This window comes from Microplitis mediator, chromosome 11 (genome assembly GCF_029852145.1).
Source record: "Microplitis mediator isolate UGA2020A chromosome 11, iyMicMedi2.1, whole genome shotgun sequence".
NCBI classification, from domain to species: Eukaryota; Metazoa; Arthropoda; class Insecta; order Hymenoptera; family Braconidae; genus Microplitis; species Microplitis mediator.
This window is the reverse complement of record NC_079979.1, coordinates 16,156,110-16,228,198: the sequence shown is the minus strand read 5'-3', so window position 1 is coordinate 16,228,198 and position 72,089 is coordinate 16,156,110.

The following is a 72,089-nucleotide window of genomic DNA, read 5'->3' as shown; positions in this document are numbered from 1 at the left end:
AGAAAATATAGACCTAGCACTCGGTGTTGTAAAAAAAAATAAAAGTATCGACAGTCAAATTCTCTGGAAATCCCAGAGAAAACCCATAGAAAACCCATAGAAAATATAGACCTAGCACTCGGTGTTGTAAAAAAAAATAAAAGTATCGACAGTCAAATTCTCTGGAAATCCCAGAGAAAACCCATAGAAAACCCATAGAAAATATAGACCTAGCACTCGGTGTTGTCAAAAAAAATAAAAGTATCGACAGTCAAGTTCTCTGAAAATCCCAGAAAAAACCCATAGAAAACTCATAGAAAATATAGACCTAGCACTCGGTGTTGTAAAAAAAAATAAAAGTATCGACAGTCAAATTCTCTGGAAATCCCAGAGAAAACCCATAGAAAACTCATAGAAAATATAGACCTAGCACTCGGTGTTGTAAAAAAAAATAAAAGTATCGACAGTCAAATTCTCTGGAAATCCCAGAGAAAACCCATAGAAAACCCATAGAAAATATAGACCTAGCACTCGGTGTTGTCAAAAAAAATAAAAGTATCGACAGTCAAGTTCTCTGAAAATCCCAGAAAAAACCCATAGAAAACTCATAGAAAATATAGACCTAGCACTCGGTGTTGTAAAAAAAAATAAAAGTATCGACAGTCAAATTCTCTGGAAATCCCAGAGAAAACCCATAGAAAACCCATAGAAAATATAGACCTAGCACTCGGTGTTGTCAAAAAAAATTAAAGTATCGACAGTCAAGTTCTCTTGAAATCCCAGAGAAAACCCATAGAAAATCCATAGAAAATATAGACCTAGCAATCAGTGTTGTAAAAAAAATAGAAGTATCGACAGTAAAATTCTCTGGAAATCCCAGAGAAAACCCATAGAAAACCCATAGGAAATATAGACCCAGCACTCCATGTTGTAAAAAAATATAGAAGTATCGACAGTCAAATTCTCTGGAAATCCCAGAGAAAACCCATAGAAAACCCATAGAAAATATAGACCTAGCACTCGATGTTGTAAAAAAAAAATAAAAGTATCGACAGTCAAATTCTCTGGAAATCCCAGAGAAAACCCATAGAAAACCCATAGAAAATATAGACCCAGCACTCGATGTTGTAAAAAAAAATAAAAGTATCGACAGTCAAATTCTCTGGAAATTCCAGAGAAAACCCATAGAAAACCCATAGAAAATATAGACCTAGCACTCGGTGTTGTAAAAAAAAATAAAAGTATCGACAGTCAAATTCTCTGGAAATCCCAGAGAAAACCCATAGAAAACCCATAGAAAATATAGACCTAGCACTCGGTGTTGTCAAAAAAAATAAAAGTATCGACAGTCAAGTTCTCTGGAAATCCCAGAAAAAACCCATAGAAAACTCATAGAAAATATAGACCTAGCACTCGGTGTTGTAAAAAAAAATAAAAGTATCGACAGTCAAGTTCTCTGGAAATCCCAGAAAAAACCCATAGAAAACCCATAGAAAATATAGACCTAGCACTCGGTGTTGTCAAAAAAAATAAAAGTATCGACAGTCAAGTTCTCTGGAAATCCCAGAAAAAACCCATAGAAAACTCATAGAAAATATAGACCTGGCACTCGGTGTTGTAAAAAAAAATAAAAGTATCGACAGTCAAATTCTCTGGAAATCCCAGAGAAAACCCATAGAAAACCCATAGAAAATATAGACCTAGCACTCGGTGTTGTAAAAAAAAATAAAAGTATCGACAGTCAAATTCTCTGGAAATCCCAGAGAAAACCCATAGAAAACCCATAGAAAATATAGACCTAGCACTCGGTGTTGTCAAAAAAAATAAAAGTATCGACAGTCAAGTTCTCTTGAAATCCCAGAGAAAACCCATAGAAAATCCATAGAAAATATAGACCTAGCACTCGATGTTGTAAAAAAAAAATAAAAGTATCGACAGTCAAATTTTCTGGAAATCCTAGAAAAATCCCATAGGAATCCCATAGAAAATATAGACCTAGCACTCGGTGTTGTAAAAAAAAATAGAAGTATCGACAGTCAAATTCTCTGGAAATCCCAGAAAAAACCCATAGAAAATATAGACCCAGCCCTCGATGTTGTAAAAAAAAATAAAAGTATCGACAGTCAAATTCTCTGGAAATCCCAGAGAAATCCCATAGGAAACCCATAGAAAATATAGACCCAGCACTCGATGTTGTAAAAAAAAATAAAAATATCGACAGTCAAATTCTCTGGAAATCCCAGAGAAAACCCGTAGAAAACCCATAGAAAATATAGACCTAGCAATCGGTGTTGTAAAAAAAATAGAAGTATCGACAGTCAAATTCTCTGGAAATCACATAGAAAACCCATAGGAAACCCATAGAAAATATAGACCCAGCACTCGATGTTGTAAAAAAAAATAAAAATATCGACAGTCAAATTCTCTGGAAATCCCAGAGAAAACCCATAGAAAACCCATAGGAAATATAGACCTAGCACTCGATGTTGTAAAAAAAAAATAAAAGTATCGACAGTCAAATTCTCTGGAAATCCCAGAGAAAACCTATAGAAAACCCATAGAAAATATAGACCCAGCGCTCGATGTTGTAAAAAAAAATAAAAGTATCGACAGTCAAATTCTCTGGAAATCCCAGAGAAAACCCATAGAAAACCCATAGAAAATATAGACCTAGCACTCGGTGTTGTCAAAAAAAATAAAAGTATCGACAGTCAAGTTCTCTGGAAATCCCAGAAAAAACCCATAGAAAACCCATAAAAAATATAGACCCAGCACTCGATGTTGTAAAAAAAAATAGAAGTATTGACAGTCAAATTCTCTGGAAATTCCAGAGAAAACCCATAGAAAACCCATAGAAAATATAGACCTAGCACTCGGTGTTGTAAAAAAAAATAAAAGTATCGACAGTCAAATTCTCTGGAAATCCCAGAGAAAACTCATAGAAAACCCATAGAAAATATAGACCTAGCACTCGGTGTTGTCAAAAAAAATAAAAGTATCGACAGTCAAGTTCTCTGGAAATCCCAGAAAAAACCCATAGAAAACTCATAGAAAATATAGACCTAGCACTCGGTGTTGTAAAAAAAAATAAAAGTATCGACAGTCAAATTCTCTGGAAATCCCAGAGAAAACCCATAGAAAACCCATAGAAAATATAGACCTAGCACTCGGTGTTGTCAAAAAAAATAAAAGTATCGACAGTCAAGTTCTCTGGAAATCCCAGAAAAAACCCATAGAAAACTCATAGAAAATATAGACCTAGCACTCGGTGTTGTAAAAAAAAATAAAAGTATCGACACTCAAATTCTCTGGAAATCCCAGAGAAAACCCATAGAAAACCCATAGAAAATATAGACCTAGCACTCGGTGTTGTCAAAAAAAATAGAAGTATTGACAGTCAAATTCTCTGGAAATTCCAGAGAAAACCCATAGAAAACCCATAGAAAATATAGACCTAGCACTCGGTGTTGTAAAAAAAAATAAAAGTATCGACACTCAAATTCTCTGGAAATCCCAGAGAAAACCCATAGAAAACCCATAGGAAATATAGACCTAGCACTCGGTGTTGTCAAAAAAAATAAAAGTATCGACAGTCAAATTCTCTGGAAATCCCAGAGAAAACCCATAGAAAACCCATAGGAAATATAGACCTAGCACTCGGTGTTGTCAAAAAAAATAAAAGTATCGACAGTCAAGTTCTCTGGAAATCCCAGAGAAAACCCATAGAAAACCCATAGAAAATATAGACCTAGCACTCGGTGTTGTCAAAAAAAATAAAAGTATCGACAGTCAAGTTCTCTGGAAATCCCAGAAAAAACCCATAGAAAACTCATAGAAAATATAGACCTAGCACTCGGTGTTGTAAAAAAAAATAAAAATATCGACAGTCAAATTCTCTGGAAATCCCAGAGAAAACCCATAGAAAACCCATAGAAAATTTAGACCTAGCACTCGGTGTTGTCAAAAAAAATAAAAGTATCGACAGTCAAGTTCTCTGGAAATCCCAGAAAAAACCCATAGAAAACTCATAGAAAATATAGACCTAGCACTCGATGTTGTAAAAAAAAAATAAAAGTATCGACAGTCAAATTTTCTGGAAATCCCAGAAAAATCCCATAGGAATCCCATAGAAAATATAGACCTAGCACTCGGTGTTGTAAAAAAAAATAGAAGTATCGACAGTCAAATTCTCTGGAAATCCCAGAAAAAACCCATAGAAAATATAGACCCAGCCCTCGATGTTGTAAAAAAAAATAAAAGTATCGACAGTCAAATTCTCTGGAAATCCCAGAGAAATCCCATAGGAAACCCATAGAAAATATAGACCCAGCACTCGATGTTGTAAAAAAAAATAAAAATATCGACAGTCAAATTCTCTGGAAATCCCAGAGAAAACCCGTAGAAAACCCATAGAAAATATAGACCTAGCAATCGGTGTTGTAAAAAAAATAGAAGTATCGACAGTCAAATTCTCTGGAAATCACATAGAAAACCCATAGGAAACCCATAGAAAATATAGACCCAGCACTCGATGTTGTAAAAAAAAATAAAAATATCGACAGTCAAATTCTCTGGAAATCCCAGAGAAAACCCATAGAAAACCCATAGAAAATATAGACCTACCAATCAGTGTTGTAAAAAAAATAGAAGTATCGACAGTAAAATTCTCTGGAAATCCCAGAGAAAACCCATAGAAAACTCATAGAAAATATAGACCTAGCACTCGGTGTTGTAAAAAAAAAATAAAAGTATCGACAGTCAAATTCTCTGGAACTCCCAGAGAAAACCCATATAAAACCCATAGAAAATATAGACCCAGCACTCGATGTTGTAAAAAAAAATAAAAGTATCGACAGTCAAATTCTCTGGAAATTCCAGAGAAAACCCATAGAAAACCCATAGAAAATATAGACCTAGCACTCGGTGTTGTAAAAAAAAATAAAAGTATCGACAGTCAAATTCTCTGGAAATCCCAGAAAAAACCCATAGAAAACTTATAGAAAATATAGACCTAGCACTCGGTGTTGTAAAAAAAAAATAAAAGTATCGACAGTCAAATTCTCTGGAAATCCCAGAGAAAACCCATAGAAAACCCATAGAAAATATAGACCTAGCACTCGGTGTTGTAAAAAAAAATAAAAGTATCGACAGTCAAATTCTCTGGAAATCCCAGAGAAAACCCATAGAAAACCCATAGAAAATATAGACCTAGCACTCGGTGTTGTCAAAAAAAATAAAAGTATCGACAGTCAAGTTCTCTGAAAATCCCAGAAAAAACCCATAGAAAACTCATAGAAAATATAGACCTAGCACTCGGTGTTGTAAAAAAAAATAAAAGTATCGACAGTCAAATTCTCTGGAAATCCCAGAGAAAACCCATAGAAAACCCATAGAAAATATAGACCCAGCACTCGATGTTGTAAAAAAAAATAAAAGTATCGACAGTCAAGTTCTCTGGAAATCCCAGAGAAAACCCATAGAAAACCCATAGAAAATATAGACCTAGCACTCGGTGTTGTCAAAAAAAATAAAAGTATCGACAGTCAACTTCTCTGGAAATCCCAGAAAAAACCCATAGAAAACTCATAGAAAATATAGACCTAGCACTCGGTGTTGTAAAAAAAAATAAAAGTATCGACAGTCAAATTCGCTGGAAATCCCAGAGAAAACCCATAGAAAACCCATAGAAAATATAGACCTAGCACTCGGTGTTGTCAAAAAAAATTAAAGTATCGACAGTCAAGTTCTCTTGAAATCCCAGAGAAAACCCATAGAAAATCCATAGAAAATATAGACCTAGCAATCAGTATTGTAAAAAAAATAGAAGTATCGACAGTAAAATTCTCTGGAAATCCCAGAGAAAACCCATAGAAAACCCATAGGAAATATAGACCCAGCACTCCATGTTGTAAAAAAATATAGAAGTATCGACAGTCAAATTCTCTGGAAATCCCAGAGAAAACCCATAGAAAACCCATAGAAAATATAGACCTAGCACTCGATGTTGTAAAAAAAAAATAAAAGTATCGACAGTCAAATTCTCTGGAAATCCCAGAGAAAACCCATAGAAAACCCATAGAAAATATAGACCCAGCACTCGATGTTGTAAAAAAAAATAAAAGTATCGACAGTCAAATTCTCTGGAAATTCCAGAGAAAACCCATAGAAAACCCATAGAAAATATAGACCTAGCACTCGGTGTTGTAAAAAAAAATAAAAGTATCGACAGTCAAATTCTCTGGAAATCCCAGAAAAAACCCATAGAAAACTCATAGAAAATATAGACCTAGCACTCGGTGTTGTAAAAAAAAAATAAAAGTATCGACAGTCAAATTCTCTGGAAATCCCAGAGAAAACCCATAGAAAACCCATAGAAAATATAGACCTAGCACTTGATGTTGTAAAAAAAAATAAAAGTATCGACAGTCAAATTCTCTGGAAATCCCAGAGAAAACCCATAGAAAACCCATAGAAAATATAGACCTAGCACTCGGTGTTGTCAAAAAAAATAAAAGTATCGACAGTCAAATTCTCTTGAAATCCCAGAGAAAACCCATAGAAAATCCATAGAACATATAGACCTAGCACTCGGTGTTGTAAAAAAAAATAAAAGTATCGACAGTCAAATTCTCTGGAAATCCCAGAGAAAACCCATAGAAAATATAGACCTAGCACTCGGTGTTGTAAAAAAAAATAAAAGTATCGACAGTCAAGTTCTCTGGAAATCCCAGAGAAAACCCATAGAAAACCCATAGAAAATATAGACCTAGCACTCGGTGTTGTCAAAAAAAATAAAAGTATCGACAGTCAAGTTCTCTTGAAATCCCAGAAAAAACCCATAGAAAACTCATAGAAAATATAGACCTAGCACTCGATGTTGTAAAAAAAAATAAAAATATCGACAGTCAAATTCTCTGGAAATCCCAGAGAAAACCCGTAGAAAACCCATAGAAAATATAGACCTAGCAATCGGTGTTGTAAAAAAAATAGAAGTATCGACAGTCAAATTCTCTGGAAATCACATAGAAAACCCATAGAAAACCCATAGAAAATATAGACCTAGCACTCGGTGTTGTCAAAAAAAATAAAAGTATCGACAGTCAAGTTCTCTTGAAATTCCAGAGAAAACCCATATAAAACCCATAGAAAATATAGACCCAGCACTCGATGTTGTAAAAAAAAATAGAAGTATCGACAGTCAAATTCTCTGGAAATCCCAGAAAAAACCCATAGAAAATATAGACCCAGCCCTCGATGTTGTAAAAAAAAATAAAAGTATCGACAGTCAAATTCTCTGGAAATCCCAGAGAAATCCCATAGGAAACCCATAGAAAATATAGACCCAGCACTCGATGTTGTAAAAAAAAATAAAAATATCGACAGTCAAATTCTCTGGAAATCCCAGAGAAAACCCGTAGAAAACCCATAGAAAATATAGACCTAGCAATCGGTGTTGTAAAAAAAATAGAAGTATCGACAGTCAAATTCTCTGGAAATCACATAGAAAACCCATAGAAAACCCATAGAAAATATAGACCTAGCACTCGGTGTTGTAAAAAAAAATAGAAGTATTGACAGTCAAATTCTCTGGAAATTCCAGAGAAAACCCATATAAAACCCATAGAAAATATAGACCCAGCACTCGATGTTGTAAAAAAAAATAGAAGTATTGACAGTCAAATTCTCTGGAAATTCCAGAGAAAACCCATAGAAAACCCATAGAAAATATAGACCTAGCACTCGGTGTTGTAAAAAAAAATAAAAGTATCGACACTCAAATTCTCTGGAAATCCCAGAGAAAACCCATAGAAAACCCATAGAAAATATAGACCTAGCACTCGGTGTTGTCAAAAAAAATAAAAGTATCGACAGTCAAATTCTCTGGAAATCCCAGAGAAAACCCATAGAAAACCCATAGAAAATATAGACCCAGCACTCGATGTTGTAAAAAAAAATAAAAGTATCGACAGTCAAGTTCTCTGGAAATCCCAGAGAAAACCCATAGAAAACCCATAGAAAATATAGACCTAGCACTCGGTGTTGTCAAAAAAAATAAAAGTATCGACAGTCAAGTTCTCTGGAAATCCCAGAGAAAACCCATAGAAAACCCATAGAAAATATAGACCTAGCACTCGGTGTTGTCAAAAAAAATAAAAGTATCGACAGTCAAGTTCTCTGGAAATCCCAGAAAAAACCCATAGAAAACTCATAGAAAATATAGACCTAGCACTCGGTGTTGTAAAAAAAAATAAAAATATCGACAGTCAAATTCTCTGGAAATCCCAGAGAAAACCCATAGAAAACCCATAGAAAATTTAGACCTAGCACTCGGTGTTGTCAAAAAAAATAAAAGTATCGACAGTCAAGTTCTCTGGAAATCCCAAAGAAAACCCATAGAAAACCCCTAGAAAATATAGACCTAGCACTCGGTGTTGTCAAAAAAAATAAAAGTATCGACAGTCAAGTTCTCTGGAAATCCCAGAAAAAACCCATAGAAAACTCATAGAAAATATAGACCTAGCACTCGGTGTTGTAAAAAAAAATAGAAGTATTGACAGTCAAATTCTCTGGAAATTCCAGAGAAAACCCAGATAAAACCCATAGAAAATATAGACCCAGCACTCGATGTTGTAAAAAAAAATAGAAGTATTGACAGTCAAATTCTCTGGAAATTCCAGAGAAAACCCATAGAAAACCCATAGAAAATATAGACCTAGCACTCGGTGTTGTCAAAAAAAATAAAAGTATCGACAGTCAAGTTCTCTGGAAATCCCAGAAAAAACCCATAGAAAACTCATAGAAAATATAGACCTAGCACTCGATGTTGTAAAAAAAAAATAAAAGTATCGACAGTCAAATTTTCTGGAAATCCCAGAAAAATCCCATAGGAATCCCATAGAAAATATAGACCTAGCACTCGGTGTTGTAAAAAAAAATAGAAGTATCGACAGTCAAATTCTCTGGAAATCCCAGAAAAAACCCATAGAAAATATAGACCCAGCCCTCGATGTTGTAAAAAAAAATAAAAGTATCGACAGTCAAATTCTCTGGAAATCCCAGAGAAATCCCATAGGAAACCCATAGAAAATATAGACCCAGCACTCGATGTTGTAAAAAAAAATAAAAATATCGACAGTCAAATTCTCTGGAAATCCCAGAGAAAACCCGTAGAAAACCCATAGAAAATATAGACCTAGCAATCGGTGTTGTAAAAAAAATAGAAGTATCGACAGTCAAATTCTCTGGAAATCACAGAGAAAACCCATAGAAAACCCATAGAAAATATAGACCTACCAATCAGTGTTGTAAAAAAAATAGAAGTATCGACAGTAAAATTCTCTGGAAATCCCAGAGAAAACCCATAGAAAACCCATAGGAAATATAGACCTAGCACTCGATGTTGTAAAAAAAAAATAAAAGTATCGACAGTCAAATTCTCTGGAAATTCCAGAGAAAACCCATAGAAAACCCATAGAAAATATAGACCCAGCGCTCGATGTTGTAAAAAAAAATAAAAGTATCGACAGTCAAATTCTCTGGAAATCCCAGAGAAAACCCATAGAAAACCCATAGAAAATATAGACCTAGCACTCGGTGTTGTCAAAAAAAATAAAAGTATCGACAGTCAAGTTCTCTGGAAATCCCAGAAAAAACCCATAGAAAACCCATAAAAAATATAGACCCAGCACTCGATGTTGTAAAAAAAAATAGAAGTATTGACAGTCAAATTCTCTGGAAATTCCAGAGAAAACCCATAGAAAACCCATAGAAAATATAGACCTAGCACTCGGTGTTGTAAAAAAAAATAAAAGTATCGACAGTCAAATTCTCTGGAAATCCCAGAGAAAACCCATAGAAAACCCATAGAAAATATAGACCTAGCACTCGGTGTTGTCAAAAAAAATAAAAGTATCGACAGTCAAGTTCTCTGGAAATCCCAGAGAAAACCCATAGAAAACCCATAGAAAATATAGACCTAGCACTCGGTGTTGTCAAAAAAAATAAAAGTATCGACAGTCAAGTTCTCTGGAAATCCCAGAAAAAACCCATAGAAAACTCATAGAAAATATAGACCTAGCACTCGGTGTTGTAAAAAAAAATAAAAATATCGACAGTCAAATTCTCTGGAAATCCCAGAGAAAACCCATAGAAAACCCATAGAAAATATAGACCTAGCACTCGGTGTTGTCAAAAAAAATAAAAGTATCGACAGTCAAGTTCTCTGGAAATCCCAGAAAAAACCCATAGAAAACTCATAGAAAATATAGACCTAGCACTCGGTGTTGTAAAAAAAAATAAAAATATCGACAGTCAAATTCTCTGGAAATCCCAGAGAAAACCCATAGAAAACTCATAGAAAATATAGACCTAGCACTCGGTGTTGAAAAAAAAATAAAAATATCGACAGTCAAATTCTCTGGAAATCCCAGAGAAAACCCATAGAAAACCCATAGAAAATTTAGACCTAGCACTCGATGTTGTAAAAAAAAATAGAAGTATTGACAGTCAAATTCTCTGGAAATTCCAGAGAAAACCCATATAAAACCCATAGAAAATATAGACCCAGCACTCGATGTTGTAAAAAAAAATAGAAGTATCGACAGTCAAATTCTCTGGAAATCCCAGAAAAAACCCATAGAAAATATAGACCCAGCCCTCGATGTTGTAAAAAAAAATAAAAGTATCGACAGTCAAATTCTCTGGAAATCCCAGAGAAATCCCATAGGAAACCCATAGAAAATATAGACCCAGCACTCGATGTTGTAAAAAAAAATAAAAATATCGACAGTCAAATTCTCTGGAAATCCCAGAGAAAACCCGTAGAAAACCCATAGAAAATATAGACCTAGCAATCGGTGTTGTAAAAAAAATAGAAGTATCGACAGTCAAATTCTCTGGAAATCACATAGAAAACCCATAGAAAACCCATAGAAAATATAGACCTAGCACTCGGTGTTGTAAAAAAAAATAGAAGTATTGACAGTCAAATTCTCTGGAAATTCCAGAGAAAACCCATATAAAACCCATAGAAAATATAGACCCAGCACTCGATGTTGTAAAAAAAAATAGAAGTATTGACAGTCAAATTCTCTGGAAATTCCAGAGAAAACCCATAGAAAACCCATAGAAAATATAGACCTAGCACTCGGTGTTGTAAAAAAAAATAAAAGTATCGACACTCAAATTCTCTGGAAATCCCAGAGAAAACCCATAGAAAACCCATAGAAAATATAGACCTAGCACTCGGTGTTGTCAAAAAAAATAAAAGTATCGACAGTCAAATTCTCTGGAAATCCCAGAGAAAACCCATAGAAAACCCATAGAAAATATAGACCCAGCACTCGATGTTGTAAAAAAAAATAAAAGTATCGACAGTCAAGTTCTCTGGAAATCCCAGAGAAAACCCATAGAAAACCCATAGAAAATATAGACCTAGCACTCGGTGTTGTCAAAAAAAATAAAAGTATCGACAGTCAAGTTCTCTGGAAATCCCAGAGAAAACCCATAGAAAACCCATAGAAAATATAGACCTAGCACTCGGTGTTGTCAAAAAAAATAAAAGTATCGACAGTCAAGTTCTCTGGAAATCCCAGAAAAAACCCATAGAAAACTCATAGAAAATATAGACCTAGCACTCGGTGTTGTAAAAAAAAATAAAAATATCGACAGTCAAATTCTCTGGAAATCCCAGAGAAAACCCATAGAAAACCCATAGAAAATTTAGACCTAGCACTCGGTGTTGTCAAAAAAAATAAAAGTATCGACAGTCAAGTTCTCTGGAAATCCCAAAGAAAACCCATAGAAAACCCCTAGAAAATATAGACCTAGCACTCGGTGTTGTCAAAAAAAATAAAAGTATCGACAGTCAAGTTCTCTGGAAATCCCAGAAAAAACCCATAGAAAACTCATAGAAAATATAGACCTAGCACTCGGTGTTGTAAAAAAAAATAGAAGTATTGACAGTCAAATTCTCTGGAAATTCCAGAGAAAACCCATATAAAACCCATAGAAAATATAGACCCAGCACTCGATGTTGTAAAAAAAAATAGAAGTATTGACAGTCAAATTCTCTGGAAATTCCAGAGAAAACCCATAGAAAACCCATAGAAAATATAGACCTAGCACTCGGTGTTGTCAAAAAAAATAAAAGTATCGACAGTCAAGTTCTCTGGAAATCCCAGAAAAAACCCATAGAAAACTCATAGAAAATATAGACCTAGCACTCGATGTTGTAAAAAAAAAATAAAAGTATCGACAGTCAAATTTTCTGGAAATCCCAGAAAAATCCCATAGGAATCCCATAGAAAATATAGACCTAGCACTCGGTGTTGTAAAAAAAAATAGAAGTATCGACAGTCAAATTCTCTGGAAATCCCAGAAAAAACCCATAGAAAATATAGACCCAGCCCTCGATGTTGTAAAAAAAAATAAAAGTATCGACAGTCAAATTCTCTGGAAATCCCAGAGAAATCCCATAGGAAACCCATAGAAAATATAGACCCAGCACTCGATGTTGTAAAAAAAAATAAAAATATCGACAGTCAAATTCTCTGGAAATCCCAGAGAAAACCCGTAGAAAACCCATAGAAAATATAGACCTAGCAATCGGTGTTGTAAAAAAAATAGAAGTATCGACAGTCAAATTCTCTGGAAATCACAGAGAAAACCCATAGAAAACCCATAGAAAATATAGACCTACCAATCAGTGTTGTAAAAAAAATAGAAGTATCGACAGTAAAATTCTCTGGAAATCCCAGAGAAAACCCATAGAAAACCCATAGGAAATATAGACCTAGCACTCGATGTTGTAAAAAAAAAATAAAAGTATCGACAGTCAAATTCTCTGGAAATTCCAGAGAAAACCCATAGAAAACCCATAGAAAATATAGACCCAGCGCTCGATGTTGTAAAAAAAAATAAAAGTATCGACAGTCAAATTCTCTGGAAATCCCAGAGAAAACCCATAGAAAACCCATAGAAAATATAGACCTAGCACTCGGTGTTGTCAAAAAAAATAAAAGTATCGACAGTCAAGTTCTCTGGAAATCCCAGAAAAAACCCATAGAAAACCCATAAAAAATATAGACCCAGCACTCGATGTTGTAAAAAAAAATAGAAGTATTGACAGTCAAATTCTCTGGAAATTCCAGAGAAAACCCATAGAAAACCCATAGAAAATATAGACCTAGCACTCGGTGTTGTAAAAAAAAATAAAAGTATCGACAGTCAAATTCTCTGGAAATCCCAGAGAAAACCCATAGAAAACCCATAGAAAATATAGACCTAGCACTCGGTGTTGTCAAAAAAAATAAAAGTATCGACAGTCAAGTTCTCTGGAAATCCCAGAGAAAACCCATAGAAAACCCATAGAAAATATAGACCTAGCACTCGGTGTTGTCAAAAAAAATAAAAGTATCGACAGTCAAGTTCTCTGGAAATCCCAGAAAAAACCCATAGAAAACTCATAGAAAATATAGACCTAGCACTCGGTGTTGTAAAAAAAAATAAAAATATCGACAGTCAAATTCTCTGGAAATCCCAGAGAAAACCCATAGAAAACCCATAGAAAATATAGACCTAGCACTCGGTGTTGTCAAAAAAAATAAAAGTATCGACAGTCAAGTTCTCTGGAAATCCCAGAAAAAACCCATAGAAAACTCATAGAAAATATAGACCTAGCACTCGGTGTTGTAAAAAAAAATAAAAATATCGACAGTCAAATTCTCTGGAAATCCCAGAGAAAACCCATAGAAAACTCATAGAAAATATAGACCTAGCACTCGGTGTTGAAAAAAAAATAAAAATATCGACAGTCAAATTCTCTGGAAATCCCAGAGAAAACCCATAGAAAACCCATAGAAAATTTAGACCTAGCGCTCGATGTTGTAAAAAAAAATAGAAGTATTGACAGTCAAATTCTCTGGAAATTCCAGAGAAAACCCATAGAAAACCCATAGAAAATATAGACCCAGCACTCGATGTTGTAAAAAAAAATAAAAGTATCGACAGTCAAGTTCTCTGGAAATCCCAGAGAAAACCCATAGAAAACCCATAGAAAATATAGACCTAGCACTCGATGTTGTAAAAAAAAAATAAAAGTATCGACAGTCAAATTTTCTGGAAATCCCAGAAAAATCCCATAGGAATCCCATAGAAAATATAGACCTAGCACTCGGTGTTGTAAAAAAAAATAGAAGTATCGACAGTCAAATTCTCTGGAAATCCCAGAAAAAACCCATAGAAAATATAGACCCAGCCCTCGATGTTGTAAAAAAAAATAAAAGTATCGACAGTCAAATTCTCTGGAAATCCCAGAGAAATCCCATAGGAAACCCATAGAAAATATAGACCCAGCACTCGATGTTGTAAAAAAAAATAAAAATATCGACAGTCAAATTCTCTGGAAATCCCAGAGAAAACCCGTAGAAAACCCATAGAAAATATAGACCTAGCAATCGGTGTTGTAAAAAAAATAGAAGTATCGACAGTCAAATTCTCTGGAAATCACAGAGAAAACCCATAGAAAACCCATAGAAAATATAGACCTACCAATCAGTGTTGTAAAAAAAATAGAAGTATCGACAGTAAAATTCTCTGGAAATCCCAGAGAAAACCCATAGAAAACCCATAGGAAATATAGACCTAGCACTCGATGTTGTAAAAAAAAAATAAAAGTATCGACAGTCAAATTCTCTGGAAATCCCAGAGAAAACCCATAGAAAACCCATAGAAAATATAGACCCAGCGCTCGATGTTGTAAAAAAAAATAAAAGTATCGACAGTCAAATTCTCTGGAAATCCCAGAGAAAACCCATAGAAAACCCATAGAAAATATAGACCTAGCACTCGGTGTTGTCAAAAAAAATAAAAGTATCGACAGTCAAGTTCTCTGGAAATCCCAGAAAAAACCCATAGAAAACCCATAAAAAATATAGACCCAGCACTCGATGTTGTAAAAAAAAATAGAAGTATTGACAGTCAAATTCTCTGGAAATTCCAGAGAAAACCCATAGAAAACCCATAGAAAATATAGACCTAGCACTCGGTGTTGTAAAAAAAAATAAAAGTATCGACAGTCAAATTCTCTGGAAATCCCAGAGAAAACCCATAGAAAACCCATAGAAAATATAGACCTAGCACTCGGTGTTGTCAAAAAAAATAAAAGTATCGACAGTCAAGTTCTCTGGAAATCCCAGAGAAAACCCATAGAAAACCCATAGAAAATATAGACCTAGCACTCGGTGTTGTCAAAAAAAATAAAAGTATCGACAGTCAAGTTCTCTGGAAATCCCAGAAAAAACCCATAGAAAACTCATAGAAAATATAGACCTAGCACTCGGTGTTGTAAAAAAAAATAAAAATATCGACAGTCAAATTCTCTGGAAATCCCAGAGAAAACCCATAGAAAACCCATAGAAAATATAGACCTAGCACTCGGTGTTGTCAAAAAAAATAAAAGTATCGACAGTCAAGTTCTCTGGAAATCCCAGAAAAAACCCATAGAAAACTCATAGAAAATATAGACCTAGCACTCGGTGTTGTAAAAAAAAATAAAAATATCGACAGTCAAATTCTCTGGAAATCCCAGAGAAAACCCATAGAAAACCCATAGAAAATATAGACCCAGCACTCGATGTTGTAAAAAAAAATAAAAGTATCGACAGTCAAATTCTCTGGAAATTCCAGAGAAAACCCATAGAAAACCCATAGAAAATATAGACCTAGCACTCGGTGTTGTAAAAAAAAATAAAAGTATCGACACTCAAATTCTCTGGAAATCCCAGAGAAAACCCATAGAAAACCCATAGAAAATATAGACCTAGCACTCGGTGTTGTCAAAAAAAATAAAAGTATCGACAGTCAAATTCTCTGGAAATCCCAGAGAAAACCCATAGAAAACCCATAGAAAATATAGACCCAGCACTCGATGTTGTAAAAAAAAATAAAAGTATCGACAGTCAAGTTCTCTGGAAATCCCAGAGAAAACCCATAGAAAACCCATAGAAAATATCGACCTAGCACTCGGTGTTGTCAAAAAAAATAAAAGTATCGACAGTCAAGTTCTCTGGAAATCCCAGAGAAAACCCATAGAAAACCCATAGAAAATATAGACCTAGCACTCGGTGTTGTCAAAAAAAATAAAAGTATCGACAGTCAAGTTCTCTGGAAATCCCAGAAAAAACCCATAGAAAACTCATAGAAAATATAGACCTAGCACTCGGTGTTGTAAAAAAAAATAAAAATATCGACAGTCAAATTCTCTGGAAATCCCAGAGAAAACCCATAGAAAACCCATAGAAAATTTAGACCTAGCACTCGGTGTTGTCAAAAAAAATAAAAGTATCGACAGTCAAGTTCTCTGGAAATCCCAGAGAAAACCCATAGAAAACCCCTAGAAAATATAGACCTAGCACTCGGTGTTGTCAAAAAAAATAAAAGTATCGACAGTCAAATTCTCTGGAAATCCCAGAGAAAACCCATAGAAAACCCATAGAAAATATAGACCCAGCACTCGATGTTGTAAAAAAAAATAAAAGTATCGACAGTCAAGTTCTCTGGAAATCCCAGAGAAAACCCATAGAAAACCCATAGAAAATATAGACCTAGCACTCGGTGTTGTAAAAAAAAATAAAAGTATCGACAGTCAAATTCTCTGGAAATCCCAGAGAAAACCCATAGAAAACCCATAGAAAATATAGACCCAGCACTCGATGTTGTAAAAAAAAATAAAAGTATCGACAGTCAAATTCTCTGGAAATTCCAGAGAAAACCCATAGAAAACCCATAGAAAATATAGACCTAGCACTCGGTGTTGTAAAAAAAAATAAAAGTATCGACACTCAAATTCTCTGGAAATCCCAGAGAAAACCCATAGAAAACCCATAGAAAATATAGACCTAGCACTCGGTGTTGTCAAAAAAAATAAAAGTATCGACAGTCAAATTCTCTGGAAATCCCAGAGAAAACCCATAGAAAACCCATAGAAAATATAGACCCAGCACTCGATGTTGTAAAAAAAAATAAAAGTATCGACAGTCAAGTTCTCTGGAAATCCCAGAGAAAACCCATAGAAAACCCATAGAAAATATAGACCTAGCACTCGGTGTTGTCAAAAAAAATAAAAGTATCGACAGTCAAGTTCTCTGGAAATCCCAGAGAAAACCCATAGAAAACCCATAGAAAATATAGACCTAGCACTCGGTGTTGTCAAAAAAAATAAAAGTATCGACAGTCAAGTTCTCTGGAAATCCCAGAAAAAACCCATAGAAAACTCATAGAAAATATAGACCTAGCACTCGGTGTTGTAAAAAAAAATAAAAATATCGACAGTCAAATTCTCTGGAAATCCCAGAGAAAACCCATAGAAAACCCATAGAAAATTTAGACCTAGCACTCGGTGTTGTAAAAAAAAATAAAAGTATCGACACTCAAATTCTCTGGAAATCCCAGAGAAAACCCATAGAAAACCCATAGAAAATATAGACCTAGCACTCGGTGTTGTAAAAAAAAATAAAAGTATCGACAGTCAAATTCTCTGGAAATCCCAGAGAAAACCCATAGAAAACTCATAGAAAATATAGACCTAGCACTCGGTGTTGAAAAAAAAATAAAAATATCGACAGTCAAATTCTCTGGAAATCCCAGAGAAAACCCATAGAAAACCCATAGAAAATTTAGACCTAGCACTCGGTGTTGTAAAAAAAAATAAAAGTATCGACACTCAAATTCTCTGGAAATCCCAGAGAAAACCCATAGAAAACCCATAGAAAATATAGACCTAGCACTCGGTGTTGTAAAAAAAAATAAAAGTATCGACAGTCAAATTCTCTGGAAATCCCAGAGAAAACCCATAGAAAACTCATAGAAAATATAGACCTAGCACTCGGTGTTGAAAAAAAAATAAAAGTATCGACAGTCAAATTCTCTGGAAATCCCAGAGAAAACCCATAGAAAACCCATAGAAAATATAGACCTAGCACTCGGTGTTGTAAAAAAAAATAAAAGTATCGACAGTCAAATTCTCTGGAAATCCCAGAGAAAACCCATAGAAAACCCATAGAAAATATAGACCCAGCACTCGATGTTGTAAAAAAAAATAAAAGTATCGACAGTCAAATTCTCTGGAAATTCCAGAGAAAACCCATAGAAAACCCATAGAAAATATAGACCTAGCACTCGGTGTTGTAAAAAAAAATAAAAGTATCGACACTCAAATTCTCTGGAAATCCCAGAGAAAACCCATAGAAAACCCATAGAAAATATAGACCTAGCACTCGGTGTTGTCAAAAAAAATAAAAGTATCGACAGTCAAATTCTCTGGAAATCCCAGAGAAAACCCATAGAAAACCCATAGAAAATATAGACCCAGCACTCGATGTTGTAAAAAAAAATAAAAGTATCGACAGTCAAGTTCTCTGGAAATCCCAGAGAAAACCCATAGAAAACCCATAGAAAATATAGACCTAGCACTCGGTGTTGTCAAAAAAAATAAAAGTATCGACAGTCAAGTTCTCTGGAAATCCCAGAGAAAACCCATAGAAAACCCATAGAAAATATAGACCTAGCACTCGGTGTTGTCAAAAAAAATAAAAGTATCGACAGTCAAGTTCTCTGGAAATCCCAGAAAAAACCCATAGAAAACTCATAGAAAATATAGACCTAGCACTCGGTGTTGTAAAAAAAAATAAAAATATCGACAGTCAAATTCTCTGGAAATCCCAGAGAAAACCCATAGAAAACCCATAGAAAATTTAGACCTAGCACTCGGTGTTGTCAAAAAAAATAAAAGTATCGACAGTCAAGTTCTCTGGAAATCCCAGAGAAAACCCATAGAAAACCCCTAGAAAATATAGACCTAGCACTCGGTGTTGTCAAAAAAAATAAAAGTATCGACAGTCAAATTCTCTGGAAATCCCAGAGAAAACCCATAGAAAACCCATAGAAAATATAGACCCAGCACTCGATGTTGTAAAAAAAAATAAAAGTATCGACAGTCAAGTTCTCTGGAAATCCCAGAGAAAACCCATAGAAAACCCATAGAAAATATAGACCTAGCACTCGGTGTTGTAAAAAAAAATAAAAGTATCGACAGTCAAATTCTCTGGAAATCCCAGAGAAAACCCATAGAAAACCCATAGAAAATATAGACCCAGCACTCGATGTTGTAAAAAAAAATAAAAGTATCGACAGTCAAATTCTCTGGAAATTCCAGAGAAAACCCATAGAAAACCCATAGAAAATATAGACCTAGCACTCGGTGTTGTAAAAAAAAATAAAAGTATCGACACTCAAATTCTCTGGAAATCCCAGAGAAAACCCATAGAAAACCCATAGAAAATATAGACCTAGCACTCGGTGTTGTCAAAAAAAATAAAAGTATCGACAGTCAAATTCTCTGGAAATCCCAGAGAAAACCCATAGAAAACCCATAGAAAATATAGACCCAGCACTCGATGTTGTAAAAAAAAATAAAAGTATCGACAGTCAAGTTCTCTGGAAATCCCAGAGAAAACCCATAGAAAACCCATAGAAAATATAGACCTAGCACTCGGTGTTGTCAAAAAAAATAAAAGTATCGACAGTCAAGTTCTCTGGAAATCCCAGAGAAAACCCATAGAAAACCCATAGAAAATATAGACCTAGCACTCGGTGTTGTCAAAAAAAATAAAAGTATCGACAGTCAAGTTCTCTGGAAATCCCAGAAAAAACCCATAGAAAACTCATAGAAAATATAGACCTAGCACTCGGTGTTGTAAAAAAAAATAAAAATATCGACAGTCAAATTCTCTGGAAATCCCAGAGAAAACCCATAGAAAACCCATAGAAAATTTAGACCTAGCACTCGGTGTTGTAAAAAAAAATAAAAGTATCGACAGTCAAATTCTCTGGAAATCCCAGAGAAAACCCATAGAAAACCCATAGAAAATATAGACCTAGCACTCGGTGTTGTAAAAAACAATAAAAGTATCGACAGTCAAATTCTCTGGAAATCCCAGAAAAAACCCATAGAAAACTCATAGAAAATATAGACCTAGCACTCGGTGTTGTAAAAAAAAAATAAAAGTATCGACAGTCAAATTCTCTGGAAATCCCAGAGAAAACCCATAGAAAACCCATAGAAAATATAGACCTAGCACTCGGTGTTGTCAAAAAAAATAAAAGTATCGACAGTCAAGTTCTCTGGAAATCCCAGAAAAAACCCATAGAAAACCCATAAAAAATATAGACCCTGCACTCGATGTTGTAAAAAAAAATAGAAGTATTGACAGTCAAATTCTCTGGAAATTCCAGAGAAAACCCATAGAAAACCCATAGAAAATATAGACCTAGCACTCGGTGTTGTAAAAAAAAATAAAAGTATCGACAGTCAAATTCTCTGGAAATCCCAGAGAAAACCCATAGAAAACCCATAGAAAATATAGACCTAGCACTCGGTGTTGTCAAAAAAAATAAAAGTATCGACAGTCAAGTTCTCTGGAAATCCCAGAGAAAACCCATAGAAAACCCATAGAAAATATAGACCTAGCACTCGGTGTTGTCAAAAAAAATAAAAGTATCGACAGTCAAGTTCTCTGGAAATCCCAGAAAAAACCCATAGAAAACTCATAGAAAATATAGACCTAGCACTCGGTGTTGTAAAAAAAAATAAAAATATCGACAGTCAAATTCTCTGGAAATCCCAGAGAAAACCCATAGAAAACCCATAGAAAATATAGACCTAGCACTCGGTGTTGTCAAAAAAAATAAAAGTATCGACAGTCAAGTTCTCTGGAAATCCCAGAAAAAACCCATAGAAAACTCATAGAAAATATAGACCTAGCACTCGGTGTTGTAAAAAAAAATAAAAATATCGACAGTCAAATTCTCTGGAAATCCCAGAGAAAACCCATAGAAAACTCATAGAAAATATAGACCTAGCACTCGGTGTTGAAAAAAAAATAAAAATATCGACAGTCAAATTCTCTGGAAATCCCAGAGAAAACCCATAGAAAACCCATAGAAAATTTAGACCTAGCACTCGATGTTGTAAAAAAAAATAGAAGTATTGACAGTCAAATTCTCTGGAAATCCCAGAGAAAACCCATAGAAAACCCATAGAAAATATAGACCTAGCACTCGGTGTTGTAAAAAAAAATAAAAGTATCGACAGTCAAATTCTCTGGAAATCCCAGAGAAAACCCATAGAAAACCCATAGAAAATATAGACCCAGCACTCGATGTTGTAAAAAAAAATAAAAGTATCGACAGTCAAATTCTCTGGAAATTCCAGAGAAAACCCATAGAAAACCCATAGAAAATATAGACCTAGCACTCGGTGTTGTAAAAAAAAATAAAAGTATCGACACTCAAATTCTCTGGAAATCCCAGAGAAAACCCATAGAAAACCCATAGAAAATATAGACCTAGCACTCGGTGTTGTCAAAAAAAATAAAAGTATCGACAGTCAAATTCTCTGGAAATCCCAGAGAAAACCCATAGAAAACCCATAGAAAATATAGACCCAGCACTCGATGTTGTAAAAAAAAATAAAAGTATCGACAGTCAAGTTCTCTGGAAATCCCAGAGAAAACCCATAGAAAACCCATAGAAAATATCGACCTAGCACTCGGTGTTGTCAAAAAAAATAAAAGTATCGACAGTCAAGTTCTCTGGAAATCCCAGAGAAAACCCATAGAAAACCCATAGAAAATATAGACCTAGCACTCGGTGTTGTCAAAAAAAATAAAAGTATCGACAGTCAAGTTCTCTGGAAATCCCAGAAAAAACCCATAGAAAACTCATAGAAAATATAGACCTAGCACTCGGTGTTGTAAAAAAAAATAAAAATATCGACAGTCAAATTCTCTGGAAATCCCAGAGAAAACCCATAGAAAACCCATAGAAAATTTAGACCTAGCACTCGGTGTTGTCAAAAAAAATAAAAGTATCGACAGTCAAGTTCTCTGGAAATCCCAGAGAAAACCCATAGAAAACCCCTAGAAAATATAGACCTAGCACTCGGTGTTGTCAAAAAAAATAAAAGTATCGACAGTCAAATTCTCTGGAAATCCCAGAGAAAACCCATAGAAAACCCATAGAAAATATAGACCCAGCACTCGATGTTGTAAAAAAAAATAAAAGTATCGACAGTCAAGTTCTCTGGAAATCCCAGAGAAAACCCATAGAAAACCCATAGAAAATATAGACCTAGCACTCGGTGTTGTAAAAAAAAATAAAAGTATCGACAGTCAAATTCTCTGGAAATCCCAGAGAAAACCCATAGAAAACCCATAGAAAATATAGACCCAGCACTCGATGTTGTAAAAAAAAATAAAAGTATCGACAGTCAAATTCTCTGGAAATTCCAGAGAAAACCCATAGAAAACCCATAGAAAATATAGACCTAGCACTCGGTGTTGTAAAAAAAAATAAAAGTATCGACACTCAAATTCTCTGGAAATCCCAGAGAAAACCCATAGAAAACCCATAGAAAATATAGACCTAGCACTCGGTGTTGTCAAAAAAAATAAAAGTATCGACAGTCAAATTCTCTGGAAATCCCAGAGAAAACCCATAGAAAACCCATAGAAAATATAGACCCAGCACTCGATGTTGTAAAAAAAAATAAAAGTATCGACAGTCAAGTTCTCTGGAAATCCCAGAGAAAACCCATAGAAAACCCATAGAAAATATAGACCTAGCACTCGGTGTTGTCAAAAAAAATAAAAGTATCGACAGTCAAGTTCTCTGGAAATCCCAGAGAAAACCCATAGAAAACCCATAGAAAATATAGACCTAGCACTCGGTGTTGTCAAAAAAAATAAAAGTATCGACAGTCAAGTTCTCTGGAAATCCCAGAAAAAACCCATAGAAAACTCATAGAAAATATAGACCTAGCACTCGGTGTTGTAAAAAAAAATAAAAATATCGACAGTCAAATTCTCTGGAAATCCCAGAGAAAACCCATAGAAAACCCATAGAAAATTTAGACCTAGCACTCGGTGTTGTAAAAAAAAATAAAAGTATCGACACTCAAATTCTCTGGAAATCCCAGAGAAAACCCATAGAAAACCCATAGAAAATATAGACCTAGCACTCGGTGTTGTAAAAAAAAATAAAAGTATCGACAGTCAAATTCTCTGGAAATCCCAGAGAAAACCCATAGAAAACTCATAGAAAATATAGACCTAGCACTCGGTGTTGAAAAAAAAATAAAAATATCGACAGTCAAATTCTCTGGAAATCCCAGAGAAAACCCATAGAAAACCCATAGAAAATTTAGACCTAGCACTCGGTGTTGTAAAAAAAAATAAAAGTATCGACACTCAAATTCTCTGGAAATCCCAGAGAAAACCCATAGAAAACCCATAGAAAATATAGACCTAGCACTCGGTGTTGTAAAAAAAAATAAAAGTATCGACAGTCAAATTCTCTGGAAATCCCAGAGAAAACCCATAGAAAACTCATAGAAAATATAGACCTAGCACTCGGTGTTGAAAAAAAAATAAAAGTATCGACAGTCAAATTCTCTGGAAATCCCAGAGAAAACCCATAGAAAACCCATAGAAAATATAGACCTAGCACTCGGTGTTGTAAAAAAAAATAAAAGTATCGACAGTCAAATTCTCTGGAAATCCCAGAGAAAACCCATAGAAAACCCATAGAAAATATAGACCCAGCACTCGATGTTGTAAAAAAAAATAAAAGTATCGACAGTCAAATTCTCTGGAAATTCCAGAGAAAACCCATAGAAAACCCATAGAAAATATAGACCTAGCACTCGGTGTTGTAAAAAAAAATAAAAGTATCGACACTCAAATTCTCTGGAAATCCCAGAGAAAACCCATAGAAAACCCATAGAAAATATAGACCTAGCACTCGGTGTTGTCAAAAAAAATAAAAGTATCGACAGTCAAATTCTCTGGAAATCCCAGAGAAAACCCATAGAAAACCCATAGAAAATATAGACCCAGCACTCGATGTTGTAAAAAAAAATAAAAGTATCGACAGTCAAGTTCTCTGGAAATCCCAGAGAAAACCCATAGAAAACCCATAGAAAATATAGACCTAGCACTCGGTGTTGTCAAAAAAAATAAAAGTATCGACAGTCAAGTTCTCTGGAAATCCCAGAGAAAACCCATAGAAAACCCATAGAAAATATAGACCTAGCACTCGGTGTTGTCAAAAAAAATAAAAGTATCGACAGTCAAGTTCTCTGGAAATCCCAGAAAAAACCCATAGAAAACTCATAGAAAATATAGACCTAGCACTCGGTGTTGTAAAAAAAAATAAAAATATCGACAGTCAAATTCTCTGGAAATCCCAGAGAAAACCCATAGAAAACCCATAGAAAATTTAGACCTAGCACTCGGTGTTGTAAAAAAAAATAAAAGTATCGACAGTCAAATTCTCTGGAAATCCCAGAGAAAACCCATAGAAAACCCATAGAAAATATAGACCTAGCACTCGGTGTTGTAAAAAACAATAAAAGTATCGACAGTCAAATTCTCTGGAAATCCCAGAAAAAACCCATAGAAAACTCATAGAAAATATAGACCTAGCACTCGGTGTTGTAAAAAAAAAATAAAAGTATCGACAGTCAAATTCTCTGGAACTCCCAGAGAAAACCCATAGAAAACCCATAGAAAATATAGACCTAGCACTCGGTGTTGTAAAAAAAAATAAAAGTATCGACAGTCAAATTCTCTGGAAATCCCAGAGAAAACCCATAGAAAACCCATAGAAAATATAGACCTAGCACTCGGTGTTGTCAAAAAAAATAAAAGTATCGACAGTCAAGTTCTCTGAAAATCCCAGAAAAAACCTATAGAAAACTCATAGAAAATATAGACCTAGCACTCGGTGTTGTAAAAAAAAATAAAAGTATCGACAGTCAAATTCTCTGGAACTCCCAGAGAAAACCCATAGAAAACCCATAGAAAATATAGACCTAGCACTCGGTGTTGTCAAAAAAATAAAAGTATCGACAGTCAAGTTCTCTTGAAATCCCAGAGAAAACCCATAGAAAATCCATAGAAAATATAGACCTAGCAATCAGTGTTGTAAAAAAAATAGAAGTATCGACAGTAAAATTCTCTGGAAATCCCAGAGAAAACCCATAGAAAACCCATAGGAAATATAGACCCAGCACTCCATGTTGTAAAAAAATATAGAAGTATCGACAGTCAAATTCTCTGGAAATCCCAGAGAAAACCCATAGAAAACCCATAGAAAATATAGACCTAGCACTCGATGTTGTAAAAAAAAAATAAAAGTATCGACAGTCAAATTCTCTGGAAATCCCAGAGAAAACCCATAGAAAACCCATAGAAAATATAGACCTAGCACTCGGTGTTGTCAAAAAAAATAAAAGTATCGACAGTCAAGTTCTCTGGAAATCCCAGAAAAAACCCATAGAAAACCCATAAAAAATATAGACCTAGCACTCGGTGTTGTAAAAAAAATAGAAGTATCGACAGTCAAATTCTCTGGAAATCCCAGAGAAAACCCATAGAAAACCCATAGAAAATATAGACCCAGCACTCGATGTTGTAAAAAAAAATAAAAGTATCGACAGTCAAATTCTCTGGAAATTCCAGAGAAAACCCATAGAAAACCCATAGAAAATATAGACCTAGCACTCGGTGTTGTAAAAAAAAATAAAAGTATCGACAGTCAAATTCTCTGGAAATCCCAGAGAAAACCCATAGAAAACCCATAGAAAATATAGACCTAGCACTCGGTGTTGTCAAAAAAAATAAAAGTATCGACAGTCAAGTTCTCTGGAAATCCCAGAAAAAACCCATAGAAAACTCATAGAAAATATAGACCTAGCACTCGGTGTTGTAAAAAAAAATAAAAGTATCGACAGTCAAGTTCTCTGGAAATCCCAGAAAAAACCCATAGAAAACCCATAGAAAATATAGACCTTGCACTCGGTGTTGTCAAAAAAAATAAAAGTATCGACAGTCAAGTTCTCTGGAAATCCCAGAAAAAACCCATAGAAAACTCATAGAAAATATAGACCTAGCACTCGGTGTTGTAAAAAAAAATAAAAGTATCGACGATCAAATTCTCTGGAAATCCCAGAGAAAACCCATAGAAAACCCATAGAAAATATAGACCTAGCACTCGGTGTTGTAAAAAAAAATAAAAGTATCGACAGTCAAATTCTCTGGAAATCCCAGAGAAAACCCATAGAAAACCCATAGAAAATATAGACCTAGCACTCGGTGTTGTCAAAAAAAATAAAAGTATCGACAGTCAAGTTCTCTTGAAATCCCAGAGAAAACCCATAGAAAATCCATAGAAAATATAGACCTAGCACTCGATGTTGTAAAAAAAAAATAAAAGTATCGACAGTCAAATTTTCTGGAAATCCCAGAAAAATCCCATAGGAATCCCATAGAAAATATAGACCTAGCACTCGGTGTTGTAAAAAAAAATAGAAGTATCGACAGTCAAATTCTCTGGAAATCCCAGAAAAAACCCATAGAAAATATAGACCCAGCCCTCGATGTTGTAAAAAAAAATAAAAGTATCGACAGTCAAATTCTCTGGAAATCCCAGAGAAATCCCATAGGAAACCCATAGAAAATATAGACCCAGCACTCGATGTTGTAAAAAAAAATAAAAATATCGACAGTCAAATTCTCTGGAAATCCCAGAGAAAACCCGTAGAAAACCCATAGAAAATATAGACCTAGCACTCGGTGTTGTCAAAAAAAATAAAAGTATCGACAGTCAAGTTCTCTGAAAATCCCAGAAAAAACCCATAGAAAACTCATAGAAAATATAGACCTAGCACTCGGTGTTGTAAAAAAAAATAAAAGTATCGACAGTCAAGTTCTCTGGAAATCCCAGAGAAAACCCATTGAAAACCCATAGAAAATATAGACCTAGCACTCGGTGTTGTCAAAAAAAATAAAAGTATCGACAGTCAACTTCTCTGGAAATCCCAGAAAAAACCCATAGAAAACTCATAGAAAATATAGACCTAGCACTCGGTGTTGTAAAAAAAAATAAAAGTATCGACAGTCAAATTCTCTGGAAATCCCAGAGAAAACCCATAGAAAACCCATAGAAAATATAGACCTAGCACTCGGTGTTGTCAAAAAAAATAAAAGTATCGACAGTCAAGTTCTCTTGAAATCCCAGAGAAAACCCATTGAAAATCCATAGAAAATATAGACCTAGCAATCAGTGTTGTAAAAAAAATAGAAGTATCGACAGTAAAATTCTCTGGAAATCCCAGAGAAAACCCATAGAAAACCCATAGGAAATATAGACCCAGCACTCCATGTTGTAAAAAAATATAGAAGTATCGACAGTCAAATTCTCTGGAAATCCCAGAGAAAACCCATAGAAAACCCATAGAAAATATAGACCTAGCACTCGATGTTGTAAAAAAAAAATAAAAGTATCGACAGTCAAATTCTCTGGAAATCCCAGAGAAAACCCATAGAAAACCCATAGGAAATATAGACCTAGCACTCGGTGTTGTCAAAAAAAATAAAAGTATCGACAGTCAAGTTCTCTGGAAATCCCAGAAAAAACCCATAGAAAACCCATAAAAAATATAGACCTAGCACTCGGTGTTGTAAAAAAAATAGAAGTATCGACAGTCAAATTCTCTGGAAATCCCAGAGAAAACCCATAGAAAACCCATAGAAAATATAGACCCAGCACTCGATGTTGTAAAAAAAAATAAAAGTATCGACAGTCAAATTCTCTGGAAATTCCAGAGAAAACCCATAGAAAACCCATAGAAAATATAGACCTAGCACTCGGTGTTGTAAAAAAAAATAAAAGTATCGACAGTCAAATTCTCTGGAAATCCCAGAGAAAACCCATAGAAAACCCATAGAAAATATAGACCTAGCACTCGGTGTTGTCAAAAAAAATAAAAGTATCGACAGTCAAATTCTCTGGAAATCCCAGAGAAAACCCATAGAAAACCCATAGAAAATATAGACCTAGCACTCGGTGTTGTAAAAAAAAATAAAAGTATCGACAGTCAAATTCTCTGGAAATCTCAGAAAAAACCCATAGAAAACTCATAGAAAATATAGACCTAGCACTCGGTGTTGTAAAAAAAAAATAAAAGTATCGACAGTCAAATTCTCTGGAACTCCCAGAGAAAACCCATATAAAACCCATAGAAAATATAGACCCAGCACTCGATGTTGTAAAAAAAAATAAAAGTATCGACAGTCAAATTCTCTGGAAATTCCAGAGAAAACCCATAGAAAACCCATAGAAAATATAGACCTAGCACTCGGTGTTGTAAAAAAAAATAAAAGTATCGACAGTCAAATTCTCTGGAAATCCCAGAAAAAACCCATAGAAAACTCATAGAAAATATAGACCTAGCACTCGGTGTTGTAAAAAAAAAATAAAAGTATCGACAGTCAAATTCTCTGGAAATCCCAGAGAAAACCCATAGAAAACCCATAGAAAATATAGACCTAGCACTCGGTGTTGTAAAAAAAAATAAAAGTATCGACAGTCAAATTCTCTGGAAATCCCAGAGAAAACCCATAGAAAACCCATAGAAAATATAGACCTAGCACTCGGTGTTGTCAAAAAAAATAAAAGTATCGACAGTCAAGTTCTCTGAAAATCCCAGAAAAAACCCATAGAAAACTCATAGAAAATATAGACCTAGCACTCGGTGTTGTAAAAAAAAATAAAAGTATCGACAGTCAAGTTCTCTGGAAATCCCAGAGAAAACCCATTGAAAACCCATAGAAAATATAGACCTAGCACTCGGTGTTGTCAAAAAAAATAAAAGTATCGACAGTCAACTTCTCTGGAAATCCCAGAAAAAACCCATAGAAAACTCATAGAAAATATAGACCTAGCACTCGGTGTTGTAAAAAAAAATAAAAGTATCGACAGTCAAATTCTCTGGAAATCCCAGAGAAAACCCATAGAAAACCCATAGAAAATATAGACCTAGCACTCGGTGTTGTCAAAAAAAATAAAAGTATCGACAGTCAAGTTCTCTTGAAATCCCAGAGAAAACCCATAGAAAATCCATAGAAAATATAGACCTAGCAATCAGTGTTGTAAAAAAAATAGAAGTATCGACAGTAAAATTCTCTGGAAATCCCAGAGAAAACCCATAGAAAACCCATAGGAAATATAGACCCAGCACTCCATGTTGTAAAAAAATATAGAAGTATCGACAGTCAAATTCTCTGGAAATCCCAGAGAAAACCCATAGAAAACCCATAGAAAATATAGACCTAGCACTCGATGTTGTAAAAAAAAAATAAAAGTATCGACAGTCAAATTCTCTGGAAATCCCAGAGAAAACCCATAGAAAACCCATAGGAAATATAGACCTAGCACTCGGTGTTGTCAAAAAAAATAAAAGTATCGACAGTCAAGTTCTCTGGAAATCCCAGAAAAAACCCATAGAAAACTCATAGAAAATATAGACCTAGCACTCGGTGTTGTAAAAAAAAATAAAAGTATCGACAGTCAAATTCTCTGGAAATCCCAGAGAAAACCCATAGAAAACCCATAGAAAATATAGACCTAGCACTCGGTGTTGTAAAAAAAAATAAAAGTATCGACAGTCAAATTCTCTGGAAATCCCAGAGAAAACCCATAGAAAACCCATAGAAAATATAGACCTAGCACTCGGTGTTGTCAAAAAAAATAAAAGTATCGACAGTCAAATTCTCTGGAAATCCCAGAGAAAACCCATAGAAAACCCATAGAAAATATAGACCTAGCACTCGGTGTTGTCAAAAAAAATAAAAGTATCGACAGTCAAATTCTCTGGAAATCCCAGAGAAAACCCATAGAAAACCCATAGAAAATATAGACCCAGCACTCGATGTTGTAAAAAAAAATAAAAGTATCGACAGTCAAATTCTCTGGAAATCCCAGAAAAAACCCATAGAAAATATAGACCCAGCCCTCGATGTTGTAAAAAAAAATAAAAGTATCGACAGTCAAATTCTCTGGAAATCCCAGAGAAATCCCATAGGAAACCCATAGAAAATATAGACCCAGCACTCGATGTTGTAAAAAAAAATAAAAATATCGACAGTCAAATTCTCTGGAAATCCCAGAGAAAACCCGTAGAAAACCCATAGAAAATATAGACCTAGCAATCGGTGTTGTAAAAAAAATAGAAGTATCGACAGTCAAATTCTCTGGAAATCACATAGAAAACCCATAGGAAACCCATAGAAAATATAGACCTAGCAATCAGTGTTGTAAAAAAAATAGAAGTATCGACAGTAAAATTCTCTGGAAATCCCAGAGAAAACCCATAGAAAACCCATAGAAAATATAGACCTAGCAATCAGTGTTGTAAAAAAAATAGAAGTATCGACAGTAAAATTCTCTGGAAATCCCAGAGAAAACCCATAGAAAATATAGACCTAGCAATCAGTGTTGTAAAAAAAATAGAAGTATCGACAGTCAAATTCTCTGGAAATCCCAGAAAAAACCCATAGAAAATATAGACCCAGCCCTCGATGTTGTAAAAAAAAATAAAAGTATCGACAGTCAAATTCTCTGGAAATCCCAGAGAAATCCCATAGGAAACCCATAGAAAATATAGACCCAGCACTCGATGTTGTAAAAAAAAATAAAAATATCGACAGTCAAATTCTCTGGAAATCCCAGAGAAAACCCATAGAAAACCCATAGAAAATATAGACCTAGCAATCAGTGTTGTAAAAAAAATAGAAGTATCGACAGTAAAATTCTCTGGAAATCCCAGAGAAAACCCATAGAAAACCCATAGAAAATATAGACCTAGCACTCGATGTTGTAAAAAAAAAATAAAAGTATCGACAGTCAAATTCTCTGGAAATCCCAGAGAAAACCCATAGAAAACCCATAGAAAATATAGACCCAGCGCTCGATGTTGTAAAAAAAAATAAAAGTATCGACAGTCAAATTCTCTGGAAATCCCAGAGAAAACCCATAGAAAACCCATAGAAAATATAGACCTAGCACTCGGTGTTGTAAAAAAAAAATAAAAGTATCGACAGTCAAATTCTCTGGAACTCCCAGAGAAAACCCATATAAAACCCATAGAAAATATAGACCCAGCACTCGATGTTGTAAAAAAAAATAAAAGTATCGACAGTCAAATTCTCTGGAAATTCCAGAGAAAACCCATAGAAAACCCATAGAAAATATAGACCTAGCACTCGGTGTTGTAAAAAAAAATAAAAGTATCGACAGTCAAATTCTCTGGAAATCCCAGAAAAAACCCATAGAAAACTCATAGAAAATATAGACCTAGCACTCGGTGTTGTAAAAAAAAAATAAAAGTATCGACAGTCAAATTCTCTGGAAATCCCAGAGAAAACCCATAGAAAACTCATAGAAAATATAGACCTAGCACTCGGTGTTGTAAAAAAAAATAAAAGTATCGACAGTCAAATTCTCTGGAAATCCCAGAGAAAACCCATAGAAAACCCATAGAAAATATAGACCTAGCACTCGGTGTTGTCAAAAAAAATAAAAGTATCGACAGTCAAGTTCTCTGAAAATCCCAGAAAAAACCCATAGAAAACTCATAGAAAATATAGACCTAGCACTCGGTGTTGTAAAAAAAAATAAAAGTATCGACAGTCAAATTCTCTGGAAATCCCAGAGAAAACCCATAGAAAACCCATAGAAAATATAGACCTAGCACTCGGTGTTGTAAAAAAAAATAAAAGTATCGACAGTCAAATTCTCTGGAAATCCCAGAGAAAACCCATAGAAAACCCATAGAAAATATAGACCTAGCACTCGGTGTTGTCAAAAAAAATAAAAGTATCGACAGTCAAGTTCTCTGAAAATCCCAGAAAAAACCCATAGAAAACTCATAGAAAATATAGACCTAGCACTCGGTGTTGTAAAAAAAAATAAAAGTATCGACAGTCAAATTCTCTGGAAATCCCAGAGAAAACCCATAGAAAACTCATAGAAAATATAGACCTAGCACTCGGTGTTGTAAAAAAAAATAAAAGTATCGACAGTCAAATTCTCTGGAAATCCCAGAGAAAACCCATAGAAAACCCATAGAAAATATAGACCTAGCACTCGGTGTTGTCAAAAAAAATAAAAGTATCGACAGTCAAGTTCTCTGAAAATCCCAGAAAAAACCCATAGAAAACTCATAGAAAATATAGACCTAGCACTCGGTGTTGTAAAAAAAAATAAAAGTATCGACAGTCAAATTCTCTGGAAATCCCAGAGAAAACCCATAGAAAACCCATAGAAAATATAGACCTAGCACTCGGTGTTGTCAAAAAAAATTAAAGTATCGACAGTCAAGTTCTCTTGAAATCCCAGAGAAAACCCATAGAAAATCCATAGAAAATATAGACCTAGCAATCAGTGTTGTAAAAAAAATAGAAGTATCGACAGTAAAATTCTCTGGAAATCCCAGAGAAAACCCATAGAAAACCCATAGGAAATATAGACCCAGCACTCCATGTTGTAAAAAAATATAGAAGTATCGACAGTCAAATTCTCTGGAAATCCCAGAGAAAACCCATAGAAAACCCATAGAAAATATAGACCTAGCACTCGATGTTGTAAAAAAAAAATAAAAGTATCGACAGTCAAATTCTCTGGAAATCCCAGAGAAAACCCATAGAAAACCCATAGAAAATATAGACCCAGCACTCGATGTTGTAAAAAAAAATAAAAGTATCGACAGTCAAATTCTCTGGAAATTCCAGAGAAAACCCATAGAAAACCCATAGAAAATATAGACCTAGCACTCGGTGTTGTAAAAAAAAATAAAAGTATCGACAGTCAAATTCTCTGGAAATCCCAGAGAAAACCCATAGAAAACCCATAGAAAATATAGACCTAGCACTCGGTGTTGTCAAAAAAAATAAAAGTATCGACAGTCAAGTTCTCTGGAAATCCCAGAAAAAACCCATAGAAAACTCATAGAAAATATAGACCTAGCACTCGGTGTTGTAAAAAAAAATAAAAGTATCGACAGTCAAGTTCTCTGGAAATCCCAGAAAAAACCCATAGAAAACCCATAGAAAATATAGACCTAGCACTCGGTGTTGTCAAAAAAAATAAAAGTATCGACAGTCAAGTTCTCTGGAAATCCCAGAAAAAACCCATAGAAAACTCATAGAAAATATAGACCTGGCACTCGGTGTTGTAAAAAAAAATAAAAGTATCGACAGTCAAATTCTCTGGAAATCCCAGAGAAAACCCATAGAAAACCCATAGAAAATATAGACCTAGCACTCGGTGTTGTAAAAAAAAATAAAAGTATCGACAGTCAAATTCTCTGGAAATCCCAGAGAAAACCCATAGAAAACCCATAGAAAATATAGACCTAGCACTCGGTGTTGTCAAAAAAAATAAAAGTATCGACAGTCAAGTTCTCTTGAAATCCCAGAGAAAACCCATAGAAAATCCATAGAAAATATAGACCTAGCACTCGATGTTGTAAAAAAAAAATAAAAGTATCGACAGTCAAATTTTCTGGAAATCCTAGAAAAATCCCATAGGAATCCCATAGAAAATATAGACCTAGCACTCGGTGTTGTAAAAAAAAATAGAAGTATCGACAGTCAAATTCTCTGGAAATCCCAGAAAAAACCCATAGAAAATATAGACCCAGCCCTCGATGTTGTAAAAAAAAATAAAAGTATCGACAGTCAAATTCTCTGGAAATCCCAGAGAAATCCCATAGGAAACCCATAGAAAATATAGACCCAGCACTCGATGTTGTAAAAAAAAATAAAAATATCGACAGTCAAATTCTCTGGAAATCCCAGAGAAAACCCGTAGAAAACCCATAGAAAATATAGACCTAGCAATCGGTGTTGTAAAAAAAATAGAAGTATCGACAGTCAAATTCTCTGGAAATCACATAGAAAACCCATAGGAAACCCATAGAAAATATAGACCCAGCACTCGATGTTGTAAAAAAAAATAAAAATATCGACAGTCAAATTCTCTGGAAATCCCAGAGAAAACCCATAGAAAACCCATAGGAAATATAGACCTAGCACTCGATGTTGTAAAAAAAAAATAAAAGTATCGACAGTCAAATTCTCTGGAAATCCCAGAGAAAACCTATAGAAAACCCATAGAAAATATAGACCCAGCGCTCGATGTTGTAAAAAAAAATAAAAGTATCGACAGTCAAATTCTCTGGAAATCCCAGAGAAAACCCATAGAAAACCCATAGAAAATATAGACCTAGCACTCGGTGTTGTCAAAAAAAATAAAAGTATCGACAGTCAAGTTCTCTGGAAATCCCAGAAAAAACCCATAGAAAACCCATAAAAAATATAGACCCAGCACTCGATGTTGTAAAAAAAAATCTGTCTATCGGTTGACCCTGCGGGCCAGCCCCAAAACTTCCCGCTGTTTTCGAGCTCCTTGAGCTCGAAAACATTGTTGTGGATGCATTTTCGAGCTCTTCGAGCTCGAAAATACTTTTGTGTGCCATTGTTTTTGAAAAAAACCGATGTTAGCATTTCTTTCTCCCACGATATCTCACGAACGAATTGACCGATTTTGATGGTTGAGGTGGCAATCGGCGTATTTTATTGAGTTCTAGAGCTGAGAAAATTTTGAAATTGTTCGGTTCAGTTGTTTCGAAGATATTCGCAAAAAACCGTTTTTTACCATTTCTTTTGCCCGCGATAACTCTCGAACGAATTATCCGATTGAGATGGCTAAGGCGGCAATCGACGCGTTTTATCAAGTTCTAAAGCTGATTAGATTTTGGAGTTGATCGTATAAGTCGTTTCTGAGAAATCAATAAAAAACCAAAAAAAAAAAATTTTTTTAATTCTTATTCTTTGTATAACTTGTAAACTACATGATCGATTTACCCCAAAATCTAATCAAGACTAAGTTTTGGTGAGCTCTTTCGATCGCCACCAAGTACGTTCAAATCGGTTCATCCGTTCCAAAGATATCGTCGGACAAAAAAAAGTTCACACACACACACACACACACACACACACACGGACGTCCATCCGGGAATAGTCAGAATAGTTTCCTAGGACCTCAAAACGTCGACATCTGATGAAAACTCGATTTTCGAAAATCGGACCGAAACCAATAACTTCCCTTTTTTGAAAATTTGCAATTTTCTTAGCGGGAAGTTAAAAATAGAAGTATTGACAGTCAAATTCTCTGGAAATTCCAGAGAAAACCCATAGAAAACCCATAGAAAATATAGACCTAGCACTCGGTGTTGTAAAAAAAAATAAAAGTATCGACAGTCAAATTCTCTGGAAATCCCAGAGAAAACTCATAGAAAACCCATAGAAAATATAGACCTAGCACTCGGTGTTGTCAAAAAAAATAAAAGTATCGACAGTCAAGTTCTCTGGAAATCCCAGAAAAAACCCATAGAAAACTCATAGAAAATATAGACCTAGCACTCGGTGTTGTAAAAAAAAATAAAAGTATCGACAGTCAAATTCTCTGGAAATCCCAGAGAAAACCCATAGAAAACCCATAGAAAATATAGACCTAGCACTCGGTGTTGTCAAAAAAAATAAAAGTATCGACAGTCAAGTTCTCTGGAAATCCCAGAAAAAACCCATAGAAAACTCATAGAAAATATAGACCTAGCACTCGGTGTTGTAAAAAAAAATAAAAGTATCGACACTCAAATTCTCTGGAAATCCCAGAGAAAACCCATAGAAAACCCATAGAAAATATAGACCTAGCACTCGGTGTTGTCAAAAAAAATAGAAGTATTGACAGTCAAATTCTCTGGAAATTCCAGAGAAAACCCATAGAAAACCCATAGAAAATATAGACCTAGCACTCGGTGTTGTAAAAAAAAATAAAAGTATCGACACTCAAATTCTCTGGAAATCCCAGAGAAAACCCATAGAAAACCCATAGGAAATATAGACCTAGCACTCGGTGTTGTCAAAAAAAATAAAAGTATCGACAGTCAAATTCTCTGGAAATCCCAGAGAAAACCCATAGAAAACCCATAGGAAATATAGACCTAGCACTCGGTGTTGTCAAAAAAAATAAAAGTATCGACAGTCAAGTTCTCTGGAAATCCCAGAGAAAACCCATAGAAAACCCATAGAAAATATAGACCTAGCACTCGGTGTTGTCAAAAAAAATAAAAGTATCGACAGTCAAGTTCTCTGGAAATCCCAGAAAAAACCCATAGAAAACTCATAGAAAATATAGACCTAGCACTCGGTGTTGTAAAAAAAAATAAAAATATCGACAGTCAAATTCTCTGGAAATCCCAGAGAAAACCCATAGAAAACCCATAGAAAATTTAGACCTAGCACTCGGTGTTGTCAAAAAAAATAAAAGTATCGACAGTCAAGTTCTCTGGAAATCCCAGAAAAAACCCATAGAAAACTCATAGAAAATATAGACCTAGCACTCGATGTTGTAAAAAAAAAATAAAAGTATCGACAGTCAAATTTTCTGGAAATCCCAGAAAAATCCCATAGGAATCCCATAGAAAATATAGACCTAGCACTCGGTGTTGTAAAAAAAAATAGAAGTATCGACAGTCAAATTCTCTGGAAATCCCAGAAAAAACCCATAGAAAATATAGACCCAGCCCTCGATGTTGTAAAAAAAAATAAAAGTATCGACAGTCAAATTCTCTGGAAATCCCAGAGAAATCCCATAGGAAACCCATAGAAAATATAGACCCAGCACTCGATGTTGTAAAAAAAAATAAAAATATCGACAGTCAAATTCTCTGGAAATCCCAGAGAAAACCCGTAGAAAACCCATAGAAAATATAGACCTAGCAATCGGTGTTGTAAAAAAAATAGAAGTATCGACAGTCAAATTCTCTGGAAATCACATAGAAAACCCATAGGAAACCCATAGAAAATATAGACCCAGCACTCGATGTTGTAAAAAAAAATAAAAATATCGACAGTCAAATTCTCTGGAAATCCCAGAGAAAACCCATAGAAAACCCATAGAAAATATAGACCTACCAATCAGTGTTGTAAAAAAAATAGAAGTATCGACAGTAAAATTCTCTGGAAATCCCAGAGAAAACCCATAGAAAACTCATAGAAAATATAGACCTAGCACTCGGTGTTGTAAAAAAAAAATAAAAGTATCGACAGTCAAATTCTCTGGAACTCCCAGAGAAAACCCATATAAAACCCATAGAAAATATAGACCCAGCACTCGATGTTGTAAAAAAAAATAAAAGTATCGACAGTCAAATTCTCTGGAAATTCCAGAGAAAACCCATAGAAAACCCATAGAAAATATAGACCTAGCACTCGGTGTTGTAAAAAAAAATAAAAGTATCGACAGTCAAATTCTCTGGAAATCCCAGAAAAAACCCATAGAAAACTTATAGAAAATATAGACCTAGCACTCGGTGTTGTAAAAAAAAAATAAAAGTATCGACAGTCAAATTCTCTGGAAATCCCAGAGAAAACCCATAGAAAACCCATAGAAAATATAGACCTAGCACTCGGTGTTGTAAAAAAAAATAAAAGTATCGACAGTCAAATTCTCTGGAAATCCCAGAGAAAACCCATAGAAAACCCATAGAAAATATAGACCTAGCACTCGGTGTTGTCAAAAAAAATAAAAGTATCGACAGTCAAGTTCTCTGAAAATCCCAGAAAAAACCCATAGAAAACTCATAGAAAATATAGACCTAGCACTCGGTGTTGTAAAAAAAAATAAAAGTATCGACAGTCAAATTCTCTGGAAATCCCAGAGAAAACCCATAGAAAACCCATAGAAAATATAGACCCAGCACTCGATGTTGTAAAAAAAAATAAAAGTATCGACAGTCAAGTTCTCTGGAAATCCCAGAGAAAACCCATAGAAAACCCATAGAAAATATAGACCTAGCACTCGGTGTTGTCAAAAAAAATAAAAGTATCGACAGTCAACTTCTCTGGAAATCCCAGAAAAAACCCATAGAAAACTCATAGAAAATATAGACCTAGCACTCGGTGTTGTAAAAAAAAATAAAAGTATCGACAGTCAAATTCGCTGGAAATCCCAGAGAAAACCCATAGAAAACCCATAGAAAATATAGACCTAGCACTCGGTGTTGTCAAAAAAAATTAAAGTATCGACAGTCAAGTTCTCTTGAAATCCCAGAGAAAACCCATAGAAAATCCATAGAAAATATAGACCTAGCAATCAGTATTGTAAAAAAAATAGAAGTATCGACAGTAAAATTCTCTGGAAATCCCAGAGAAAACCCATAGAAAACCCATAGGAAATATAGACCCAGCACTCCATGTTGTAAAAAAATATAGAAGTATCGACAGTCAAATTCTCTGGAAATCCCAGAGAAAACCCATAGAAAACCCATAGAAAATATAGACCTAGCACTCGATGTTGTAAAAAAAAAATAAAAGTATCGACAGTCAAATTCTCTGGAAATCCCAGAGAAAACCCATAGAAAACCCATAGAAAATATAGACCCAGCACTCGATGTTGTAAAAAAAAATAAAAGTATCGACAGTCAAATTCTCTGGAAATTCCAGAGAAAACCCATAGAAAACCCATAGAAAATATAGACCTAGCACTCGGTGTTGTAAAAAAAAATAAAAGTATCGACAGTCAAATTCTCTGGAAATCCCAGAAAAAACCCATAGAAAACTCATAGAAAATATAGACCTAGCACTCGGTGTTGTAAAAAAAAAATAAAAGTATCGACAGTCAAATTCTCTGGAAATCCCAGAGAAAACCCATAGAAAACCCATAGAAAATATAGACCTAGCACTTGATGTTGTAAAAAAAAATAAAAGTATCGACAGTCAAATTCTCTGGAAATCCCAGAGAAAACCCATAGAAAACCCATAGAAAATATAGACCTAGCACTCGGTGTTGTCAAAAAAAATAAAAGTATCGACAGTCAAATTCTCTTGAAATCCCAGAGAAAACCCATAGAAAATCCATAGAACATATAGACCTAGCACTCGGTGTTGTAAAAAAAAATAAAAGTATCGACAGTCAAATTCTCTGGAAATCCCAGAGAAAACCCATAGAAAATATAGACCTAGCACTCGGTGTTGTAAAAAAAAATAAAAGTATCGACAGTCAAGTTCTCTGGAAATCCCAGAGAAAACCCATAGAAAACCCATAGAAAATATAGACCTAGCACTCGGTGTTGTCAAAAAAAATAAAAGTATCGACAGTCAAGTTCTCTTGAAATCCCAGAAAAAACCCATAGAAAACTCATAGAAAATATAGACCTAGCACTCGATGTTGTAAAAAAAAATAAAAATATCGACAGTCAAATTCTCTGGAAATCCCAGAGAAAACCCGTAGAAAACCCATAGAAAATATAGACCTAGCAATCGGTGTTGTAAAAAAAATAGAAGTATCGACAGTCAAATTCTCTGGAAATCACATAGAAAACCCATAGAAAACCCATAGAAAATATAGACCTAGCACTCGGTGTTGTAAAAAAAAATAGAAGTATTGACAGTCAAATTCTCTGGAAATTCCAGAGAAAACCCATATAAAACCCATAGAAAATATAGACCCAGCACTCGATGTTGTAAAAAAAAATAGAAGTATCGACAGTCAAATTCTCTGGAAATCCCAGAAAAAACCCATAGAAAATATAGACCCAGCCCTCGATGTTGTAAAAAAAAATAAAAGTATCGACAGTCAAATTCTCTGGAAATCCCAGAGAAATCCCATAGGAAACCCATAGAAAATATAGACCCAGCACTCGATGTTGTAAAAAAAAATAAAAATATCGACAGTCAAATTCTCTGGAAATCCCAGAGAAAACCCGTAGAAAACCCATAGAAAATATAGACCTAGCAATCGGTGTTGTAAAAAAAATAGAAGTATCGACAGTCAAATTCTCTGGAAATCACATAGAAAACCCATAGAAAACCCATAGAAAATATAGACCTAGCACTCGGTGTTGTAAAAAAAAATAGAAGTATTGACAGTCAAATTCTCTGGAAATTCCAGAGAAAACCCATATAAAACCCATAGAAAATATAGACCCAGCACTCGATGTTGTAAAAAAAAATAGAAGTATTGACAGTCAAATTCTCTGGAAATTCCAGAGAAAACCCATAGAAAACCCATAGAAAATATAGACCTAGCACTCGGTGTTGTAAAAAAAAATAAAAGTATCGACACTCAAATTCTCTGGAAATCCCAGAGAAAACCCATAGAAAACCCATAGAAAATATAGACCTAGCACTCGGTGTTGTCAAAAAAAATAAAAGTATCGACAGTCAAATTCTCTGGAAATCCCAGAGAAAACCCATAGAAAACCCATAGAAAATATAGACCCAGCACTCGATGTTGTAAAAAAAAATAAAAGTATCGACAGTCAAGTTCTCTGGAAATCCCAGAGAAAACCCATAGAAAACCCATAGAAAATATAGACCTAGCACTCGGTGTTGTCAAAAAAAATAAAAGTATCGACAGTCAAGTTCTCTGGAAATCCCAGAGAAAACCCATAGAAAACCCATAGAAAATATAGACCTAGCACTCGGTGTTGTCAAAAAAAATAAAAGTATCGACAGTCAAGTTCTCTGGAAATCCCAGAAAAAACCCATAGAAAACTCATAGAAAATATAGACCTAGCACTCGGTGTTGTAAAAAAAAATAAAAATATCGACAGTCAAATTCTCTGGAAATCCCAGAGAAAACCCATAGAAAACCCATAGAAAATTTAGACCTAGCACTCGGTGTTGTCAAAAAAAATAAAAGTATCGACAGTCAAGTTCTCTGGAAATCCCAAAGAAAACCCATAGAAAACCCCTAGAAAATATAGACCTAGCACTCGGTGTTGTCAAAAAAAATAAAAGTATCGACAGTCAAGTTCTCTGGAAATCCCAGAAAAAACCCATAGAAAACTCATAGAAAATATAGACCTAGCACTCGGTGTTGTAAAAAAAAATAGAAGTATTGACAGTCAAATTCTCTGGAAATTCCAGAGAAAACCCATATAAAACCCATAGAAAATATAGACCCAGCACTCGATGTTGTAAAAAAAAATAGAAGTATTGACAGTCAAATTCTCTGGAAATTCCAGAGAAAACCCATAGAAAACCCATAGAAAATATAGACCTAGCACTCGGTGTTGTCAAAAAAAATAAAAGTATCGACAGTCAAGTTCTCTGGAAATCCCAGAAAAAACCCATAGAAAACTCATAGAAAATATAGACCTAGCACTCGATGTTGTAAAAAAAAAATAAAAGTATCGACAGTCAAATTTTCTGGAAATCCCAGAAAAATCCCATAGGAATCCCATAGAAAATATAGACCTAGCACTCGGTGTTGTAAAAAAAAATAGAAGTATCGACAGTCAAATTCTCTGGAAATCCCAGAAAAAACCCATAGAAAATATAGACCCAGCCCTCGATGTTGTAAAAAAAAATAAAAGTATCGACAGTCAAATTCTCTGGAAATCCCAGAGAAATCCCATAGGAAACCCATAGAAAATATAGACCCAGCACTCGATGTTGTAAAAAAAAATAAAAATATCGACAGTCAAATTCTCTGGAAATCCCAGAGAAAACCCGTAGAAAACCCATAGAAAATATAGACCTAGCAATCGGTGTTGTAAAAAAAATAGAAGTATCGACAGTCAAATTCTCTGGAAATCACAGAGAAAACCCATAGAAAACCCATAGAAAATATAGACCTACCAATCAGTGTTGTAAAAAAAATAGAAGTATCGACAGTAAAATTCTCTGGAAATCCCAGAGAAAACCCATAGAAAACCCATAGGAAATATAGACCTAGCACTCGATGTTGTAAAAAAAAAATAAAAGTATCGACAGTCAAATTCTCTGGAAATTCCAGAGAAAACCCATAGAAAACCCATAGAAAATATAGACCCAGCGCTCGATGTTGTAAAAAAAAATAAAAGTATCGACAGTCAAATTCTCTGGAAATCCCAGAGAAAACCCATAGAAAACCCATAGAAAATATAGACCTAGCACTCGGTGTTGTCAAAAAAAATAAAAGTATCGACAGTCAAGTTCTCTGGAAATCCCAGAAAAAACCCATAGAAAACCCATAAAAAATATAGACCCAGCACTCGATGTTGTAAAAAAAAATAGAAGTATTGACAGTCAAATTCTCTGGAAATTCCAGAGAAAACCCATAGAAAACCCATAGAAAATATAGACCTAGCACTCGGTGTTGTAAAAAAAAATAAAAGTATCGACAGTCAAATTCTCTGGAAATCCCAGAGAAAACCCATAGAAAACCCATAGAAAATATAGACCTAGCACTCGGTGTTGTCAAAAAAAATAAAAGTATCGACAGTCAAGTTCTCTGGAAATCCCAGAGAAAACCCATAGAAAACCCATAGAAAATATAGACCTAGCACTCGGTGTTGTCAAAAAAAATAAAAGTATCGACAGTCAAGTTCTCTGGAAATCCCAGAAAAAACCCATAGAAAACTCATAGAAAATATAGACCTAGCACTCGGTGTTGTAAAAAAAAATAAAAATATCGACAGTCAAATTCTCTGGAAATCCCAGAGAAAACCCATAGAAAACCCATAGAAAATATAGACCTAGCACTCGGTGTTGTCAAAAAAAATAAAAGTATCGACAGTCAAGTTCTCTGGAAATCCCAGAAAAAACCCATAGAAAACTCATAGAAAATATAGACCTAGCACTCGGTGTTGTAAAAAAAAATAAAAATATCGACAGTCAAATTCTCTGGAAATCCCAGAGAAAACCCATAGAAAACTCATAGAAAATATAGACCTAGCACTCGGTGTTGAAAAAAAAATAAAAATATCGACAGTCAAATTCTCTGGAAATCCCAGAGAAAACCCATAGAAAACCCATAGAAAATTTAGACCTAGCACTCGATGTTGTAAAAAAAAATAGAAGTATTGACAGTCAAATTCTCTGGAAATTCCAGAGAAAACCCATATAAAACCCATAGAAAATATAGACCCAGCACTCGATGTTGTAAAAAAAAATAGAAGTATCGACAGTCAAATTCTCTGGAAATCCCAGAAAAAACCCATAGAAAATATAGACCCAGCCCTCGATGTTGTAAAAAAAAATAAAAGTATCGACAGTCAAATTCTCTGGAAATCCCAGAGAAATCCCATAGGAAACCCATAGAAAATATAGACCCAGCACTCGATGTTGTAAAAAAAAATAAAAATATCGACAGTCAAATTCTCTGGAAATCCCAGAGAAAACCCGTAGAAAACCCATAGAAAATATAGACCTAGCAATCGGTGTTGTAAAAAAAATAGAAGTATCGACAGTCAAATTCTCTGGAAATCACATAGAAAACCCATAGAAAACCCATAGAAAATATAGACCTAGCACTCGGTGTTGTAAAAAAAAATAGAAGTATTGACAGTCAAATTCTCTGGAAATTCCAGAGAAAACCCATATAAAACCCATAGAAAATATAGACCCAGCACTCGATGTTGTAAAAAAAAATAGAAGTATTGACAGTCAAATTCTCTGGAAATTCCAGAGAAAACCCATAGAAAACCCATAGAAAATATAGACCTAGCACTCGGTGTTGTAAAAAAAAATAAAAGTATCGACACTCAAATTCTCTGGAAATCCCAGAGAAAACCCATAGAAAACCCATAGAAAATATAGACCTAGCACTCGGTGTTGTCAAAAAAAATAAAAGTATCGACAGTCAAATTCTCTGGAAATCCCAGAGAAAACCCATAGAAAACCCATAGAAAATATAGACCCAGCACTCGATGTTGTAAAAAAAAATAAAAGTATCGACAGTCAAGTTCTCTGGAAATCCCAGAGAAAACCCATAGAAAACCCATAGAAAATATAGACCTAGCACTCGGTGTTGTCAAAAAAAATAAAAGTATCGACAGTCAAGTTCTCTGGAAATCCCAGAGAAAACCCATAGAAAACCCATAGAAAATATAGACCTAGCACTCGGTGTTGTCAAAAAAAATAAAAGTATCGACAGTCAAGTTCTCTGGAAATCCCAGAAAAAACCCATAGAAAACTCATAGAAAATATAGACCTAGCACTCGGTGTTGTAAAAAAAAATAAAAATATCGACAGTCAAATTCTCTGGAAATCCCAGAGAAAACCCATAGAAAACCCATAGAAAATTTAGACCTAGCACTCGGTGTTGTCAAAAAAAATAAAAGTATCGACAGTCAAGTTCTCTGGAAATCCCAAAGAAAACCCATAGAAAACCCCTAGAAAATATAGACCTAGCACTCGGTGTTGTCAAAAAAAATAAAAGTATCGACAGTCAAGTTCTCTGGAAATCCCAGAAAAAACCCATAGAAAACTCATAGAAAATATAGACCTAGCACTCGGTGTTGTAAAAAAAAATAGAAGTATTGACAGTCAAATTCTCTGGAAATTCCAGAGAAAACCCATATAAAACCCATAGAAAATATAGACCCAGCACTCGATGTTGTAAAAAAAAATAGAAGTATTGACAGTCAAATTCTCTGGAAATTCCAGAGAAAACCCATAGAAAACCCATAGAAAATATAGACCTAGCACTCGGTGTTGTCAAAAAAAATAAAAGTATCGACAGTCAAGTTCTCTGGAAATCCCAGAAAAAACCCATAGAAAACTCATAGAAAATATAGACCTAGCACTCGATGTTGTAAAAAAAAAATAAAAGTATCGACAGTCAAATTTTCTGGAAATCCCAGAAAAATCCCATAGGAATCCCATAGAAAATATAGACCTAGCACTCGGTGTTGTAAAAAAAAATAGAAGTATCGACAGTCAAATTCTCTGGAAATCCCAGAAAAAACCCATAGAAAATATAGACCCAGCCCTCGATGTTGTAAAAAAAAATAAAAGTATCGACAGTCAAATTCTCTGGAAATCCCAGAGAAATCCCATAGGAAACCCATAGAAAATATAGACCCAGCACTCGATGTTGTAAAAAAAAATAAAAATATCGACAGTCAAATTCTCTGGAAATCCCAGAGAAAACCCGTAGAAAACCCATAGAAAATATAGACCTAGCAATCGGTGTTGTAAAAAAAATAGAAGTATCGACAGTCAAATTCTCTGGAAATCACAGAGAAAACCCATAGAAAACCCATAGAAAATATAGACCTACCAATCAGTGTTGTAAAAAAAATAGAAGTATCGACAGTAAAATTCTCTGGAAATCCCAGAGAAAACCCATAGAAAACCCATAGGAAATATAGACCTAGCACTCGATGTTGTAAAAAAAAAATAAAAGTATCGACAGTCAAATTCTCTGGAAATTCCAGAGAAAACCCATAGAAAACCCATAGAAAATATAGACCCAGCGCTCGATGTTGTAAAAAAAAATAAAAGTATCGACAGTCAAATTCTCTGGAAATCCCAGAGAAAACCCATAGAAAACCCATAGAAAATATAGACCTAGCACTCGGTGTTGTCAAAAAAAATAAAAGTATCGACAGTCAAGTTCTCTGGAAATCCCAGAAAAAACCCATAGAAAACCCATAAAAAATATAGACCCAGCACTCGATGTTGTAAAAAAAAATAGAAGTATTGACAGTCAAATTCTCTGGAAATTCCAGAGAAAACCCATAGAAAACCCATAGAAAATATAGACCTAGCACTCGGTGTTGTAAAAAAAAATAAAAGTATCGACAGTCAAATTCTCTGGAAATCCCAGAGAAAACCCATAGAAAACCCATAGAAAATATAGACCTAGCACTCGGTGTTGTCAAAAAAAATAAAAGTATCGACAGTCAAGTTCTCTGGAAATCCCAGAGAAAACCCATAGAAAACCCATAGAAAATATAGACCTAGCACTCGGTGTTGTCAAAAAAAATAAAAGTATCGACAGTCAAGTTCTCTGGAAATCCCAGAAAAAACCCATAGAAAACTCATAGAAAATATAGACCTAGCACTCGGTGTTGTAAAAAAAAATAAAAATATCGACAGTCAAATTCTCTGGAAATCCCAGAGAAAACCCATAGAAAACCCATAGAAAATATAGACCTAGCACTCGGTGTTGTCAAAAAAAATAAAAGTATCGACAGTCAAGTTCTCTGGAAATCCCAGAAAAAACCCATAGAAAACTCATAGAAAATATAGACCTAGCACTCGGTGTTGTAAAAAAAAATAAAAATATCGACAGTCAAATTCTCTGGAAATCCCAGAGAAAACCCATAGAAAACTCATAGAAAATATAGACCTAGCACTCGGTGTTGAAAAAAAAATAAAAATATCGACAGTCAAATTCTCTGGAAATCCCAGAGAAAACCCATAGAAAACCCATAGAAAATTTAGACCTAGCGCTCGATGTTGTAAAAAAAAATAGAAGTATTGACAGTCAAATTCTCTGGAAATTCCAGAGAAAACCCATAGAAAACCCATAGAAAATATAGACCCAGCACTCGATGTTGTAAAAAAAAATAAAAGTATCGACAGTCAAGTTCTCTGGAAATCCCAGAGAAAACCCATAGAAAACCCATAGAAAATATAGACCTAGCACTCGGTGTTGTAAAAAAAAATAAAAGTATCGACAGTCAAATTCTCTGGAAATCCCAGAGAAAACCCATAGAAAACCCATAGAAAATATAGACCCAGCACTCGATGTTGTAAAAAAAAATAAAAGTATCGACAGTCAAATTCTCTGGAAATTCCAGAGAAAACCCATAGAAAACCCATAGAAAATATAGACCTAGCACTCGGTGTTGTAAAAAAAAATAAAAGTATCGACACTCAAATTCTCTGGAAATCCCAGAGAAAACCCATAGAAAACCCATAGAAAATATAGACCTAGCACTCGGTGTTGTCAAAAAAAATAAAAGTATCGACAGTCAAATTCTCTGGAAATCCCAGAGAAAACCCATAGAAAACCCATAGAAAATATAGACCCAGCACTCGATGTTGTAAAAAAAAATAAAAGTATCGACAGTCAAGTTCTCTGGAAATCCCAGAGAAAACCCATAGAAAACCCATAGAAAATATAGACCTAGCACTCGGTGTTGTCAAAAAAAATAAAAGTATCGACAGTCAAGTTCTCTGGGAATCCCAGAGAAAACCCATAGAAAACCCATAGAAAATATAGACCTAGCACTCGGTGTTGTCAAAAAAAATAAAAGTATCGACAGTCAAGTTCTCTGGAAATCCCAGAAAAAACCCATAGAAAACTCATAGAAAATATAGACCTAGCACTCGGTGTTGTAAAAAAAAATAAAAATATCGACAGTCAAATTCTCTGGAAATCCCAGAGAAAACCCATAGAAAACCCATAGAAAATTTAGACCTAGCACTCGGTGTTGTCAAAAAAGATAAAAGTATCGACAGTCAAGTTCTCTGGAAATCCCAGAGAAAACCCATAGAAAACCCCTAGAAAATATAGACCTAGCACTCGGTGTTGTCAAAAAAAATAAAAGTATCGACAGTCAAATTCTCTGGAAATCCCAGAGAAAACCCATAGAAAACCCATAGAAAATATAGACCTAGCACTCGGTGTTGTCAAAAAAAATAAAAGTATCGACAGTCAAATTCTCTGGAAATCCCAGAGAAAACCCATAGAAAACCCATAGAAAATATAGACCTAGCACTCGGTGTAGTAAAAAAAAATAAAAGTATCGACAGTCAAATTCTCTGGAAATCCCAGAAAAAACCCATAGAAAACTCATAGAAAATATAGACCTAGCACTCGGTGTTGTAAAAAAAAAATAAAAGTATCGACAGTCAAATTCTCTGGAACTCCCAGAGAAAACCCATAGAAAACCCATAGAAAATATAGACCTAGCACTCGGTGTTGTAAAAAAAAATAAAAGTATCGACAGTCAAATTCTCTGGAAATCCCAGAGAAAACCCATAGAAAACCCATAGAAAATATAGACCTAGCACTCGGTGTTGTCAAAAAAAATAAAAGTATCGACAGTCAAGTTCTCTGAAAATCCCAGAAAAAACCTATAGAAAACTCATAGAAAATATAGACCTAGCACTCGGTGTTGTCAAAAAAAATAAAAGTATCGACAGTCAAGTTCTCTGGAAATCCCAGAGAAAACCCATAGAAAACCCCTAGAAAATATAGACCTAGCACTCGGTGTTGTCAAAAAAAATAAAAGTATCGACAGTCAAGTTCTCTGGAAATCCCAGAAAAAACCCATAGAAAACTCATAGAAAATATAGACCTAGCACTCGGTGTTGTAAAAAAAAATAGAAGTATTGACAGTCAAATTCTCTGGAAATTCCAGAGAAAACCCATATAAAACCCATAGAAAATATAGACCCAGCACTCGATGTTGTAAAAAAAAATAGAAGTATTGACAGTCAAATTCTCTGGAAATTCCAGAGAAAACCCATAGAAAACCCATAGAAAATATAGACCTAGCACTCGGTGTTGTCAAAAAAAATAAAAGTATCGACAGTCAAGTTCTCTGGAAATCCCAGAAAAAACCCATAGAAAACTCATAGAAAATATAGACCTAGCACTCGATGTTGTAAAAAAAAAATAAAAGTATCGACAGTCAAATTTTCTGGAAATCCCAGAAAAATCCCATAGGAATCCCATAGAAAATATAGACCTAGCACTCGGTGTTGTAAAAAAAAATAGAAGTATCGACAGTCAAATTCTCTGGAAATCCCAGAAAAAACCCATAGAAAATATAGACCCAGCCCTCGATGTTGTAAAAAAAAATAAAAGTATCGACAGTCAAATTCTCTGGAAATCCCAGAGAAATCCCATAGGAAACCCATAGAAAATATAGACCCAGCACTCGATGTTGTAAAAAAAAATAAAAATATCGACAGTCAAATTCTCTGGAAATCCCAGAGAAAACCCGTAGAAAACCCATAGAAAATATAGACCTAGCAATCGGTGTTGTAAAAAAAATAGAAGTATCGACAGTCAAATTCTCTGGAAATCACAGAGAAAACCCATAGAAAACCCATAGAAAATATAGACCTACCAATCAGTGTTGTAAAAAAAATAGAAGTATCGACAGTAAAATTCTCTGGAAATCCCAGAGAAAACCCATAGAAAACCCATAGGAAATATAGACCTAGCACTCGATGTTGTAAAAAAAAAATAAAAGTATCGACAGTCAAATTCTCTGGAAATCCCAGAGAAAACCCATAGAAAACCCATAGAAAATATAGACCCAGCGCTCGATGTTGTAAAAAAAAATAAAAGTATCGACAGTCAAATTCTCTGGAAATCCCAGAGAAAACCCATAGAAAACCCATAGAAAATATAGACCTAGCACTCGGTGTTGTCAAAAAAAATAAAAGTATCGACAGTCAAGTTCTCTGGAAATCCCAGAAAAAACCCATAGAAAACCCATAAAAAATATAGACCCAGCACTCGATGTTGTAAAAAAAAATAGAAGTATTGACAGTCAAATTCTCTGGAAATTCCAGAGAAAACCCATAGAAAACCCATAGAAAATATAGACCTAGCACTCGGTGTTGTAAAAAAAAATAAAAGTATCGACAGTCAAATTCTCTGGAAATCCCAGAGAAAACCCATAGAAAACCCATAGAAAATATAGACCTAGCACTCGGTGTTGTCAAAAAAAATAAAAGTATCGACAGTCAAGTTCTCTGGAAATCCCAGAGAAAACCCATAGAAAACCCATAGAAAATATAGACCTAGCACTCGGTGTTGTCAAAAAAAATAAAAGTATCGACAGTCAAGTTCTCTGGAAATCCCAGAAAAAACCCATAGAAAACTCATAGAAAATATAGACCTAGCACTCGGTGTTGTAAAAAAAAATAAAAATATCGACAGTCAAATTCTCTGGAAATCCCAGAGAAAACCCATAGAAAACCCATAGAAAATATAGACCTAGCACTCGGTGTTGTCAAAAAAAATAAAAGTATCGACAGTCAAGTTCTCTGGAAATCCCAGAAAAAACCCATAGAAAACTCATAGAAAATATAGACCTAGCACTCGGTGTTGTAAAAAAAAATAAAAATATCGACAGTCAAATTCTCTGGAAATCCCAGAGAAAACCCATAGAAAACCCATAGAAAATATAGACCCAGCACTCGATGTTGTAAAAAAAAATAAAAGTATCGACAGTCAAATTCTCTGGAAATTCCAGAGAAAACCCATAGAAAACCCATAGAAAATATAGACCTAGCACTCGGTGTTGTAAAAAAAAATAAAAGTATCGACACTCAAATTCTCTGGAAATCCCAGAGAAAACCCATAGAAAACCCATAGAAAATATAGACCTAGCACTCGGTGTTGTCAAAAAAAATAAAAGTATCGACAGTCAAATTCTCTGGAAATCCCAGAGAAAACCCATAGAAAACCCATAGAAAATATAGACCCAGCACTCGATGTTGTAAAAAAAAATAAAAGTATCGACAGTCAAGTTCTCTGGAAATCCCAGAGAAAACCCATAGAAAACCCATAGAAAATATCGACCTAGCACTCGGTGTTGTCAAAAAAAATAAAAGTATCGACAGTCAAGTTCTCTGGAAATCCCAGAGAAAACCCATAGAAAACCCATAGAAAATATAGACCTAGCACTCGGTGTTGTCAAAAAAAATAAAAGTATCGACAGTCAAGTTCTCTGGAAATCCCAGAAAAAACCCATAGAAAACTCATAGAAAATATAGACCTAGCACTCGGTGTTGTAAAAAAAAATAAAAATATCGACAGTCAAATTCTCTGGAAATCCCAGAGAAAACCCATAGAAAACCCATAGAAAATTTAGACCTAGCACTCGGTGTTGTCAAAAAAAATAAAAGTATCGACAGTCAAGTTCTCTGGAAATCCCAGAGAAAACCCATAGAAAACCCCTAGAAAATATAGACCTAGCACTCGGTGTTGTCAAAAAAAATAAAAGTATCGACAGTCAAATTCTCTGGAAATCCCAGAGAAAACCCATAGAAAACCCATAGAAAATATAGACCCAGCACTCGATGTTGTAAAAAAAAATAAAAGTATCGACAGTCAAGTTCTCTGGAAATCCCAGAGAAAACCCATAGAAAACCCATAGAAAATATAGACCTAGCACTCGGTGTTGTAAAAAAAAATAAAAGTATCGACAGTCAAATTCTCTGGAAATCCCAGAGAAAACCCATAGAAAACCCATAGAAAATATAGACCCAGCACTCGATGTTGTAAAAAAAAATAAAAGTATCGACAGTCAAATTCTCTGGAAATTCCAGAGAAAACCCATAGAAAACCCATAGAAAATATAGACCTAGCACTCGGTGTTGTAAAAAAAAATAAAAGTATCGACACTCAAATTCTCTGGAAATCCCAGAGAAAACCCATAGAAAACCCATAGAAAATATAGACCTAGCACTCGGTGTTGTCAAAAAAAATAAAAGTATCGACAGTCAAATTCTCTGGAAATCCCAGAGAAAACCCATAGAAAACCCATAGAAAATATAGACCCAGCACTCGATGTTGTAAAAAAAAATAAAAGTATCGACAGTCAAGTTCTCTGGAAATCCCAGAGAAAACCCATAGAAAACCCATAGAAAATATAGACCTAGCACTCGGTGTTGTCAAAAAAAATAAAAGTATCGACAGTCAAGTTCTCTGGAAATCCCAGAGAAAACCCATAGAAAACCCATAGAAAATATAGACCTAGCACTCGGTGTTGTCAAAAAAAATAAAAGTATCGACAGTCAAGTTCTCTGGAAATCCCAGAAAAAACCCATAGAAAACTCATAGAAAATATAGACCTAGCACTCGGTGTTGTAAAAAAAAATAAAAATATCGACAGTCAAATTCTCTGGAAATCCCAGAGAAAACCCATAGAAAACCCATAGAAAATTTAGACCTAGCACTCGGTGTTGTAAAAAAAAATAAAAGTATCGACACTCAAATTCTCTGGAAATCCCAGAGAAAACCCATAGAAAACCCATAGAAAATATAGACCTAGCACTCGGTGTTGTAAAAAAAAATAAAAGTATCGACAGTCAAATTCTCTGGAAATCCCAGAGAAAACCCATAGAAAACTCATAGAAAATATAGACCTAGCACTCGGTGTTGAAAAAAAAATAAAAATATCGACAGTCAAATTCTCTGGAAATCCCAGAGAAAACCCATAGAAAACCCATAGAAAATTTAGACCTAGCACTCGGTGTTGTAAAAAAAAATAAAAGTATCGACACTCAAATTCTCTGGAAATCCCAGAGAAAACCCATAGAAAACCCATAGAAAATATAGACCTAGCACTCGGTGTTGTAAAAAAAAATAAAAGTATCGACAGTCAAATTCTCTGGAAATCCCAGAGAAAACCCATAGAAAACTCATAGAAAATATAGACCTAGCACTCGGTGTTGAAAAAAAAATAAAAGTATCGACAGTCAAATTCTCTGGAAATCCCAGAGAAAACCCATAGAAAACCCATAGAAAATATAGACCTAGCACTCGGTGTTGTAAAAAAAAATAAAAGTATCGACAGTCAAATTCTCTGGAAATCCCAGAGAAAACCCATAGAAAACCCATAGAAAATATAGACCCAGCACTCGATGTTGTAAAAAAAAATAAAAGTATCGACAGTCAAATTCTCTGGAAATTCCAGAGAAAACCCATAGAAAACCCATAGAAAATATAGACCTAGCACTCGGTGTTGTAAAAAAAAATAAAAGTATCGACACTCAAATTCTCTGGAAATCCCAGAGAAAACCCATAGAAAACCCATAGAAAATATAGACCTAGCACTCGGTGTTGTCAAAAAAAATAAAAGTATCGACAGTCAAATTCTCTGGAAATCCCAGAGAAAACCCATAGAAAACCCATAGAAAATATAGACCCAGCACTCGATGTTGTAAAAAAAAATAAAAGTATCGACAGTCAAGTTCTCTGGAAATCCCAGAGAAAACCCATAGAAAACCCATAGAAAATATAGACCTAGCACTCGGTGTTGTCAAAAAAAATAAAAGTATCGACAGTCAAGTTCTCTGGAAATCCCAGAGAAAACCCATAGAAAACCCATAGAAAATATAGACCTAGCACTCGGTGTTGTCAAAAAAAATAAAAGTATCGACAGTCAAGTTCTCTGGAAATCCCAGAAAAAACCCATAGAAAACTCATAGAAAATATAGACCTAGCACTCGGTGTTGTAAAAAAAAATAAAAATATCGACAGTCAAATTCTCTGGAAATCCCAGAGAAAACCCATAGAAAACCCATAGAAAATTTAGACCTAGCACTCGGTGTTGTCAAAAAAAATAAAAGTATCGACAGTCAAGTTCTCTGGAAATCCCAGAGAAAACCCATAGAAAACCCCTAGAAAATATAGACCTAGCACTCGGTGTTGTCAAAAAAAATAAAAGTATCGACAGTCAAATTCTCTGGAAATCCCAGAGAAAACCCATAGAAAACCCATAGAAAATATAGACCCAGCACTCGATGTTGTAAAAAAAAATAAAAGTATCGACAGTCAAGTTCTCTGGAAATCCCAGAGAAAACCCATAGAAAACCCATAGAAAATATAGACCTAGCACTCGGTGTTGTAAAAAAAAATAAAAGTATCGACAGTCAAATTCTCTGGAAATCCCAGAGAAAACCCATAGAAAACCCATAGAAAATATAGACCCAGCACTCGATGTTGTAAAAAAAAATAAAAGTATCGACAGTCAAATTCTCTGGAAATTCCAGAGAAAACCCATAGAAAACCCATAGAAAATATAGACCTAGCACTCGGTGTTGTAAAAAAAAATAAAAGTATCGACACTCAAATTCTCTGGAAATCCCAGAGAAAACCCATAGAAAACCCATAGAAAATATAGACCTAGCACTCGGTGTTGTCAAAAAAAATAAAAGTATCGACAGTCAAATTCTCTGGAAATCCCAGAGAAAACCCATAGAAAACCCATAGAAAATATAGACCCAGCACTCGATGTTGTAAAAAAAAATAAAAGTATCGACAGTCAAGTTCTCTGGAAATCCCAGAGAAAACCCATAGAAAACCCATAGAAAATATAGACCTAGCACTCGGTGTTGTCAAAAAAAATAAAAGTATCGACAGTCAAGTTCTCTGGAAATCCCAGAGAAAACCCATAGAAAACCCATAGAAAATATAGACCTAGCACTCGGTGTTGTCAAAAAAAATAAAAGTATCGACAGTCAAGTTCTCTGGAAATCCCAGAAAAAACCCATAGAAAACTCATAGAAAATATAGACCTAGCACTCGGTGTTGTAAAAAAAAATAAAAATATCGACAGTCAAATTCTCTGGAAATCCCAGAGAAAACCCATAGAAAACCCATAGAAAATTTAGACCTAGCACTCGGTGTTGTAAAAAAAAATAAAAGTATCGACAGTCAAATTCTCTGGAAATCCCAGAGAAAACCCATAGAAAACCCATAGAAAATATAGACCTAGCACTCGGTGTTGTAAAAAACAATAAAAGTATCGACAGTCAAATTCTCTGGAAATCCCAGAAAAAACCCATAGAAAACTCATAGAAAATATAGACCTAGCACTCGGTGTTGTAAAAAAAAAATAAAAGTATCGACAGTCAAATTCTCTGGAAATCCCAGAGAAAACCCATAGAAAACCCATAGAAAATATAGACCTAGCACTCGGTGTTGTCAAAAAAAATAAAAGTATCGACAGTCAAGTTCTCTGGAAATCCCAGAAAAAACCCATAGAAAACCCATAAAAAATATAGACCCTGCACTCGATGTTGTAAAAAAAAATAGAAGTATTGACAGTCAAATTCTCTGGAAATTCCAGAGAAAACCCATAGAAAACCCATAGAAAATATAGACCTAGCACTCGGTGTTGTAAAAAAAAATAAAAGTATCGACAGTCAAATTCTCTGGAAATCCCAGAGAAAACCCATAGAAAACCCATAGAAAATATAGACCTAGCACTCGGTGTTGTCAAAAAAAATAAAAGTATCGACAGTCAAGTTCTCTGGAAATCCCAGAGAAAACCCATAGAAAACCCATAGAAAATATAGACCTAGCACTCGGTGTTGTCAAAAAAAATAAAAGTATCGACAGTCAAGTTCTCTGGAAATCCCAGAAAAAACCCATAGAAAACTCATAGAAAATATAGACCTAGCACTCGGTGTTGTAAAAAAAAATAAAAATATCGACAGTCAAATTCTCTGGAAATCCCAGAGAAAACCCATAGAAAACCCATAGAAAATATAGACCTAGCACTCGGTGTTGTCAAAAAAAATAAAAGTATCGACAGTCAAGTTCTCTGGAAATCCCAGAAAAAACCCATAGAAAACTCATAGAAAATATAGACCTAGCACTCGGTGTTGTAAAAAAAAATAAAAATATCGACAGTCAAATTCTCTGGAAATCCCAGAGAAAACCCATAGAAAACTCATAGAAAATATAGACCTAGCACTCGGTGTTGAAAAAAAAATAAAAATATCGACAGTCAAATTCTCTGGAAATCCCAGAGAAAACCCATAGAAAACCCATAGAAAATTTAGACCTAGCACTCGATGTTGTAAAAAAAAATAGAAGTATTGACAGTCAAATTCTCTGGAAATCCCAGAGAAAACCCATAGAAAACCCATAGAAAATATAGACCTAGCACTCGGTGTTGTAAAAAAAAATAAAAGTATCGACAGTCAAATTCTCTGGAAATCCCAGAGAAAACCCATAGAAAACCCATAGAAAATATAGACCCAGCACTCGATGTTGTAAAAAAAAATAAAAGTATCGACAGTCAAATTCTCTGGAAATTCCAGAGAAAACCCATAGAAAACCCATAGAAAATATAGACCTAGCACTCGGTGTTGTAAAAAAAAATAAAAGTATCGACACTCAAATTCTCTGGAAATCCCAGAGAAAACCCATAGAAAACCCATAGAAAATATAGACCTAGCACTCGGTGTTGTCAAAAAAAATAAAAGTATCGACAGTCAAATTCTCTGGAAATCCCAGAGAAAACCCATAGAAAACCCATAGAAAATATAGACCCAGCACTCGATGTTGTAAAAAAAAATAAAAGTATCGACAGTCAAGTTCTCTGGAAATCCCAGAGAAAACCCATAGAAAACCCATAGAAAATATCGACCTAGCACTCGGTGTTGTCAAAAAAAATAAAAGTATCGACAGTCAAGTTCTCTGGAAATCCCAGAGAAAACCCATAGAAAACCCATAGAAAATATAGACCTAGCACTCGGTGTTGTCAAAAAAAATAAAAGTATCGACAGTCAAGTTCTCTGGAAATCCCAGAAAAAACCCATAGAAAACTCATAGAAAATATAGACCTAGCACTCGGTGTTGTAAAAAAAAATAAAAATATCGACAGTCAAATTCTCTGGAAATCCCAGAGAAAACCCATAGAAAACCCATAGAAAATTTAGACCTAGCACTCGGTGTTGTCAAAAAAAATAAAAGTATCGACAGTCAAGTTCTCTGGAAATCCCAGAGAAAACCCATAGAAAACCCCTAGAAAATATAGACCTAGCACTCGGTGTTGTCAAAAAAAATAAAAGTATCGACAGTCAAATTCTCTGGAAATCCCAGAGAAAACCCATAGAAAACCCATAGAAAATATAGACCCAGCACTCGATGTTGTAAAAAAAAATAAAAGTATCGACAGTCAAGTTCTCTGGAAATCCCAGAGAAAACCCATAGAAAACCCATAGAAAATATAGACCTAGCACTCGGTGTTGTAAAAAAAAATAAAAGTATCGACAGTCAAATTCTCTGGAAATCCCAGAGAAAACCCATAGAAAACCCATAGAAAATATAGACCCAGCACTCGATGTTGTAAAAAAAAATAAAAGTATCGACAGTCAAATTCTCTGGAAATTCCAGAGAAAACCCATAGAAAACCCATAGAAAATATAGACCTAGCACTCGGTGTTGTAAAAAAAAATAAAAGTATCGACACTCAAATTCTCTGGAAATCCCAGAGAAAACCCATAGAAAACCCATAGAAAATATAGACCTAGCACTCGGTGTTGTCAAAAAAAATAAAAGTATCGACAGTCAAATTCTCTGGAAATCCCAGAGAAAACCCATAGAAAACCCATAGAAAATATAGACCCAGCACTCGATGTTGTAAAAAAAAATAAAAGTATCGACAGTCAAGTTCTCTGGAAATCCCAGAGAAAACCCATAGAAAACCCATAGAAAATATAGACCTAGCACTCGGTGTTGTCAAAAAAAATAAAAGTATCGACAGTCAAGTTCTCTGGAAATCCCAGAGAAAACCCATAGAAAACCCATAGAAAATATAGACCTAGCACTCGGTGTTGTCAAAAAAAATAAAAGTATCGACAGTCAAGTTCTCTGGAAATCCCAGAAAAAACCCATAGAAAACTCATAGAAAATATAGACCTAGCACTCGGTGTTGTAAAAAAAAATAAAAATATCGACAGTCAAATTCTCTGGAAATCCCAGAGAAAACCCATAGAAAACCCATAGAAAATTTAGACCTAGCACTCGGTGTTGTAAAAAAAAATAAAAGTATCGACACTCAAATTCTCTGGAAATCCCAGAGAAAACCCATAGAAAACCCATAGAAAATATAGACCTAGCACTCGGTGTTGTAAAAAAAAATAAAAGTATCGACAGTCAAATTCTCTGGAAATCCCAGAGAAAACCCATAGAAAACTCATAGAAAATATAGACCTAGCACTCGGTGTTGAAAAAAAAATAAAAATATCGACAGTCAAATTCTCTGGAAATCCCAGAAAAAACCCATAGAAAACCCATAGAAAATTTAGACCTAGCACTCGGTGTTGTAAAAAAAAATAAAAGTATCGACACTCAAATTCTCTGGAAATCCCAGAGAAAACCCATAGAAAACCCATAGAAAATATAGACCTAGCACTCGGTGTTGTAAAAAAAAATAAAAGTATCGACAGTCAAATTCTCTGGAAATCCCAGAGAAAACCCATAGAAAACTCATAGAAAATATAGACCTAGCACTCGGTGTTGAAAAAAAAATAAAAGTATCGACAGTCAAATTCTCTGGAAATCCCAGAGAAAACCCATAGAAAACCCATAGAAAATATAGACCTAGCACTCGGTGTTGTAAAAAAAAATAAAAGTATCGACAGTCAAATTCTCTGGAAATCCCAGAGAAAACCCATAGAAAACCCATAGAAAATATAGACCCAGCACTCGATGTTGTAAAAAAAAATAAAAGTATCGACAGTCAAATTCTCTGGAAATTCCAGAGAAAACCCATAGAAAACCCATAGAAAATATAGACCTAGCACTCGGTGTTGTAAAAAAAAATAAAAGTATCGACACTCAAATTCTCTGGAAATCCCAGAGAAAACCCATAGAAAACCCATAGAAAATATAGACCTAGCACTCGGTGTTGTCAAAAAAAATAAAAGTATCGACAGTCAAATTCTCTGGAAATCCCAGAGAAAACCCATAGAAAACCCATAGAAAATATAGACCCAGCACTCGATGTTGTAAAAAAAAATAAAAGTATCGACAGTCAAGTTCTCTGGAAATCCCAGAGAAAACCCATAGAAAACCCATAGAAAATATAGACCTAGCACTCGGTGTTGTCAAAAAAAATAAAAGTATCGACAGTCAAGTTCTCTGGAAATCCCAGAGAAAACCCATAGAAAACCCATAGAAAATATAGACCTAGCACTCGGTGTTGTCAAAAAAAATAAAAGTATCGACAGTCAAGTTCTCTGGAAATCCCAGAAAAAACCCATAGAAAACTCATAGAAAATATAGACCTAGCACTCGGTGTTGTAAAAAAAAATAAAAATATCGACAGTCAAATTCTCTGGAAATCCCAGAGAAAACCCATAGAAAACCCATAGAAAATTTAGACCTAGCACTCGGTGTTGTAAAAAAAAATAAAAGTATCGACAGTCAAATTCTCTGGAAATCCCAGAGAAAACCCATAGAAAACCCATAGAAAATATAGACCTAGCACTCGGTGTTGTAAAAAACAATAAAAGTATCGACAGTCAAATTCTCTGGAAATCCCAGAAAAAACCCATAGAAAACTCATAGAAAATATAGACCTAGCACTCGGTGTTGTAAAAAAAAAATAAAAGTATCGACAGTCAAATTCTCTGGAACTCCCAGAGAAAACCCATAGAAAACCCATAGAAAATATAGACCTAGCACTCGGTGTTGTAAAAAAAAATAAAAGTATCGACAGTCAAATTCTCTGGAAATCCCAGAGAAAACCCATAGAAAACCCATAGAAAATATAGACCTAGCACTCGGTGTTGTCAAAAAAAATAAAAGTATCGACAGTCAAGTTCTCTGAAAATCCCAGAAAAAACCTATAGAAAACTCATAGAAAATATAGACCTAGCACTCGGTGTTGTAAAAAAAAATAAAAGTATCGACAGTCAAATTCTCTGGAACTCCCAGAGAAAACCCATAGAAAACCCATAGAAAATATAGACCTAGCACTCGGTGTTGTCAAAAAAATAAAAGTATCGACAGTCAAGTTCTCTTGAAATCCCAGAGAAAACCCATAGAAAATCCATAGAAAATATAGACCTAGCAATCAGTGTTGTAAAAAAAATAGAAGTATCGACAGTAAAATTCTCTGGAAATCCCAGAGAAAACCCATAGAAAACCCATAGGAAATATAGACCCAGCACTCCATGTTGTAAAAAAATATAGAAGTATCGACAGTCAAATTCTCTGGAAATCCCAGAGAAAACCCATAGAAAACCCATAGAAAATATAGACCTAGCACTCGATGTTGTAAAAAAAAAATAAAAGTATCGACAGTCAAATTCTCTGGAAATCCCAGAGAAAACCCATAGAAAACCCATAGAAAATATAGACCTAGCACTCGGTGTTGTCAAAAAAAATAAAAGTATCGACAGTCAAGTTCTCTGGAAATCCCAGAAAAAACCCATAGAAAACCCATAAAAAATATAGACCTAGCACTCGGTGTTGTAAAAAAAATAGAAGTATCGACAGTCAAATTCTCTGGAAATCCCAGAGAAAACCCATAGAAAACCCATAGAAAATATAGACCCAGCACTCGATGTTGTAAAAAAAAATAAAAGTATCGACAGTCAAATTCTCTGGAAATTCCAGAGAAAACCCATAGAAAACCCATAGAAAATATAGACCTAGCACTCGGTGTTGTAAAAAAAAATAAAAGTATCGACAGTCAAATTCTCTGGAAATCCCAGAGAAAACCCATAGAAAACCCATAGAAAATATAGACCTAGCACTCGGTGTTGTCAAAAAAAATAAAAGTATCGACAGTCAAGTTCTCTGGAAATCCCAGAAAAAACCCATAGAAAACTCATAGAAAATATAGACCTAGCACTCGGTGTTGTAAAAAAAAATAAAAGTATCGACAGTCAAGTTCTCTGGAAATCCCAGAAAAAACCCATAGAAAACCCATAGAAAATATAGACCTTGCACTCGGTGTTGTCAAAAAAAATAAAAGTATCGACAGTCAAGTTCTCTGGAAATCCCAGAAAAAACCCATAGAAAACTCATAGAAAATATAGACCTAGCACTCGGTGTTGTAAAAAAAAATAAAAGTATCGACGATCAAATTCTCTGGAAATCCCAGAGAAAACCCATAGAAAACCCATAGAAAATATAGACCTAGCACTCGGTGTTGTAAAAAAAAATAAAAGTATCGACAGTCAAATTCTCTGGAAATCCCAGAGAAAACCCATAGAAAACCCATAGAAAATATAGACCTAGCACTCGGTGTTGTCAAAAAAAATAAAAGTATCGACAGTCAAGTTCTCTTGAAATCCCAGAGAAAACCCATAGAAAATCCATAGAAAATATAGACCTAGCACTCGATGTTGTAAAAAAAAAATAAAAGTATCGACAGTCAAATTTTCTGGAAATCCCAGAAAAATCCCATAGGAATCCCATAGAAAATATAGACCTAGCACTCGGTGTTGTAAAAAAAAATAGAAGTATCGACAGTCAAATTCTCTGGAAATCCCAGAAAAAACCCATAGAAAATATAGACCCAGCCCTCGATGTTGTAAAAAAAAATAAAAGTATCGACAGTCAAATTCTCTGGAAATCCCAGAGAAATCCCATAGGAAACCCATAGAAAATATAGACCCAGCACTCGATGTTGTAAAAAAAAATAAAAATATCGACAGTCAAATTCTCTGGAAATCCCAGAGAAAACCCGTAGAAAACCCATAGAAAATATAGACCTAGCAATCGGTGTTGTAAAAAAAATAGAAGTATCGACAGTCAAATTCTCTGGAAATCACATAGAAAACCCATAGGAAACCCATAGAAAATATAGACCCAGCACTCGATGTTGTAAAAAAAAATAAAAATATCGACAGTCAAATTCTCTGGAAATCCCAGAGAAAACCCATAGAAAACCCATAGAAAATATAGACCTAGCAATCAGTGTTGTAAAAAAAATAGAAGTATCGACAGTAAAATTCTCTGGAAATCCCAGAGAAAACCCATAGAAAACCCATAGGAAATATAGACCTAGCACTCGGTGTTGTAAAAAAAAATAAAAGTATCGACAGTCAAATTCTCTGGAAATCCCAGAGAAAACCCATAGAAAACCCATAGAAAATATAGACCTAGCACTCGGTGTTGTCAAAAAAAATAAAAGTATCGACAGTCAAGTTCTCTGGAAATCCCAGAAAAAACCCATAGAAAACTCATAGAAAATATAGACCTAGCACTCGGTGTTGTAAAAAAAAATAAAAGTATCGACAGTCAAATTCTCTGGAAATCCCAGAGAAAACCCATAGAAAACCCATAGAAAATATAGACCTAGCACTCGGTGTTGTCAAAAAAAATAAAAGTATCGACAGTCAAGTTCTCTGGAAATCCCAGAAAAAACCCATAGAAAACTCATAGAAAATATAGACCTAGCACTCGGTGTTGTAAAAAAAAATAAAAGTATCGACACTCAAATTCTCTGGAAATCCCAGAGAAAACCCATAGAAAACCCATAGAAAATATAGACCTAGCACTCGGTGTTGTCAAAAAAAATAGAAGTATTGACAGTCAAATTCTCTGGAAATTCCAGAGAAAACCCATAGAAAACCCATAGAAAATATAGACCTAGCACTCGGTGTTGTAAAAAAAAATAAAAGTATCGACACTCAAATTCTCTGGAAATCCCAGAGAAAACCCATAGAAAACCCATAGGAAATATAGACCTAGCACTCGGTGTTGTCAAAAAAAATAAAAGTATCGACAGTCAAGTTCTCTGGAAATCCCAGAGAAAACCCATAGAAAACCCATAGGAAATATAGACCTAGCACTCGGTGTTGTAAAAAAAAATAAAAGTATCGACAGTCAAGTTCTCTGGAAATCCCAGAAAAAACCCATAGAAAACTCATAGAAAATATAGACCTAGCACTCGGTGTTGTAAAAAAAAATAAAAGTATCGACACTCAAATTCTCTGGAAATCCCAGAGAAAACCCATAGAAAACCCATAGAAAATATAGACCTAGCACTCGGTGTTGTCAAAAAAAATAGAAGTATTGACAGTCAAATTCTCTGGAAATTCCAGAGAAAACCCATAGAAAACCCATAGAAAATATAGACCTAGCACTCGGTGTTGTAAAAAAAAATAAAAGTATCGACACTCAAATTCTCTGGAAATCCCAGAGAAAACCCATAGAAAACCCATAGGAAATATAGACCTAGCACTCGGTGTTGTCAAAAAAAATAAAAGTATCGACAGTCAAGTTCTCTGGAAATCCCAGAGAAAACCCATAGAAAACCCATAGGAAATATAGACCTAGCACTCGGTGTTGTAAAAAAAAATAAAAGTATCGACACTCAAATTCTCTGGAAATCCCAGAGAAAACCCATAGAAAACCCATAGAAAATATAGACCTAGCACTCGGTGTTGTCAAAAAAAATAAAAGTATCGACAGTCAAGTTCTCTGGAAATCCCAGAGAAAACCCATAGAAAACCCATAGAAAATATAGACCTAGCACTCGGTGTTGTCAAAAAAAATAAAAGTATCGACAGTCAAATTCTCTGGAAATCCCAGAGAAAACCCATAGAAAACCCATAGAAAATATAGACCTAGCACTCGGTGTTGTCAAAAAAAATAAAAGTATCGACAGTCAAGTTCTCCGGAAATCCCAGAAAAAACCCATAGAAAACTCATAGAAAATATAGACCTAGCACTCGGTGTTGTAAAAAAAAATAAAAGTTTCGACACTCAAATTCTCTGGAAATCCCAGAGAAAACCCATAGAAAACCCATAGAAAATATAGACCTAGCACTCGGTGTTGTCAAAAAAAATAGAAGTATTGACAGTCAAATTCTCTGGAAATTCCAGAGAAAACCCATAGAAAACCCATAGAAAATATAGACCTAGCACTCGGTGTTGTAAAAAAAAATAAAAGTATCGACACTCAAATTCTCTGGAAATCCCAGAGAAAACCCATAGAAAACCCATAGGAAATATAGACCTAGCACTCGGTGTTGTCAAAAAAAATAAAAGTATCGACAGTCAAATTCTCTGGAAATCCCAGAGAAAACCCATAGAAAACCCATAGAAAATATAGACCCAGCACTCGATGTTGTAAAAAAAAATAAAAGTATCGACAGTCAAGTTCTCTGGAAATCCCAGAGAAAACCCATAGAAAACCCATAGAAAATATAGACCTAGCACTCGGTGTTGTCAAAAAAAATAAAAGTATCGACAGTCAAGTTCTCTGGAAATCCCAGAGAAAACCCATAGAAAACCCATAGAAAATATAGACCTAGCACTCGGTGTTGTCAAAAAAAATAAAAGTATCGACAGTCAAGTTCTCTGGAAATCCCAGAAAAAACCCATAGAAAACTCATAGAAAATATAGACCTAGCACTCGATGTTGTAAAAAAAAAATAAAAGTATCGACAGTCAAATTTTCTGGAAATCCCAGAAAAATCCCATAGGAATCCCATAGAAAATATAGACCTAGCACTCGGTGTTGTAAAAAAAAATAGAAGTATCGACAGTCAAATTCTCTGGAAATCCCAGAAAAAACCCATAGAAAATATAGACCCAGCCCTCGATGTTGTAAAATAAATAAAAGTGTCGACAGTCAAATTCTCTGGAAATCCCAGAGAAATCCCATAGGAAACCCATAGAAAATATAGACCCAGCACTCGATGTTGTAAAAAAAAATAAAAATATCGACAGTCAAATTCTCTGGAAATCCCAGAGAAAACCCGTAGAAAACCCATAGAAAATATAGCCCTAGCAATCGGTGTTGTAAAAAAAATAGAAGTATCGACAGTCAAATTCTCTGGAAATCACATAGAAAACCCATAGGAAACCCATAGAAAATATAGACCCAGCACTCGATGTTGTAAAAAAAAATAAAAATCTCGACAGTCAAATTCTCTGGAAATCCCAGAGAAAACCCATAGAAAACCCATAGAAAATATAGACCTAGCAATCAGTGTTGTAAAAAAAATAGAAGTATCGACAGTAAAATTCTCTGGAAATCCCAGAGAAAACCCATAGAAAACCCATAGGAAATATAGACCTAGCACTCGATGTTGTAAAAAAAAAATAAAAGTATCGACAGTCAAATTCTCTGGAAATCCCAGAGAAAACCCATAGAAAACCCATAGAAAATATAGACCCAGCGCTCGATGTTGTAAAAAAAAATAAAAGTATCGACAGTCAAATTCTCTGGAAATCCCAGAGAAAACCCATAGAAAACCCATAGAAAATATAGACCTAGCACTCGGTGTTGTCAAAAAAAATAAAAGTATCGACAGTCAAGTTCTCTGGAAATCCCAGAAAAAACCCATAGAAAACCCATAAAAAATATAGACCCAGCACTCGATGTTGTAAAAAAAAATAGAAGTATTGACAGTCAAATTCTCTGGAAATTCCAGAGAAAACCCATAGAAAACCCATAGAAAATATAGACCTAGCACTCGGTGTTGTAAAAAAAAATAAAAGTATCGACAGTCAAATTCTCTGGAAATCCCAGAGAAAACCCATAGAAAACCCATAGAAAATATAGACCTAGCACTCGGTGTTGTCAAAAAAAATAAAAGTATCGACAGTCAAGTTCTCTGGAAATCCCAGAAAAAACCCATAGAAAACTCATAGAAAATATAGACCTAGCACTCGGTGTTGTAAAAAAAAATAAAAGTATCGACAGTCAAATTCTCTGGAAATCCCAGAGAAAACCCATAGAAAACCCATAGAAAATATAGACCTAGCACTCGGTGTTGTCAAAAAAAATAGAAGTATCGACAGTCAAGTTCTCTGGAAATCCCAGAAAAAACCCATAGAAAACTCATAGAAAATATAGACCTAGCACTCGGTGTTGTAAAAAAAAATAAAAATATCGACAGTCAAATTCTCTGGAAATCCCAGAGAAAACCCATAGAAAACCCATAGAAAATTTAGACCTAGCACTCGGTGTTGTCAAAAAAAATAATAGTATCGACAGTCAAGTTCTCTGGAAATCCCAGAGAAAACCCATAAAAAACCCATAGAAAATATAGACCTAGCACTCGGTGTTGTAAAAAAAAATAGAAGTATTGACAGTCAAATTCTCTGGAAATTCCAGAGAAAACCCATATAAAACCCATAGAAAATATAGACCCAGCACTCGATGTTGTAAAAAAAAATAGAAGTATTGACAGTCAAATTCTCTGGAAATTCCAGAGAAAACCCATAGAAAACCCATAGAAAATATAGACCTAGCAGTCGGTGTTGTAAAAAAAAATAGAAGTATTGACAGTCAAATTCTCTGGAAATTCCAGAGAAAACCCATAGAAAACCCATAGAAAATATAGACCTAGCACTCGGTGTTGTAAAAAAAAATAAAAGTATCGACAGTCAAATTCTCTGGAAATCCCAGAGAAAACCCATAGAAAACCCATAGAAAATATAGACCTAGCACTCGGTGTTGTCAAAAAAAATAAAAGTATCGACAGTCAAATTCTCTGGAAATCCCAGAGAAAACCCATAGAAAACCCATAGAAAATATAGACCTAGCACTCGGTGTTGTAAAAAAAAATAAAAGTATCGACAGTCAAATTCTCTGGAAATCCCAGAAAAAACCCATAGAAAACTCATAGAAAATATAGACCTAGCACTCGGTGTTGTAAAAAAAAAATAAAAGTATCGACAGTCAAATTCTCTGGAACTCCCAGAGAAAACCCATAGAAAACCCATAGAAAATATAGACCTAGCACTCGGTGTTGTAAAAAAAAATAAAAGTATCGACAGTCAAATTCTCTGGAAATCCCAGAGAAAACCCATAGAAAACCCATAGAAAATATAGACCTAGCACTCGGTGTTGTCAAAAAAAATAAAAGTATCGACAGTCAAGTTCTCTGAAAATCCCAGAAAAAACCCATAGAAAACTCATAGAAAATATAGACCTAGCACTCGGTGTTGTAAAAAAAAATAAAAGTATCGACAGTCAAATTCTCTGGAAATCCCAGAGAAAACCCATAGAAAACCCATAGAAAATATAGACCCAGCACTCGATGTTGTAAAAAAAAATAAAAGTATCGACAGTCAAGTTCTCTGGAAATCCCAGAGAAAACCCATAGAAAACCCATAGAAAATATAGACCTAGCACTCGGTGTTGTCAAAAAAAATAAAAGTATCGACAGTCAACTTCTCTGGAAATCCCAGAAAAAACCCATAGAAAACTCATAGAAAATATAGACCTAGCACTCGGTGTTGTCAAAAAAAATAAAAGTATCGACAGTCAAATTCTCTGGAAATCCCAGAGAAAACCCATAGAAAACCCATAGAAAATATAGACCTAGCACTCGGTGTTGTCAAAAAAAATAAAAGTATCGACAGTCAAGTTCTCTTGAAATCCCAGAGAAAACCCATAGAAAATCCATAGAAAATATAGACCCAGCACTCGATGTTGTAAAAAAAAATAAAAGTATCGACAGTCAAATTCTCTGGAAATCCCAGAGAAAACCCATAGAAAACCCATAGAAAATATAGACCTAGCACTCGGTGTTGTCAAAAAAAATAAAAGTATCGACAGTCAAGTTCTCTGGAAATCCCAGAAAAAACCCATAGAAAACCCATAAAAAATATAGACCTAGCACTCGGTGTTGTAAAAAAAATAGAAGTATCGACAGTCAAATTCTCTGGAAATCCCAGAGAAAACCCATAGAAAACCCATAGAAAATATAGACCCAGCACTCCATGTTGTAAAAAAATATAGAAGTATCGACAGTCAAATTCTCTGGAAATCCCAGAGAAAACCCATAGAAAACCCATAGAAAATATAGACCTAGCACTCGATGTTGTAAAAAAAAAATAAAAGTATCGACAGTCAAATTCTCTGGAAACTCCAGAGAAAACCCATAGAAAACCCATAGAAAATATAGACCCAGCACTCGATGTTGTAAAAAAAAATAAAAGTATCGACAGTCAAATTCTCTGGAAATCCCAGAGAAAACCCATAGAAAACCCATAGAAAATATAGACCTAGCACTCGGTGTTGTCAAAAAAAATAAAAGTATCGACAGTCAAGTTCTCTGGAAATCCCAGAAAAAACCCATAGAAAACCCATAAAAAATATAGACCTAGCACTCGGTGTTGTAAAAAAAATAGAAGTATCGACAGTAAAATTCTCTGGAAATCCCAGAGAAAACCCATAGAAAACCCATAGGAAATATAGACCCAGCACTCCATGTTGTAAAAAAATATAGAAGTATCGACAGTCAAATTCTCTGGAAATCCCAGAGAAAACCCATAGAAAACCCATAGAAAATATAGACCTAGCACTCGATGTTGTAAAAAAAAAATAAAAGTATCGACAGTCAAATTCTCTGGAAATCCCAGAGAAAACCCATAGAAAACCCATAGAAAATATAGACCCAGCACTCGATGTTGTAAAAAAAAATAAAAGTATCGACAGTCAAATTCTCTGGAAATCCCAGAGAAAACCCATAGAAAACCCATAGAAAATATAGACCTAGCACTCGGTGTTGTCAAAAAAAATAAAAGTATCGACAGTCAAATTCTCTGGAAATCCCAGAGAAAACCCATAGAAAACCCATAGAAAATATAGACCCAGTACTTGATGTTGTAAAAAAAAAATAAAAGTATCGACAGTCAAGTTCTCTGGAAATCCCAGAAAAAACCCATAGAAAACTCATAGAAAATATAGACCTAGCACTCGGTGTTGTAAAAAAAAATAGAAGTATTGACAGTCAAATTCTCTGGAAATTCCAGAGAAAACCCATATAAAACCCATAGAAAATATAGACCCAGCACTCGATGTTGTAAAAAAAAATAGAAGTATTGACAGTCAAATTCTCTGGAAATTCCAGAGAAAACCCATAGAAAACCCATAGAAAATATAGACCTAGCACTCGGTGTTGTCAAAAAAAATAAAAGTATCGACAGTCAAGTTCTCTGGAAATCCCAGAAAAAACCCATAGAAAACTCATAGAAAATATAGACCTAGCACTCGATGTTGTAAAAAAAAAATAAAAGTATCGACAGTCAAATTTTCTGGAAATCCCAGAAAAATCCCATAGGAATCCCATAGAAAATATAGACCTAGCACTCGGTGTTGTAAAAAAAAATAGAAGTATCGACAGTCAAATTCTCTGGAAATCCCAGAAAAAACCCATAGAAAATATAGACCCAGCCCTCGATGTTGTAAAAAAAAATAAAAGTATCGACAGTCAAATTCTCTGGAAATCCCAGAGAAATCCCATAGGAAACCCATAGAAAATATAGACCCAGCACTCGATGTTGTAAAAAAAAATAAAAATATCGACAGTCAAATTCTCTGGAAATCCCAGAGAAAACCCGTAGAAAACCCATAGAAAATATAGACCTAGCAATCGGTGTTGTAAAAAAAATAGAAGTATCGACAGTCAAATTCTCTGGAAATCACAGAGAAAACCCATAGAAAACCCATAGAAAATATAGACCTACCAATCAGTGTTGTAAAAAAAATAGAAGTATCGACAGTAAAATTCTCTGGAAATCCCAGAGAAAACCCATAGAAAACCCATAGGAAATATAGACCTAGCACTCGATGTTGTAAAAAAAAAATAAAAGTATCGACAGTCAAATTCTCTGGAAATCCCAGAGAAAACCCATAGAAAACCCATAGAAAATATAGACCCAGCGCTCGATGTTGTAAAAAAAAATAAAAGTATCGACAGTCAAATTCTCTGGAAATCCCAGAGAAAACCCATAGAAAACCCATAGAAAATATAGACCTAGCACTCGGTGTTGTCAAAAAAAATAAAAGTATCGACAGTCAAGTTCTCTGGAAATCCCAGAAAAAACCCATAGAAAACCCATAAAAAATATAGACCCAGCACTCGATGTTGTAAAAAAAAATAGAAGTATTGACAGTCAAATTCTCTGGAAATTCCAGAGAAAACCCATAGAAAACCCATAGAAAATATAGACCTAGCACTCGGTGTTGTAAAAAAAAATAAAAGTATCGACAGTCAAATTCTCTGGAAATCCCAGAGAAAACCCATAGAAAACCCATAGAAAATATAGACCTAGCACTCGGTGTTGTCAAAAAAAATAAAAGTATCGACAGTCAAGTTCTCTGGAAATCCCAGAGAAAACCCATAGAAAACCCATAGAAAATATAGACCTAGCACTCGGTGTTGTCAAAAAAAATAAAAGTATCGACAGTCAAGTTCTCTGGAAATCCCAGAAAAAACCCATAGAAAACTCATAGAAAATATAGACCTAGCACTCGGTGTTGTAAAAAAAAATAAAAATATCGACAGTCAAATTCTCTGGAAATCCCAGAGAAAACCCATAGAAAACTCATAGAAAATATAGACCTAGCACTCGGTGTTGAAAAAAAAATAAAAATATCGACAGTCAAATTCTCTGGAAATCCCAGAGAAAACCCATAGAAAACCCATAGAAAATTTAGACCTAGCACTCGATGTTGTAAAAAAAAATAGAAGTATTGACAGTCAAATTCTCTGGAAATTCCAGAGAAAACCCATAGAAAACCCATAGAAAATATAGACCCAGCACTCGATGTTGTAAAAAAAAATAAAAGTATCGACAGTCAAGTTCTCTGGAAATCCCAGAGAAAACCCATAGAAAACCCATAGAAAATATAGACCTAGCACTCGGTGTTGTAAAAAAAAATAAAAGTATCGACAGTCAAATTCTCTGGAAATCCCAGAGAAAACCCATAGAAAACCCATAGAAAATATAGACCCAGCACTCGATGTTGTAAAAAAAAATAAAAGTATCGACAGTCAAATTCTCTGGAAATTCCAGAGAAAACCCATAGAAAACCCATAGAAAATATAGACCTAGCACTCGGTGTTGTAAAAAAAAATAAAAGTATCGACACTCAAATTCTCTGGAAATCCCAGAGAAAACCCATAGAAAACCCATAGAAAATATAGACCTAGCACTCGGTGTTGTCAAAAAAAATAAAAGTATCGACAGTCAAATTCTCTGGAAATCCCAGAGAAAACCCATAGAAAACCCATAGAAAATATAGACCCAGCACTCGATGTTGTAAAAAAAAATAAAAGTATCGACAGTCAAGTTCTCTGGAAATCCCAGAGAAAACCCATAGAAAACCCATAGAAAATATAGACCTAGCACTCGGTGTTGTCAAAAAAAATAAAAGTATCGACAGTCAAGTTCTCTGGAAATCCCAGAGAAAACCCATAGAAAACCCATAGAAAATATAGACCTAGCACTCGGTGTTGTCAAAAAAAATAAAAGTATCGACAGTCAAGTTCTCTGGAAATCCCAGAAAAAACCCATAGAAAACTCATAGAAAATATAGACCTAGCACTCGGTGTTGTAAAAAAAAATAAAAGTATCGACAGTCAAATTCTCTGGAAATCCCAGAGAAAACCCATAGAAAACCCATAGAAAATATAGACCCAGCACTCGATGTTGTAAAAAAAAATAAAAGTATCGACAGTCAAGTTCTCTGGAAATCCCAGAGAAAACCCATAGAAAATCCATAGAAAATATAGACCTAGCAATCAGTGTTGTAAAAAAAATAGAAGTATCGACAGTAAAATTCTCTGGAAATCCCAGAGAAAACCCATAGAAAACCCATAGGAAATATAGACCCAGCACTCCATGTTGTAAAAAAATATAGAAGTATCGACAGTCAAATTCTCTGGAAATCCCAGAGAAAACCCATAGAAAACCCATAGAAAATATAGACCTAGCACTCGATGTTGTAAAAAAAAAATAAAAGTATCGACAGTCAAATTCTCTGGAAATCCCAGAGAAAACCCATAGAAAACCCATAGAAAATATAGACCTAGCACTCGGTGTTGTCAAAAAAAATAAAAGTATCGACAGTCAAGTTCTCTGGAAATCCCAGAAAAAACCCATAGAAAACCCATAAAAAATATAGACCTAGCACTCGGTGTTGTAAAAAAAATAGAAGTATCGACAGTCAAATTCTCTGGAAATCCCAGAGAAAACCCATAGAAAACCCATAGAAAATATAGACCCAGCACTCGATGTTGTAAAAAAAAATAAAAGTATCGACAGTCAAATTCTCTGGAAATTCCAGAGAAAACCCATAGAAAACCCATAGAAAATATAGACCTAGCACTCGGTGTTGTAAAAAAAAATAAAAGTATCGACAGTCAAATTCTCTGGAAATCCCAGAGAAAACCCATAGAAAACCCATAGAAAATATAGACCTAGCACTCGGTGTTGTCAAAAAAAATAAAAGTATCGACAGTCAAGTTCTCTGGAAATCCCAGAAAAAACCCATAGAAAACTCATAGAAAATATAGACCTAGCACTCGGTGTTGTAAAAAAAAATAAAAGTATCGACAGTCAAGTTCTCTGGAAATCCCAGAAAAAACCCATAGAAAACCCATAGAAAATATAGACCTTGCACTCGGTGTTGTCAAAAAAAATAAAAGTATCGACAGTCAAGTTCCCTGGAAATCCCAGAAAAAACCCATAGAAAACTCATAGAAAATATAGACCTAGCACTCGGTGTTGTAAAAAAAAATAAAAGTATCGACAGTCAAATTCTCTGGAAATCCCAGAGAAAACCCATAGAAAACCCATAGAAAATATAGACCTAGCACTCGGTGTTGTAAAAAAAAATAAAAGTATCGACAGTCAAATTCTCTGGAAATCCCAGAGAAAACCCATAGAAAACCCATAGAAAATATAGACCTAGCACTCGGTGTTGTCAAAAAAAATAAAAGTATCGACAGTCAAGTTCTCTTGAAATCCCAGAGAAAACCCATAGAAAATCCATAGAAAATATAGACCTAGCACTCGATGTTGTAAAAAAAAAATAAAAGTATCGACAGTCAAATTTTCTGGAAATCCCAGAAAAATCCCATAGGAATCCCATAGAAAATATAGACCTA